The sequence below is a fragment of the Vipera berus genome (genome assembly GCF_964194415.1).
Source record: "Vipera berus genome assembly, chromosome: 4".
Classification (NCBI taxonomy): Eukaryota; Metazoa; Chordata; class Lepidosauria; order Squamata; family Viperidae; genus Vipera; species Vipera berus.
The window spans coordinates 115499339-115571427 of NC_138206.1; positions in this window are offsets into that span (position 1 = coordinate 115499339).

The following is a 72089-nucleotide window of genomic DNA, read 5'->3' on the forward strand; positions in this document are numbered from 1 at the left end:
AGACACCAATATCGGTGTGAATATAGTTCCCTTGATAAATGTTAAAACTCATACATTCCCAATACAAATTTTCTCCAACAAATTGCAAAGGTGGACTCGACGTCTTTGTGAAAAAGTTGCCTATCACACAGAGACAAAGATTTTCTCTCTTCAAATGCTGAAGAGTAACAATAAAAATGTTTTTCTCCTTTCTGAAAAAAAAAGAAAAAGAAAAAAGTAGCAGTTGCTAGACAACTGTGTTGCTCATCTTTCTCAAGCCATCTCAGACGGTGTAAATTCTTCCGAAATTTGGTACATTTTTTCTTACAGGGTTTAGAACTTCCTAATGAGTAATTTCCCCTTCATGGATTACTGCCTTGTCGTGGTGAAGGGGCTTGCGTAATTCAATGAAGCTATGAGCTATGCCGTGCAGGGCCACCCAAGACGGAAAGGTCATAGCAGAGAGTTCTGACAAAACGTGATCCACTGGAGAAGGAAATGGCAACCCACTCCAGTATCTTTGCCATGAAAACCCTATGGACAGTACCAAAAGGCAATATGATATGACGCTGGAAGACGAGCCCCTCAGGTTGGAAGGCGTCCAATATGCTACTGGGGAAGAGCAGAGGGCTAGTACTAGTAGCGCCAGAAAGAATTTTATTTTTTATTTTATTTTCCTGGGCTCCAAGATCACTGCAGATGGGGACTGTAGCCAAGAAATTAAAAGATGCTTGCTCCTGGGGTGGAAAGCAATGGCAAATCTAGACAGCACACTAAAAAGCAGAGACATCACCCTGTCAACAAAAGTTCGTATAGTGAAGGCTATGGTCTTCCCAGTTGCAATGTATGGCAGTGAAAGCTGGACCATAAAAAAGGCTGAGCGCCAAAGAATTGAGGCCTTTGAACTATGGTGCTGGAGAAGACTCCTGCGAGTCCCTTGGACTGCAAGGCGATCAAACCGGTCTGTCCTAGTGGAGATCAACCCTGACTTCTCTTTAGAAGGCCAGATCCTGAAGCTAAAACTCAAATACTTTGGCCACCTAATGAGAAGGAAGGACTGACTGGAGAAGAGCCTAATGCTGGGAAAGATTGAGGGCAATAGAAGAAGGGGACGACAGAGAATGAGGTGGCTGGATGGAGTCACTGAAGCAGTAGGCGTGAGCTTAAATGGACTCCAGAAGATTGTAGAGGACAGGAAGTCCTGGAGGAACATTGTCCATAGGGTCGTGATGAGTCGGACACGACTTCACAGCTAACAACAATGAGTAACTTTCAACCTTTTGAGATAGACCAAGTCACTCAACACTTCATGGATTACAATAATGTGACTTATTGCTGCAGGGTATAATAACAGAAACAACAGCTTCCCACTAACCCCTCTTATGCTGAACAGGATCTAGGTGGTGTTATTTTGAGTCTATTTCTCATGCTCCTCCTAATGATACTTGCATTCCTCTCTTTACCCACTCAGTACCAGTAAAGTGACCACCAAAGAGAGAAAATGCTTACAAATAACTTTCCTGAATGGAAAAAAAAAGAAACATCATTATGTTGACTAGTAGTAGGCATCAAATCAAATCAACAGATATATGCTGCAATTATTGCTTGCTCAGGGGGATCAACCACTCTAAACCAGAGGTCCCCAAACCATGGTCCATGGACCAGCACCAGGTCCATGGCATGCCAGAAACTGGGGCATGCAAATAAGTGAAGCCCCAACCGCTGGATGTATGCCGGACACAAACCCATGTCCCTCCAGTCGACAGAAAACCTCTCTCCACAGAACTGGTTCCTAGTGCGCAAAAGATTGGGGGCCGCTGCTTGTTGTTGTTGTTGTTAGTTGTGAAGTTGTGTCTGACCCATCACAACCCCATGGACAACATTCCTCCAGGCCGTCCTGTCCTCTAGGGCTAATGAAAGACTTTTAAAGTAAACAATGCCTCAAAATCCTTTGAAAAGCTCATTCTGTCAGAAACTTGACACCAGCACCTTAAAAATTGTACCAACAACTTATTTAGGAAAAAAAAAATGTTGTTAATTGCAAAGTCATGTCCGACCCATCACGACCCCATGGACAATGTTCCTCCAGGCCTTCCTGTCCTCTACCAACTTCTGGAGTCCATTTAAGCTCACGTCTACTGCTTCAATGACTCCATCCAGCCACCTCATTCTCTGTTGTCCCCTTCTTCTTTTGCCCTCAACCTTTCCCAGCATTAGGCTCTTCTCCAGTGAGTCCTTCCTTCTCATTAGGTGGCCAAAATATTTGAAACTAATACAATTACTTCAGCCTGCTCTTATTACTGTCCAAGCACCAAAAGAGGTTTATCTTTTGTTCAATGTTGGTGTCAAGGTTCCGACTGACAAACCCAATCAAGCAAACACCTTGGAGACATTCCAATCTCTTAGTGTAAAACTTTATTGTGTACATCGCTTCGGCACCAATGAAAGCAAAACCAGTTCTGGCAAACCCTAACCCTAACCCCCTAAACCCATATAGTAAAAGTATTGGATTCTCCCTCCTATCTCTGGGTCAATCAAGTAGAACAATGTTGTTATGAGAAAGCATGCCTAGGACTGGCCAGAGACCTGATGTAACGTCCTTGAGTCTCACGGTCTGGCTTCTTAATCTTTGAAGTCTGCATTCCAAACCTCTACAAGATAGAGCGCTTGGATCCCTATTATGGTAGAAAAGACGATACAAGCAATTACTTATATCAATGATAAAAGATGATAAATATCAGCTAGTTAAAAGATGACATAAGCAATTACTTCCTATTGCCCATGCACAGAGCCCCTCTCAGTTTTGGCATCTTATCAGTGCTCTATCAAAAGATCATTTATTTATTATTTATTTATTTATTTATTTATTTATTTATTTATTTATTTATTTATTTATTAATGGGATTTATATCCCGCCCTATCTCCCGAGGGACTCAGGGCGGCTAACAACAACAAAACTTAAAGGTCTCTGTACAGTAAATTAAAAATAAAATTTGAAATAAATTAAAATAAATTAAAGAATAGAGTTAGAATTGTTAATATAATTAAAATCCCTGTCAGTCTAGGTCAGCCAGGTGGAAAAGGAGTGTTTTGAGGCCGCGGCGAAAGGACTGGAGATCCTGGGCTATCCGAAGCTCATGGGGGAGCTGGTGCTCCCACAGAGAAGGCCCTTCCCCTGGGGGTCACAAGCCGACATTGTCTAGCCGACGGTACCCTGAGGAGGCCCTCTCTGTGTGAGTGTACTGGGCGATGGGAATTCGTTCCCGGCAGCAGATGGTCCTGCAAGTATCCCAGGCCTAAGCCATGTAGGGCTTTAAAGGTAAGTACCAGCACCTTAAATCTCACCCGGAGGGCAACCGGTAGCCAATGCAGCTCATGCAGGAGGGGTGTAATATGGGAGTATCGGGGTGCTCCCATCACTACCCGTGCAGCTTGTCCAACTTGTATAATTCCTGCTGATTAATGAGAGGTTAACATCCACTGTTTATATAACAAAAACAACAACAACAACAATAATAATAAAGTTGGAAGGGTCCTTGGAGGTCATCTAGTCCAACCCCCTGCTCAGGCATGAAACCCTATACCATTTCAAACAAATGGCTGTCCTTTCTCTTCTTAAAAACTTCCAGTGTTGGAGCATTCACAGCTTCTGGAGTCAGGTTGTTCCACTGGTTAATTGTTCTCACTGTCAGGAAGTTTCTCCTTAGTTCTAGGTTGCTTCTCTCCTTGACTAGTTTCCATCCATTGCTTCTTGTCCTGCTTTCAGGTCCTTTGGAGAATAGCTTGACTCCCTCTTCTTTGTGGCAGCCCCAGAGATATTGGAACACTGCTATTATGTCCTCCCTCGTCCTTCTGTTCATTAAACTATATATTCCCAATTCCAGCAATTGTTCCTTATATGTTTTAGCCTCCAGACCCCTAATCATCTTTGTTGCTCTTCTCTGTACTCTTTCTAGAGTGTCTAGAGTGTTAACACCGTGTGTGTGTATGTGTGTGTGTGTGTGTGTGTGTGTACAAGAGGAATCGAACACCAAGCCAATTGAACTGGATGTAGATTTCCACCCTCATTGGCTGCCAATAAAAGACTGGATCAATCAATTTAAACCAAGAAAAATACCAGGTAATGATTTTATGACAGCTGCAATCATCTGTAACAATTTGCATTATTGGACCCCTTAGCTTCCTTCTTCTCTGCCATAGATTGTACCTCAGTTTCCTCAAAGGAACAGCAATAATTGTCTCCATTAATTAAAAAAAAGGGGGGGAATCTACCAACCAATTATCACCGACAAGGGCTCGGTAATCTGGATACAGTGCTTTGCACATATCTTAGTTCCCTGCTGGCAACAATCCTGTTTTCTCCATCATTGTGTCTTGCTAAGCAAACAGGTTAACTCTTATATTCTTTTAATCGCCATAATCAAACTAAACATACTAAACAATCTCAAAGAAAGGAAAAACAAAACAAAACAAAGAAAGAAAAACTTTGCAGCAGCCCGGTAAGGTGGATATAGATTATTGTTATCTGGCTGGAAGAGATAAGATAGGAAGACCGTAAGACTCACCTCATTTATAATCTAGTTATCCCACTTTTGACCCAGAACAGAGCGTATAATCTAGCAGGCTTGGTTGTCAAGGTGGAAGACAGCAAAAGCAGGAACTTGGGAAGTAAAACTACTTTCCCACAAAGCTGTAGTGAGTTCTCCTCTCTGCCAATGAAGCCGCGTAATGCTGTCATTATAATTAAAAGCCATCAGACAAGGTATGAAAGGTGTGATAGGCAGAAGTGATCAACAAGAGCATTCTAACCCAAGCAGCATTGGGGCAGAGATGCCACAGAACGTGTTCAAGGCAGTTTCACATTGTATTCAACAGTGATTTGTCGAGGACAATCATTGTGAAATAGATGATTTGCCACCAGGCATGGAGGGAGTAATCAAACCTCTATTGTTCCTTCCTCGTCTTGAGGCGGCTGCCTTCTGCCCTTCCTTTACCTCATTTACGTGGCATTTGAATTGAGAGGCAGCTATTAACTTTACCTTGGGGCTACTTGCTGGAGGATACATTAAGTCAAAGCTGCTGGCTTTCCAGAACCCCTCTTAGGAAAGCAATATTTATTAGGTCTTCCATCCAAAGTAGCTGAAGTGAACCAACTTAATGGGTTTTGGATCAATGCCTTAAATAGGATTTATTCTTTTACCGGGATCATACCGCTTGGCTTATGAAAGGAAAGGTGGGGGTGGGGGTGGGGAAGGAAAGACCCTGGCAGTGATAAATGAATGCAGGAACAATGAATGACCAGCCAATTGAAATGTTAGCTTTATAGGCAATGCAATTGATTGCTTCAGAACAGCTCTGGGGATTTGGGAGGCGCCCCCCCACCCCCGCAATGCTCCCTGTCCTTGCATCATTCAGGTGCTCTGTTTGTAAGGGAGGAAGACCAACAGGTGCAATTAAGTTTTAGGAGGCAATAACCTGGAGCAGATGCAGGAATCCTCACGCGGGGATGCAACCTTCTGTGTCGGCAAGCTGCTCATAAAAGCCACTTCTTGGCAACTCTGCCCCAAGGCAATGGTGCAGCCAAGATTTCCACGGGCTGTGTGCCATCCTAGCAGATTGGCTTGAGCTGAAGCAGTCAGGTTGAGTAGTTTGGGCATGCATTAAGTCAAGCTGCAGAGGCGCAAGTTCAGCACCTGGGGATGTGAGGGGGAAAAAGAGAGAGAGAGAGAAGAGTTTGCTAGTTCAGAGCTTATATACGATTCTCTCAACACAACAGCAAAAAGCAAAAAAAAAAAAAAGTGTGCCCCATTAACCCAGACATTTTCAAGGCTGAGGGCTCATAATAAATTGAATCAACTCTGCAAATTAACTCTCCTAACTCCAAACCAGACTGGAAGCACAAAACAGAGTAGGCCAGGGGGGTCTTCGAACTTGGCCCTTTGATGACTTGTGGACTTCAACTCCCAGAATTCCTCAGCCAGGCACGCTGGCTGAGCAATTCTGGGAGTTGAAGTCCACAAGTCATCAAAGGGCCAAGTTTGAAGGCCCCTGGATTAGGCTTTGAAACGCCGCTGGAAAACATTTTTTTTTCTGATCCAGTTGAAATCTTTCTCCTTTGGACTACAACTTCCTGAGACCATCCTGCTGTGAAGAAAACTCTGGATAATCTTGGCTGATCTAGTCAGATCAAAGTAGGCCCAGCTCACTCAGCCCAACTGGATGGCTTTAGATGATCTGAAGTGGTGATTAGGGTTTGGAAAGACAGTTATTTTGGAACATGCACTGCTGTGAAAAACAAACAACAAATTTTTTTTAACCATTTTTCTCAAGTCCTTCTTCTTTATTTACCAAAACCCGCAGCTGGAACCCTAGTATTATCTGTGAAAGATAAAGGGTTAAAACTCTTGGTCAACTTCGAATGCTTATTTTGACTTCTATTCTTTTGTTAGCGTGACCTATTCTTACCGCTTCTTTGTCTGGAATTTATCACATTTATGAGGCACACGGAGTCTTAGTAGCAGAGAATATGTGCAGTTCAGGGTTGAACTGTGGAGTCCTTCATGGTCTCTGGGCCGGGAGATGTTTCTTTACCCACCATTCAAAAGAGACAAATATATATATATATATATATATATATATATATATATATATATATATATATATATATATATATATATATATATATATATATATATATATATATATATATATATATATATATATATATATATATATATATATATATATATATATATATATATATATATATATATATATATATATATATATATATATATATATATATATATATATATATATATATATATATATATATATATATATATATATATATATAAAAGGAAACAGAAAAACTAGAACATCTCATCACCAGCAATCAACGAGCAGACATTAATACCAGACAAACCATCAGGCACTAAACTATTCAATCAAGGAACTGTCAGTTAAAAAAGAACACTCCCACCAACAAGGATAGTGCAGACTACGTTAAATAAACAGACAGCAAGGCCCGCTCCTCTTTCAACACTGAAGATGTTACCTAGCCGGGTAATGAAATGTCTGAATAAAAGGAACCAAGCTCAGAGAGCACCAAGGACCCCACAGTCTAAAGTTTCTCCTTCCTCACTTCCAAACAACCTCTGTTTGAATGTTCTGAAAGGATAAGGCTGAAGGAAATTTAGATCAGAATAACTGAATGACGAGCATCATTTTTACCGTTTCTACAATTGTAACCAGGGCTTTTTTTTTTCTCATAGAACGCTCAGAACGGTGTTCCGGCACCTTTTTTTGGATGGAACCTTGTAGGGTATCCAAGGCGGGTTGTATGACATGTGTGAGTTCCGGCACCTTTTTCTTTTACAAAAAAAGCACTGATTGTAACTAACACACCATGAAGCCGAAAACAAGAGCTCTCCATTCATATGGTGGTTTATTAAAATCATTACACTTTTTACAGTGAATCATTGTCAGACTTACAAAAATTATTTTTTTTAAAAAAAAAAGCTCTTTCCTTGTTCATATTGCATGTTAGTCAGTGATTTTAAGTTCTCTTCCCACCTTTGTATTTCAAAGGAAGTTCATCGTGTTTGATTGCTAACATTTCCACCACCACCCTAATCATCCTAATTTATATTCTGTCTGTTGAATATCAAAGCCAACGCCTCTTCCCTTTTTAACAAGACTTTTAGGTCAATAAATGTTACATTCTTTGGTTGTTTGAGAACTTCAAATTCATGAGATGGGTGAAGGTTTCTTTTTGTTTCATCCTTGCAGTTAACTGGGGGTGAGATGCAGTAACTTGCTGACTCAATTCAGTGAACTCCATGGTTGAGTAGAGAAGCAACATCTCCATCACAGATTGAAGCCTGAAGCCTGAAGTTTGTTCAGAATTTTCCAAACTTGACTGACACTAAAAAAAATATTGTGGCCAACGTAAGGACCCTGAAAAATAATAGAAAAGTCTCAGAATAGAGGCTAGAGTAAATATATATATAGAGAGAGATCTTATAAAAATGAAATGGGAAATCAATTCCATATTGTTGCTCAGATATTCATGACTTTGTCCATGAAATCACCAGAAACCAAGGTAGGCTAGAGGAGATATTTACTTTGGAGAGATCAAACTAGTCAAATACCCAGTAACTTCAAGGTTTAACCTCAAGGTGGAAAAAGTAAAGTGGGAAAAAAATACAGCAATCTATAGTCAAAGCACCAGTTTATAAAATGGAAGGGAGGTCGTGTTTGCTTCTTTTAAGAGCAATACTGAAAGATAAAAATGCACGGATTTTGTTATTGCTTTTGTTGTTTACACTGTAGCTACAATATATAGATATGGTGCTGGAGATAGTGATAGAGATAGTGATATAGTGATGGAGATGGAGGTGGAGATAGTGATGCAGAGATGCAGACATAGGTATAGATATAGAATAGAATAGAATAGAATAGAATAGAATAGAATAGAATAGAATAGAATAGAATAGAATAGAATAGAATAGAATAGAATAGAATAGAATAGAATAGAATAGAATAGAATAGAATAGAATAGAATATAGAATGGGATGGGATGGGATGGAATGGGATGGGATGGGATGGGATGGGACACGACAGAACAGAACGGAATGGAATGGAATGGAACAGAACAGAACAGAACAAAACAGAACAGAATAGAATATAGAATGGGATGAGATGAAATGGGATGGGATGGGATGGGATGGGACAGGATACGACAGAACAGTACAGTACAGTACAGTACAGAACAGTACAGAACAGAACAGAACAGAACAGAACAGAACAGAACAGAACAGAACAGAATAGAATAGAATAGAATTCTTTATTGGCCAAGTGTGACTGGACACACAAGGAATTTGTCCCTGGTGCATAAGATTTCAGTGTACACACAAGGAACAAGTGATAAATCATGATCATGGTCATTGTAAAAATACATTCATCATAAATCATAAGATACAACACTTAGGGATCAACATAAATCATACTAGGATACTAAATAAAACAATTAATATGCATTGTAAGATAGAAGCAACAAAGTTATAGTCATAAGAAGATAAGGAGATAGGTAATAGGAAAGATGAGAAGAATAGTAATACAGCCTTACCAGATAGTTCGACAGTGTTGTGGGGATTAGTTGTTTAGTAGAGGGTTTTTTGTCAATTTTTTACCATTTTTTTAATACCAAATTTTATCAAAGGGAAAAAGTTGGACTGGAAAGACTTACAACATAAATGGGAAAGGAAGAGGCAGTGAAGGATAAATATAAACAAACCCAAAATATGCATTTTGGTTGTATTTTGTTGTTGTTGTTGTTCAATCTTGGGAGAAATCCAATGCATAATTGAGAAAAAAGTAGGTTAGGATTCTGAGTTGTGTTTGCTGTGAGTAAACCTGCATGACAAAGAACACTTTGGAAGCATTTCAATTATGAATAGCCCCATTCCCTGAAAGGTACCAGGAACTGTATATAAATTCACATAAAGAGCTTGATTGGTTTGCAATTGAAGCAACTCAATATTCACAGAAATGAGAATTGAAAATGCCTTCTCTGCCCAATATTTACAGTACAGCCACAGAATGTGAACCTAATGGGGGAGTCTCTGATAATGGGCAGATCAATGAAGATGTCAACTTAGAATGCAACAGCGGTGACAAAAAGCAAATTCTGGGCTAGGCATCAACAGGAAAAGAATTGAAAATGAAACTCTGCCTTGCCCTTAAACAAAGGCATGATAGCCCACATCTGGAATATTGTGTATAGTGCTGCTTGCTACATTTGGGGGGGGAGGAGGGGGAAGATTTATCAGGGCTTGAAAAAGTGCAGAAGAACAGAATTAAAATGATCAGAAGGCTGGAGGATAAAACATACAAAGAATTGAGGCGGGGAAAAAAGGATTAGGTTAGACATGACCGCAGTGTTCCAATATTTCAGGGTTGGCCACAAAGAAGAAGGAGCTCCATCTATTTTCCAAAGCACCAGAAAGCAAGACAAGAAACAATGGTTGGAAACTGACCAAAGAGAGAAGCAGCCTAGAAGAAAGGAGAAATTTCCTAATGTGAGAACAATTAACCAGTGGAACAGCTCACCACCAGAAGTTGTGGCTGCCCCATCACTGGAGACTTTCAAGAAGGGACTAAACAGACACTTAGCATAGGTTCTTCTGCTTGAAAAGGAGGTCGGACTAGAGGACCTCCAAGGTCCCTTCCAAATCTGTTATTTTGTTATCAAGGGACTTAAATATGCTGTCTAACAAAAAAGCTAAGATTTTTTTAACTTAGAAAGAAGTCTGCTGTCCCCTGACGAAGCATTCAAAGCCCAAAACAAACAAAGACGAGGCTATTATGAACTGCTTTGGAAAAGGGTGTGTGTGTTTGTGTGTGTGAGAGAGAGAGAGAGAGAGGAGCAAGAAAAGTATGGCTGGAACCAGATGGTCCCATTAAAAAGCTTATCAGCCCATCTGTGAGATGACAGAAAAACTGCTGCTTGGACTGTCCTCTGTTAAAAAAAACAAAACAAAAAAAACAGCAAATAGTACAGGTAAATCCTCGACATACGAGAACACTTGAGCCCAAAGTTTCTGTTACTAAGTGAACTCAGGACCTCTCCAATATTCTAGGTTAGTTGAAAGAAAAAAGAAAGAAAGAAAGAAAGAAAGAAAGAAAGAAAGAGAGAGAGAGAGAGAGAGAGAGAGAGAGAGAGAGAGAGAGAGAGAGAGAGAGAGAGAGAGAGAGAGAGAGAGAGAGAGAGAGAGAGAGAGAGAGAGAGTTCTGTACCAGCCTACTACCGGCCCTGGAGAAAAGGCAGGGACAACCCCTTTTACAAGAAGGCAAGAGGCTGGAACTAAGCCTGCCAAATTTATGGACACAAAAGCAAACAGAGCAAAACAAGACACGAACCATGAAACAGGATCTATTCAAGTGATTGCCTTCAGCAAACCAGCACTCCCACGCATTCCCCTTTTAAACAGTTCAGGGCGTAGCTTCTCTCTGCCTCCTTCCGAGGTGCCCCATTGCCTTCCTTTGTTTACTCCTGATTGACTGCCTCCTGCGTCGGGCGTCCTTGAACAGGGCCAGCTGTGGGTCATCTTCATCCACGCTGTCAGGCTCACACAGCTGGGTCTGCGTCGTAACCAGGTGGGAGGGGCCTGGCTGAGGGCTCTCATCAGCAAGCTCTCCAACCCCCCTCAGCAACCTCTCCAACACCCCCCTCCTCCTCCTCTGAATCGTCCGACCCAACTGCCGAACCCATAGGCTGACCCTGAATCACAACAGAGAGAGACAGAAATAGCCAAGTGGCAAATATGATCCTGAGTGAGAAGAATCTAAGGGCAACTACTCAGCTACCCCTACTAACTCCTACAACCGTTCTGCATTTGTTCTGGTCTCCAGTCCTTTAATCATCTTAGTTGCTCTTCTTTGCACTTTTTCCAAAGTCTCAACATCTTTTTTTTTTGTAATCTCTTCTTGTGCTGAGCTCGGAATCTGAACTTGTGTGATGTGTGTGCTTTCTGAGGACCTCTTTGGGCTGTGTGAATAAACACCTTTAGAACTCTTGCTGTAGATGCATGTGAAGGGAGGAGGGCAGCACAACTATTTGTAATTTCATTGCTAAGTTAAAGGATTCCCTTCATCCACCAAGGGTGATGTACTTTCAATATAGGCTAAAACCCCATGTTGATGAGAAGAAACCAGACTTTTCATTGAAAGATCACATAGATGCAGAGTGTCTTTTTTAAAAAAAAACCAACACCCTCTATTACTCTGGATACAGTGAGAACAGTGGTGGGATTCAAATAACTGAACAACCGGTTCTCTGTGTGGATGCAGGACTGGGTGTCTAGGCCTAGAATGGAGTTCCAGAAGTGGCATCCATGTATTTCCGGCAGGCCGTTCAAGGTCTGGGAGGCCTCCTCCAGGCCTCTGATGCCAAGAATGGACTTCCGGAACTGGTATCCATGCACTTCCGGTGGGCCATTCAATGCCTGGGAGGCCTCCTCCAGGCCTCCGAGGCCTAGAACGGACTTCCAGAAGCGGTGTGCATTCAGCCGGTTCTCCAAACTTAACAAAATTTAGCTACCGGTTCTGCCGAACTGGTGCAAACTGGCTGAATCCCACCACTGAGTGAGAGAATATTCTTCAAAGCAGAATCCAGCTAAGCTTTTGTTTGTTATCCTCTCTCACATGTCTGTTTCTTTCCCCCAAGATGACTTACAGCTCTTCCTGCAAAGTTGTGCAAGTGAAGATAGGCAGATAGAAATACTGCATTTGTGCCAATATGTGTAGCCATAACTCTAGGCCCAAGTCTGAAAAGATACCTCCATATTCCAAACTGAAGGGAAACACTTGTGTTACACCGGGGCTGCCCTAAAAAGGGCTTTTAAGAATTTAAATTGGATAACCTTCACAGGTCAATAATCCTAATAAACAGAGCCTTGCGAAGTCCACAACATTTGGGCTGTGACCTTCACATTAAAAACCTTGTGAGTGCCTGCTCTATAATTTCCCCGAGTCAAGAAAAGTCTTGAATGGTCCTAGCACTCCTTCAGGCCATCTGCTTCCAATTTTAGCTGCACCCTTTAGTGCTGGAGGAAGAGAAAGCATTTCCCGGAAAATGAAAAGATTTCACTGGTTCAATTTGACTACCATTTACTTTGCACCGATGGCTGTGGCTCACAGGCCTTTAAGTAAAAGGTCTGACTTTTGTGGGGGTTTCGGTAACTAATAAGAACATATTTTCTTTTACGAAAACATACGAGCAGTGGACTTTTTATTTTATTTTATTTTATTTATTTATTTTTACAAAAATCAGCTTTAGTCAGCTAGAACTGAAGGACTGGGGATAGGCAGGCATTATGGACAGCCTATCCTCTTGGACGTTAGGTTTTGGGGGGAAAAACTCAGAATGAAACTACATTTTTTAATGAACATGTCGGTGAGTCAAAAAAAGAGAGTCTTATTTCATGAACATTTCTTTCCTTTTAAAAACAAAACAAACACTGGTTTTAATTGGCCCTTGTTTGCATTTGCCCTTGCTTGCCTCTAATGGTGTCTCTGCTCTCAGTTTGGATTAGTGGGTTAGCAGTGGGATATCCCTTTTGCTGCCTACCTGCCTGCCTGCCTGCCTGCCTATCTATCTATCTATCTATCTATCTATCTATCTATCTATCTATCTATCTATCTATCTATCTATCTATCTATCTATCCATCTATCCATCTATCCATCCATCCCACCATCCCACCATCCCACCATCCAACCATCCAACCATCCAACCATCCATCCATCCACCCATCCACCCATCCATCCATCCACCCATCCAACCATCCAACCATCCATCCACCCACCCACCCATCCATCCATCCATCCACCCATCCATCCATCCATCCATCCATCCATCCATCCATCCATCCATCCAACCATCCATCCATCCATCCAACCATCCACCCATCCATCCAACCATCCATCCATCCATCCATCCATCCATCCACCCATCCATCCATCCATCCATCCATCCATCCATCCATCCATCCATCCATCCATATCTAACTAATCTATCAAATTTATACAGCTATCCAACTCAAATATAAGTGACTCAGGGTGCCTTACAAAATAATAAAAAAGAAAAGAATGTATGATAAAATAAAAACCCACAAACTGCTTGCTAATTGATTGCTAATTGATTCATGACATTCTAGTCCAATTCTTCTATTTCCATCTTCGTATGTATGTGTATCCTTTCCAGTTTGCTCAGAGTGAAGCATACATGTTCACAAACACACACCACCAGGATGTGTTTTTTTTTTTACAGATGGTACTAAAAAATCATATAGTAGTTCTATTGAACTCAACAGAATTTGTCAATTGGACTTTGGCTATCTTAAGTCCTATCGATTTCAGTTTTTATACTACAGTTAAGTTCAGTTGCATCTGACCTTGATAGTTCGGCACCAAAATTCCTTCAGGACCATCTCCTCCACTTAGTTTTGACCTGCACAATGTGAGAAACTCGATGACTAATTCCCATTACTCTTAAGACTAGAAATATTTGGCTTGCAAATAGTGTTTTTATGGGTGACGCCAAGACTATGGAATCCCTGCAGCCTGAAATTCAACTGATCCCTAACTTTTTAGGCTTCAGAAAATCAGTAGAAAAAATTAAGGAAGACTATGACTTACAGAAAAGGGACGCGGTGGCTCAGTGGGTTAGGTCGCTGAGCTTGTCGAGCAGAAGGTCGGCAGTTTGGCGGGTTGAATCCCAAGTGCCATGTAACAGAGTGAGCGCCTGTTACTTGTCCCAGCTTCTGCCCACCTAGCAGTTCGAAAGCACGTAAAAATGCAAGTAGAAAAATAGGGACCACTACGGTGGGAAGTAACAGCGTTCCGTGCTAATCATGCCGGCCACATGACCATGGAGACATCCTTGGACAAGGGCTGGCACTTCGGCTTTGCAATGGAGATGAACACTGGCCCCTAGAGTCGGAAACGACTAGCACGCACGTGCGGGGGAACCTTTACCTTTACCCATGACTTACAGAAGTCACCACGGCTTGCTTGTTTAATGACTTTTTACATGTACTTTTTAGAGGAAGAGACTGTTGCTATTGGTTGTCACATAATAGTGTACTGGGAGAGGAGAGGAGAGAGAGAAGGAATGCTGTAACCATAAGATTTTGTTTGTTTGTTTATTGCACATTAACATTACATGCACTTCTTTTCAGCTTCCCTGAGCAGCAAATCTATGAGCAACTAAAATGGACATTTATTTTCCTCCATGTAATTGTAACCAAGGCTGCCTACAGACAATTATTTATGGCTGAGTATTTATGGTGGGAGTTTGCAGGCAGACAAAAAAAATATAGATAAGACTCAGGGAAGTGCAACATCTTGTTTCCACCAAATGCCTAAAAAGGGAAGATGGAGGAGATTTTTATTTAAGCTTGGGCAGGGCAAAACTCTGGGCCTCAGTTTGTTCCTTTTGCCCTCTCATGGGGAAGCCAAACTGATTTGAGGGCCTGGCTGAGGAATTCTGGGAGTTGAAGTCCACAAGTCATAAAAGGGCCAAGTTTGAAGAGCCCTGATTTAAAGCCTCCCACTGTCATGGTTCTGACAGATGAAACTCTTCAAAGAACTTCGGAGGCATTGTTTACCTTAAAGAATCTTTATTCGAGGAACATAGCATTGGCACTTGCATAGTCGAGGCCAAAATCTGAATTCCCTTTCCCTGAGCACATAGTATCAAAGCACAATTCCCTCCTCTAATTAACAGTCATAAATCACATTCTCCAATTAGGTTGAAATGCAGGCTTTCCCTCCAGTTCTCCAACCCTCCGTTTCTTATCATCTCTTATTTCAATAACCTTGGTTCTCACACTAGGTTCAATATTGTTATGTCTAGCTAAACCTCCGTGCACATTCCCCCTCCTCCCCCAACCCAGTATCCTCTAATTCTAACTCTAATTCTAAGGGTAAAACATAAGAAGAAAAATGGTTGCATCTTCATATGTTGTCAAAGCAAAAACATCTGATGTTAGCAGCATTAACACCCATCCCCTCGAAAGAAAGTTTTGGTTTTCCACTTTGGAGTGAGGTGCTCTAGGACAGAGCTCCCCAATGTTTCCAGCTTTGTAAACTGGTGGGAGGGGGAGATGGGATGGCTCTGCAGCTCCATTTGCACAAGCAGTGTTCACATCCGCCTGCCGCTCACACAAATGGAGCATGTGCATATGGTGCTTGCCCACTGCTCACACAAAGGAGGATGTGGGGTGTGCACATGAACTCAGCAGCCATTTCCACGGCCCAGTTGCAATCCCTTCACAGCCCACTAGTGGGCCACGGCCCACAGGTTGGGGACCCCTGCTGTAGGAGTCCCAAAAGCCATGGTGGACTGCAATAGGAGTCATTGTATTGTTACCCATATTACAGTGTTGTTACCAAAGATAGTGCTTTGTAGCTATTGGGTCCCTAGGTACCTTGTGTGAGCAGTCATGAAGTGCATCAGATGCATTCAAAGCAGGATCACGATATAAAGAGACTTTGTTTGGGGGAAAACACGTTTTTGAAAAAACACCGCACTCTAAGAAGTTTAGCTTAGTTGAAAGAGAAAGAAAGAAAGAAAGAAAGAAAGAAAGAAAGAAAGAAAGAAAGAAAGAAAGAAAGAAAGAAAGAAAGAAAGAAAGAAAGAAAGGAGGGAGGGAGGGAGGGAGGGAGGGAGGGAGGAAGGAAGGAAGGAAGGAAGGAAGGAAGGAAGATAGATAGATAGAGAAAGAAAGAAAGAAAGAAAAGAAAGAAAGAAAGAAAGAAAGAAAGGAGGGAGGGAGGGAGGGAGGGAGGGAGGGAGGGAGGGAGGGAGGAAGGAAGGAAGGAAGGAAGGAAGATAGATAGATAGAGAAAGAAAGAAAGAAAGAAAGGAAAGAAAGAAAGAAAGAAAGAAAGAAAGAAAGAAAGAAAGAAAGAAAGAAAGAAAGAAAGAAAGAAAGAATGACAGGTAGGAAGGAAGGAAGGAAGGAAGGAAGGAAGGAAGATAGATAGATAGATAGATAGATAGATAGATAGATAGATAGATAGATAGATGGAGGAAGGAAGGAAGGAAGGAAGGAGAGAGAGAGAGAGAGAGAGAGAGAGAGAGAGAAAGAAAGAAAGAAAGAAAGAAAGAAAGAAAGAAAGAAAGAAAGAAAGAAAGAAAGAAAGAAAGAGGGAGGGAGGGAGGGAGGGAGGGAGGGAGGGAGGGAGAGATGAAAGAAGGAAGGAAGGGAGGGAGGGAGGGAGGGAGGGAGGAAGGAAGGAAGGAAGAAAGAAAGAATCAAAGAAAGAAAGAAAGAAAGAAAGAAAGAAAGAAAGAAAGAAAGAAAGAAAGAAAGAAAGAAAGAAAGAAAGAAAGAAAGAAAGAAAGAAAGAAAGAAAGAAAGAAGGGAGGGAGGGAGGGAGGGAGGGAGGGAGGGAGGGAGGGGGCGAAGGAAGGAAGGAAGGAAAATGGGCAGTTATACAAATGTGATTAATTTATACTGTACGTATAAACAAACAATCTATGTTTAAAAAAAACTATTGCAAAGAGAAAGCCAGTTTGGTATAATGGTTAAGATTCTGGGCCGGAATTTGAAAGTCCCGAGTTCCAATTCCCGCTTGAGGCACAAAAGGAGCTGAGTGACTTTTAACCAGTCACCCACGACCCACCATGCTAGGAAGAAGGAGGTAAGGAAACTACTTCTGAAAAATTTTGCCAAGAAAACTTTAGGGACTTCTCCAGGCATCAACTCTGACCCAAGGGCACACTCACACAACCGACAGAACATCTCCTAGAGTTAAAATATTTGCTTTAATCGTCTTTTAGGAACTGGAACACCAAATCCCAATAATTTGTCACTGATCATCCTGGCTTCAATGCAGAAGACAGAATCTATGCCTGAGGCTAGCCTGAGATCAAAACTAATCAGTAATACAAAAGGGCCAATAAATTATTGCCTTTTATCATCTTTTAATTAAGCTTACAGTGTCAGGATAGGAATTGTAAAGTTGAGCGCTGGTGCTGACCCCATCCTGTAATATAACTGGCATTTTCACCAAGCAGGCATGTGGGTTTTTTTTTTGTTTTTTTTTAAATCCTAGAATATAAAATGAGTCTCTGTCCAGTATTTCAAAAATCATGTCCTGGTAACACACACACACACACACACACACACATACACACACAAAAGATGGGTTATGTTTTCAGCAATGCATGAATGCCAGAGCCTCTGGCAGGCAGGACAGGTCAGATTCACACAGCTCACAATGTCATGGTCTCTCAACCACGAATAATTTCTGGTTGATAGCCCTGCAAACACTGATCCGTACCACAGGTTCACACTGTACATCATAAAGACTCAGTAGCAAACCCTGTTAGTAGCTGGCAACTCAGTTCAAATTTTGTCAGAGCTGAAGATCTAAAGTCTACCCATATCCTCAACTTAATTTCTAAAGAGGCATTTGGGAAAATGAGAAAAGTGGCTGGGTATGCTTTGCTTTGACTGGAAGAGCAACGATCTTCCGTAATGATGGCCTTAATGCAAATGAAGATGAAGAAAGAATTTTTTTTTTGTCAGGGTAGATAGTATCTGATAAATCAGTTGTTACTGCTATGCTTACCTTGACACAGCGGTGGGATTCAAATATGTGAACAACCGGTTGTCTGTGTGGATGCTTTTTCCAGAAGTCCATTCTGGGCCTGGGCAACAACAACAACAACAAAAATAGCTACCAGTTTTGCCGAACTGGTGTGAACTGGCTGAATCCCACCATTGCCTTGACAGCTTTTGAAGAACCTCAAGGGTTCAAATATATGCACCAGCAATTCAGGTTTAGGGCAGGGGCCTTCAAATTTGACAACTTTTAAGGCTGGTGGACTTCAAAGTCCTCCAGTCTTAAAGTTGCCAAGTTTGGAGAGCCCTGATTTAGGGAAAGAAAGAACTATAACTTTTTGATTCTTAAGGCTTCTCATTGGCCATGAAGCATGCAGATTTCCCTCTGGAATATGTACATCCCTCCCTCTGGAAAAGATCCTTTCCCACGGACATTTAATCTCTAGAAAATGGGCTCCGAATTTCCAGAGACTTTGAAATTGACAAGTTTTTCTCTTTCTGATCTATCTACTGTCCAATGGGATGTTTTAGTGAATCCCCAAATGAATAGAGCTCACACTGTCTCTACAAAGTACATAGTTATGCCACATACGGTATATTTTTGCACAACATCTTGGAAACATTCACTTCTTTGAAAGAAGGTATTGTAAAGAATTGATTGAAAGAGTACCCCAAATTTTGCACCTGTCATATTCATGTTTCATTGTTTTGAATCAGTAAACAAATGCACATTAACTATAGATATACATCCACATTTGCAGAAAGGCGAGGAGGAGGAGGAGGAGGAGGAGGAGGAGGAGGAGGAGGAGGAGGAGGAGGAGGAGGAGGAGGAGGAGGAGGAGGAGGAGGAGATCCCTTGGAGTAGTATTAGAGGTGCCAGACATTCAATTATATGAACAAATTCTTTGGAATGTTTTTATGTTTGAGTCTCTGTAAGTTATATCCCAACCCATTCAACATGTTGCCTGGAATTCTATTGGTATTAACATTTTCCCCCCATGAAACAGAACTTATATATATAATTAACAGACCAACTTAGAACCTCTATCTGGCTACATGACTGAATGTGTATTTTTTATGTCATAGTTAATTATAAAAGAAATGCTAACTTTTAGAGGTCACCAACCTTATCTGAAATATCCCAACTTTCATAATATTTCTTGGTTTATGCAGCATTTGGAAAGCAATGAAGATGTTAAACAGAAGGATGGATTCTGCCGAAAGAGAGAAAAGGAATAGAAGTCAGTATGTTCTGCATACATATTGTTATGTACTGGGCTTGTGGTGATACACCACGTGCGTTGCTGGAGCAGCTAACGGCTCTCCAGCAACCCAGACTAGCTGTCTCCTGTCCTGCAATTGGCTAGCCCCAGGCGGCAAGAGTGGGTTCAAACCTATTGGCTGCTGCCTAGGGGCTAGACTATATATTGTGGCTGGTTGCAGCCCAACTTTCAGTACAGTTCTAGTAAGAATAAAGTATGGGTTATCCTGTACTCAGCCTTGTGTCGTCATTCCTGCACCCAAGAGCCCACTACTTAATACATATAATGTCAAATAATTGTCAGAAAACCTTAAACATATGGTAATTTAGTACAAGGCATAAATTTAGGAAGAACAGTGTAGGTGAGTAAACCATTACAACAGGGGTCTTCAAACCTGGCCCTTTTATGACTCGTGGACTTCAACTCCCAGAATTCCTCAGCCAGCTTGAAGATCCCTGCATTACAATATACCATGGGAAATGTATCAGTCCTCCCCCAAACCACTTTTCAAAGGATGTGGAAGATTGGTTAAAACAGAAAAGCAAAAAGAAAAGCAGCTCTCGTTGTTTGAATTTGTAGCTTCAAACAAAATAACCTCTCAGTGCTTTGACCTTTGGAACATGCACAAACATTTCAGTGTGTTTTAACATTCATATTATCACAAGACACATTTAATTAGCAGAAAGTCCAATCCAATTCTGTTTTTTCAGACCTCCGGAACTATAACCACTTGCTAGTTATCTCAACTCAGTTACAAGAAGCATGAATTAGATTGGAATGCAGCAAATGTTCTTTACAGATTCAGTGTCCTTTGAAAACACTTATCATCTGCCATTATTTCAGCATTTCTTCTTATGATATGCTGATTGACGTTTTTAAGAAGCAAACACCAAATGGCTGCCAATTTTAGCCTCAAACATGTAAACTGAAAATGTTACTGTTGAAGAATATTAAAGCTGAGTCTCTCATTGTATTGCTCATGCTGAAATTCACAAGATGAAAGCATAGCACTCAAATCTGGCAAGGAGCATGAGAAACAAAAACAAAACCAAGCAAAACGCTCTCTTAGAAGTCTCACACAAATATGGTGACTTCTCAAGGTTTTGGTGACTTTGATTTTAATGCCCAGGTTTATCTCAGATCACATTACGTTATATGGGACCAGACTCCTGGCTGTATAATGGTATGTACTCGTTTGAAGAAACGTATGCCATATTTTGGATTTGTTTACGACATTATGCCTCGGAAAGGTCACCACTTTTATCTGCAACTTTTTAAAGCAGCCTAGTTTTTGCTTTTCGTTTTTCCTGGAGTTTTATGCAGCAACTTTGTATTGTAAGTGGCTGTTCAATATTTCTGGACTGGTAGGATGTTTGATCTTGAAACAGCCTCTTGCAATTGAATCCAAAGATCTAGCACGTAACCTATAACAATTTTTAATATGTCCTGTCAGATATCACCACCATCAACCTCCCTTAAATTCAACCCAGTGCTGTATAACATCTGCAAAACCTGAAAGTTTAGAACAGACATGTCAAACTCGCCATGTCACATGACATCGCGCAACATATCGGCACAGTTTGGCCATTGCCAGCAATGGGGTGGGCGCAGCTTCTGCATGACACATCCGGCCTGCGGGCCAGCAGTTTGACACCCCTGGTTTAGATACTTTTAGGGGATGCACCGAGAATACTGCAACCAGTTTTGGACACCACACTACAAAAAAAAAAAGATGTGGAGACTTTGGAAAAAGTGCAAAGAAGAGCAACTAAGATGATTAAAGGCCTGAAGACTAAAACATATGAAGAACAGTTGCAGGATTTGGGTTTGGCTAGTCTAGAGAAAAGAAGGACTAGGGGTGACATGATAGCAGTATTCCAGTATTTGAGAGGTTGCCAGAAAGAGGAGGGGGTCAACTTATTTTCCAAAGCACCAGAAGGCAAGACAAGAAACAATGGATGCAAACGAATCAAGGAGAGAAGCAAGCTGGAATTAAGGAGAAATTTCCTAACAGTGAGAACAATGAACCAGTGGAACAGCTTGCCTTCAAAAGTTGTAGGTGCTTCATCACTGGAGGTTCTTAAGAAGAGACTAGACAATTTCTTGTCTGAAATGATATGGGGTCTCCTCCTTGAGCAGGAGGTTGGACTAGAAGACCTCCAAGGTCCCTTCCAGTTCTATTCTGATTAATAGGTCTTACAGAGAGGCCTCAGCTTGATAAATCCCAAGGACTATTTAACACTTAAGATCTCAAATATTCTTGTAGGTAAAGTGCTTTGGAGAAATGAAACTGCAGTTGTCCTGAACACGTGACGGTGCATTTACAATGTGATATATGGCTAGGGTTTGGCTCTTCCTGTTAGGAAGCATGTACCATCAATACGAGACTGACTCTATCTGTTAACTTTGAGAATATCTTCAGGGCAATGCAGACAGTCCATTTAAAATAATGTAATGTTGTGGAACTTCCAGCAATTGATCGCGTACTGTTGGAAGCAGCAAATTAATGTACCAAAGAGCATACGTGGGAATACTGCTTGATCCTCTTGCACACACACACACACACACAAACACACACACACACACACACACAAAGGAGGATGTAAAGAAAAGCCCTTTCCAATTTCCTTAATAGAATTTTTTTTTATTGTTCAAGAATAGTTAGGCAGGAGCCAGGCTTGCCTTTTCATTAGTACAGTTTTAATTTCCTAAATGGCCATATTGCTCATCTATATGTGGCTAGTAAGAAAACATGCCACCCAGAATGCGCATTTGAGAAGCCATTATAGGATAGTGGTGATTACTATAAATGCACAGCTAGCACAAAACAGCACACAGCAGCACCCGCCAAAGGAAGAGGAAAAAAATCAAGGAAAGCTTGACAATAAAGCCTTGTATCGAAATGGAGACATTTATTGTACTCTGCCATTGTTTCATATTGACGTGGCTCTTATTTATAACTAGCAAAATCCCAGTCCTTATGTAGACAACCCTTTCTACTCAGGATGGAGACACATGGTATTTTATTTGGGAAAATGCTAATGAGCCGCTGAGCTATTTTTTTTTTACCTCCACAAACTCCATGGAGGTGTTGTGATTCAGTGTCAGCCTGTGCTCCCAGCAGCTGAGTCCGATGAATCTGAGGAGGAGGAGGAGGAGGGGTTTCGAGAGCCTTTGGTGTCAGAAGGAGGCTCTGATGCACTACAGGACTTTCAGCCTGGCCCCTCCAGTCATGTTCCTCATGAGACTCAGCTGTGTGAGTGCGAGGTGTCGGACTCAGAAGAGTCACAGCTGAATCTGTTCAGACATACTAGAAGCAGAAGGCAATCCAGCAGAGCAGAGCAGAGAAAATCAATGAGGCAACTCAGTGAGAGGAGGAGAAGGCAGTGAGAAGCCAGACCTTGGGACTGATAATAAAAGGGGAAGGTGCGGGCGGGGCTGGTTGCTGAAGGCAACCGTTTGGAGACATTCTAAGGGAATTCCTGGTCTGTTCTTGATACTTCTGTTTAACTCTTGTTTGTTGACTCTTGTTTGATATTTTGATTCATTTATTGAAGGAAATATTCTGTTGCTTTTTTGTTTAAACTGTAAATAAATTTGGGTTGGGTTTTTCCAGCCTATTGACTGTAAAAAGGAAAAAGGGGTTGTCCCTGACACACAAACAGGGCTGGTCGTAGGCTGGAACAGAACAGGAGGGGAAGCCAAAACAGCCTCAGCCTTCCTGAAGGAAACAACACCAGAGGTGCTCAAAGAAATACAATCTTGCCAGCTAATTGAGGGATGCAGTTTTAAGAACTTACGTCACTGCACGTTCCATGGAGGGGGAGAAAAAGCTAATAAGAGATAAGGATAAAATGATCTCAGCTTTTGGACAGATGTAACGATGGATAGGAGGGTGAATTTTCTATCTGGGTGACTCTCGATGTGGTTTTGGTTAGCTGTCAGTTTCAATAAGGAACAAATCCTTTCGGTCCAGGCTTTGAGAGAATCCGACCCACTTCATGTGTCTCAAACGCTAATGCTTGGAGTTAGTTCATTGGTTCAAAAAAATATGCAAGAGAATAAAGGAACAAATCTGAAAACTGGCTAGAGTGAAGTTACAGTAGGCACAGTGAGAAATTGACTGAAACAGAAGTACTTCTTCTTGTATGAAATGCCTCTCGGTGTTCATGGAAGGAGGGCACAAATGATCTTTCAAATTCTCCTTCAGGTTTGGGACCACAGATGCTGAAGGATAACTCATTCAATTTTATTTCACATTTTTTTCCAGGAAAACAATACATTCTCCCCCAAAATTGTGAAGGAGAGCTGCCATTTAAGGGTGGAGAAGCACCCCAGTGAAATTTCCTTCGGACTGGAGATCCTTGATTGCCCTCTTCTCAACTATTGAGGAATACACATTGAGAGAGTTCCTCAAAAGGTCTCCTCTTCTTTGAAGGAAATTTCTAAAGCAAAATATTGATTTATTAAATGAGGATCAATAATGGGGAAAATGTAGGAGCATTTCTTACCCAGAACTAGCTGATAATTTGAAGGACACTGTGTAGGTACTCGATGAAAATATCCAAGTTTATACCATCATTTATCCTTGAAGCTCAATGTATGAATAGAATTAGTTGCTAGGTTAGGTTTTAGGCTAATCTGCAGCATACAGTGGTTGTGAGAACAGAATTGTCCCCCCGTTATTAAAAAAAAATGTGTTGCATAGTCAGACCTTCCTTCCTTCCTTCCTTCCTTCCTTCCTTCCTTCCTTCCTTCCTTCCTTCCTTCCTTCCTTCCTCCCTCCCTCCCTCCCTCCTTCTTTCTTTCTTTCTTTTTTCCTTCCTTCCTTCCTTCCTTCCTTCCTTCCTTCCTTCCTTCCTTCCTTTCTTTCTTTCTTTCTTTCTTTCTTTCTTTCTTTCTTTCTTTCTTTCTTTCTTTCTTTCTTTCTTTCTTCTCTTTCCTTCCTTCCTTCCTTCCTCCCTCCCTCCCTCCCTCCTTTCTCTCCTTCTCTCCTTCTTTGCTGATTTCATCTGATTTATTTTGGTTGAAGAAAAAGAGGGGGAAGGCAACAGCTTTGTTTTTTTTTGGGTTGTTTTGGATCTTTAAACAGGCCTGACTCTAAAACAAATGGAATCCCATAAAGAGAAAAGTAAAACAATTTATCACACTAGGGGAAGATAACACACTTGTGCCAATGTATATTTATATGTTTGGGCAAGAAAAACAAAAACAGAACAATGGATCAAGGGCTGTTAGAAATAAAAGTATATCTGGCTATATATTTTCCACGTACTGGTTTATATAATAATACAAACCCAGTAAAGTAAAGAGACACCAGGGGCACTTAGAGATATTATGGATATTGTTAACCTCCCTACTAACTTCCTAGTCTTTTGAATGTTGTACAGGTAATCCTTGACTTACAAGAGTTCTTTTAGTGACTGTCCAAAGTTAGAACAACATGGAGAAAAATGACTTAGGATCGTTTTTCAGACTTATGACTGCTGCAGCACATACACACCCCCGGTCACATGATCAAAATTCAAATGCTTGGCAACGGACTCATATTTATGATGGTTGCAGTGTCCTGGGGTCATGTGATCCCCTTTTGTAACCTTCTCTCAAGCAAAATACTTGGGGAAGCCATGTTAACAACAGTGTTACTAACTGAATAGCTGCAGTGATTCACTTAACAACGGTGCTGAGAAAGGTCACATAAGGGGGCAAAACTCATTTAGCAACAGAAATTTGGGACTCAATTGTGGTCATAGGTTGAGGACTACCTGTACCTTGATTTTTGTCTTTCCTTGGAAGTTTTAACCTGTTTTAGTCCAGTTTTTAATGTATGCTTTTCTTCATGCATTTATAAGGTTTTACTATGCTAGTGTACTATGCTAGGTGAGATGGATGATGTAGACATTTAGTAATAAATAAATGAATTTTGTCTTCTAGTATTCCCAATATTCTGCATTTATCAGTGTGGAGTACAGAGAAGAGCAACAAAAGTGATCAAAGGGCTGTAGGCTAAAACATATAAGGAACGGTTGCTGGAATTGGGTATGTCTAGTTTAATGAAGAGAAGGACGAGGGGGGACACGATAGCAGCGTTCCAATATCTCAGGGGCTGCCCCAAAGAAGAGGGAGTCAAGCCATTCTCCAAAGCACCTGAAGGCAGGACAAGAAGCAATGGATGGAAACTAACCAAAGAGAGAAGCAACCTAGAACTAAGGAGAAACTTCCTGACAGTTAGAACAATTAACCAGTGGAATAGCTTGCCCTCAGAAATCGTGGGTGATCCATCACTGGAGATTTTCAAGAAAAGACTGGATAATCACTTGTCTGAGATGGTATAGGTTCTACTGCTTGAGCAGAGGGCTGGACTAGAAGACCTCCAAGTTAGAACAATTAACCAGTGGAACTACCTGCCTCCAGAAGCTGTCAATGCTCCAACACTGGAAGTTTTTAAGAAGAGACTGAACAGCCATTTGCTTGAAATGGTATAGGATTTCCTGCCTGAGCAGGGGATTGGACTAGAAGACCTCCAAGGTCCCTTCCAGGTTTATATTATTATTATTATTATTATTATTATTATTATTATTATTATTATTATTATTATTATTATTATTATTATTATTATTATTATCATTATCATCATCATCATCATCTCAGTAGGTGGTCAGTTTCTGTGTGGACATTTGCACTCAATAGACTAGAATAGAATAAAATAGAGTAGAGTAGTATAGAGTAGAATAGAATAGAATGCACAATAGAATGCACAATAGAATTCAGAATGAATAGAATAGAATAGAATAGAATAGAATAGAATAGAATAGAGTAGAGTAGAGTAGAGTAGAGTAGAGTAGAGTAGAGTAGAGTAGAGTAGAGTAGAGTAGAGTAGAGTAGAGTAGAATAGAATAGAATAGAATAGAATAGAATAGAATAGAACAGAACAGAATAGAATAGAATAGAATAGAATAGAATAGAATAATAACTTTGTCACTTTGAATATACACTAATCGGCATATATTAAAATGAAATTGCATTTCATACAGCTCTGAAAGGGTCACCACCTCTGATATGCACTACACAAATATGACATAAACAAGCAAACAAAAAAAATACAGAATTATGCATATACCCACATATATTATATGACACAGAGAAACAACTGTCTAGTTCGGGTTATGTGTACATGTGGACGGCGAGAAAAACGAATCTTGAGAGTTCACCAGATGGATGGCATTAGGGAGAAAAGCTATTACAGAATCAGGTAGTCCTGCTATAAATACTTAGAAACCTCCTCTCAAAGGGGAGCAACAGAAACAGACCATAAAGTGGGTGTGTGGGGTCTCTAACAATGCTTTGAGCTCTAAGCACATATAAGCCCTGATAAGCAGCATCCTGAATACCAGGCAGTGAGCTTCCTATGATCTTCTCAGCTGTCCTTACCATTCTCTGTATGGACTGTATGATTTATACAAACTGAACATTTAAGCAAAAGGTCCTACACGATGCAAACAACAGGTCTCCAAAGTCATGAAATATGGCAAAACCAAAGTGAAGCAACCGGCTTCATGATAAATGAATACGACTTGATCATATATAGTTATTACGCAGACAAAAGAATGATATTATAGCTCAGTGTCCTTGGCTATGAGCTACTGTAATATGGAAATGAAGTCCATGGGAAAATACAGAGCTTACATATAATTTTTCATGGTGAAGAATGGGGAACGCTGAATAAAGAAAAAAGATAAATTTGCACGGAAACAGTTCTTGGGTTTGATGAGCAAGAGAACTAACAATACATGCTTAATAATCACTCCAATCCCATAAACTAAGCTGCAACATGGTTTATCTGAAACCGATGGAGCATCTGGTCTTAATCTGGGTAATATGGTTGGACACACCCAGTCAACTGATTTTTATTTGGTTGAATGCATTATTTTAGTACAAAGGGTCATTTCATACCTCTGAGCATGGTTGTTCAACATCTCTGAAGAAGAACTGAAGAAGCTCCTTGGATGAAAAGCAAAATGTCTTCAAGGAAAAATAAAGTCCGGTTGCCTCTTGATAAAGGATCTTTGGGACAGCCGTGACCTGGATGACTGAGAATCTCCATAGATCTCTGAATAAGGTTCATACTCAAGTGCTATGAGTCGATTCCCATAACAACAGAGAAAAAAATAATAAAGATCCTATAACATAAATTTCATAGATAAAATATGAAAATACAATATCTACAATAGTTAAAAGCATGTGTTAAAAAACAAAACAAAAAGCATATTCCCTGAAGTGTATGGAAATTATTACTACAAACATGAATACTTTTTCCAGTATATCATAAAAATGCCCCTCTCTCTCTGTCTCACTCATATACACAATCTATCTATCTATCTATCTATCTATCTATCTATCTATCTATCTATCTATCTATCTATCTATCTATCTATCATTTGAAAGTTCATTTTGCACATCACCCCAAAGATGCTTTTTTCAGGACGCAACTGGACCAACTTGTTTTTCTTTGAAGATGTTTCGCTTCTCATCCAAGAAACTTCTTCAGCTCTGACTGGATGGTAGGGAAAGGAAGGATTTGTATTCCTTGCAAACAGCTAATCAGTTGCATTCTTTTAGACAGTGGTTGAGGCCACATGGAGGTTTACCTGTGTTGTCAGGGTCACCTGAGAAGTGTAAATGTGTCTGGAGCCTTCTTGGCTGCAGGATGTTTTTCTGCCCTGTGTCCCTTCACTGTTGAAGTCAGGCACAGGCTGCTGTTGGGTTTGACTCTTTGTTGTCTGCATCTCAAACTGAAGCCCAAATGGTTCCTGTAGTCTGCTATGTTTTCTGGAAATCTTTGCACACCACCTACATGCTGTAACTCAGAGCCGGATAATAATAGGACAAAGCTCCACTTACTCTCCCTTGACTAACGTAAATCACAATCAAATTAGGATTTAGTAAACAAAATCTGCTATTGCCTTATTAGTCTTTAGCATTCATTTAAGACGTTCTAAAGAAAAATCAGCCAGACAAATCCTTGTTCTTCATGGTTGACAGACATCACGCTTCGTCTGCAAAGTTATAAATCCACATTAACAAGAAACACTTCCTTATTGACTGATTGTGAACCATAGGCAAGGGGGAAGGAGGGGGGGGAGAGAGAAAGAGCATTAATTTTGAGATTGATTTATGTGCATAATGTCATCATGCACTTGTCAACCAAAGCAGTTTAAATTTAAAATCTCCTTAAGAGTAATTGGATGGAAACATCTGTGTCCTCCAGAAGTTACGACAGTATGAAAGTAACTTTCCAAATATGCATAAGCAAAGATTGTTTCAGAAACAGCTTGCTAATCAGCAACAATATGGTGACCCAGTTCTCTGACAAGCTACCATCATTAAACATGCTTGTATACAGCATCTGTGTTTTAAAAACAAAAGCAAAAATAAAAGAGACCCAACATTATTTGAAAGGGAATATGCAAAAAGGATGGAATCAAATATCCTGCACAAAGAGCAACAATCTGTTATTCCCAGCAGTGAAACAAAGCTTTCCATATCAGCAGAATTAAACATCAGAAAATTCAACATCTTTGACTACTTATTGGACAAATGAGCCCAAACTGAACAGAGTGGATGAAAACCTCTAGATTTCTTTGGCGCGGCCAACTTTGAATCAGCCTAAGAAATCAAGGCTGGAATGATAAGGAAGCAAGGTAGATTTCAAAAATGGATTGTATGTGATAGTCTTTCTTCAGACATTGAAGTATAATGGAAAACAATGTTTCCCTGTTATAAAAACAAGCATTAGTGTTTGTATATTCATTGCTTTACTGTTTTTTGTCTCCGGTTTTGTGCACCAGAATTCAAAAACTTGCAAAATTGGGATATTCTGTGGGAACAAACCAGGATAAAACAGATTCCAAAACCTACAGTAACTGATTGGTTTCCTTGAGAAAGAATAGCTTAAAGAGAAACCTGTAGTAAGATATGGTTTCACTTCAAGTAAATGAAGTGATGGAGCACCTACAACCTCCTGAAGAGCTTGTCATGGGTGTTCTATCACTAAAGTTTTTTTAAAAAAAATAATAATGGGGGGGGGCTGGACAACCATTTGTCTGAAATGGCACAGGGTCTTCTGTTTGACCAGGGGATTGGACTAGAAAACCTCCAGGGTACCTTCCAACTTTATAATTCTATGTTCTAATCAGAGTCCTCAAAATTTGGGAAAGAACAGATTCAGGAATTTGCTCATTTGTGACTATACATAATTCTGAGGAGACCTTTTCTACGAGAAGAAATATTGTGCTAGAAACTCACTTTCCACTCTCTCAATGGGCAAAGCAGATAGTATAGGTCCAGGATGTGCTGGGGCTAAATCATTTTCTCCCACACACTGAAAATCCTCTTCTTGCTGTAAAAAAAATACAATTGTGTACATTGTGTTCCATGAACATCTTTACTTTTTCAGGTCTCCTGTCCTTCCTATAGGAGATTCTTCTGATGCCTCAATCTCTCACCCAATTTACCTTACAGAATAAAGAGAGAGAGAGAGAGAGAGAGAGAGAGAGAGAGAGAGAGAGAGAGAGAGAGAGAGAGAGAGAGAGAGAGAGAGAGAGAGAGAGAGAGAGAGAGAGAGAGAGAGAGAGAGAGAGAGAGAGAGAGAGAAGAGAGTGAGTGCTGAGTTAACCCACAGCATCAGCGAACCCATTGCAAAATTATTGTGCAGAGTTACTTAGTTTGGCTTGCAAAAACTTATGGAAACTCTCTTGGATCACTGCAACTGTGAAATGGCCTTAGGCCTCTCACTTCTCCCCATTCTGAAAATTTCCAACTTTCTTAAAGTCAAGTATGCCTTATGGCATGTGACATTTAAAGGGGATTTTTATTTTTTTTATTTTTTTTTTATTTTTAAAAAGGCACTCATAACCCATGCCCCTGTGGAATGTCAGGAGCCTTACTCAGACAATAAGGGTGAAATACTATCACTTAAGGTACACAAACTGAGTGACGAGGCTCCCTTCCATCCTGTAAATCAGGCATGTCAAACTCGCGACGTCACGTGATGTCACGCAATGTATCGCGACTTTTTCCTCATTGCCGGCAATGGGGTGGGCACGGTTTCTGCACATTGAGAACCTGGAAAGACTGCCGAGCTGATTAATAATGTGTTAGAAGTCAGTACCCACCCACCCTCCTAGGGAAGGAAATATTTTGGGGGGTATTAGAATAGAATAGAATAGAATAGAATAGAATAGAATAGAATAGAATAGAATAGAATAGAATAGAATAGAATAGAATAGAATAGAATAGAATAGAATAGAATAGAATAGAATAGAATAGAATAGAATAGAATAGAATAGAACAGAACAGAACAGAACAGAACAGAATAGAATAGAATAGAATAGAATAGAATAGAATAGAATAGAATAGAATTGAAAGGGACCATGGAGGTCTTCTAATCCTGCCCCCTGCTCAAGCAGGAGAACATATAGCATCTCAGACAAGTGACTATCTAGCCTCTTCTAAAAAATCTCCAGTGATGGAGCACCCACGATTTCTGGGGGTAAATTGTTCCACTGGTTGATTGTCCTCACTGTCAGGAAGTTTCTCCTTAATTGCTTGCTTCTCTCTTTGATCAGTTTCCATCCATTGTTTCTCATCCTTCCCTCTGGTGCTCTGGTGAACAACCTGATTCCCTCTGCCTTGTGGCAGCCCCTCAGATACTGGCAGTACTTTTTTTCTTAAAAAAAAAAAGGTGCCGGAACTCTCATCTTGGCAGGTGCAGGAGGCGGGGGGGTGGGGCTGCTGCAGTCACAGGTGTGAGGGGTGTTGGTGGTGGGCTGCCCCCCGGGGCTGGAGCCGGCATGGCTGGTGCTGTGGGACATGATCGTAGTTTCCTGATTTTGGAAGGGCTGTAACAGGGAAGAGGGTGAAGATGTAGGTGGAAATACTTGAAGATAGGACCAGAACTCATGATGAAAGTTTTATAGCCAGAGATCCAAACTCAAGTGCATTTAAACAGTGGAGCAGTCTATCTTCTGGAATCACCAGAGGATTTCAAGGAAAGATTGTAGAGCCATTTGTCTGGGATGGTCTGGTCAGGAATTGACCTCTAAGAGAATTTTCAGTCCAAAGATTCTATGAAGCCACCAGGAACTGAGTTTGACCCAAAGGAGATAAACTCAAGCTTGAATGTCATGATTGCTTAACAAAAGTTCTTCTAGTCAATATCTGCCTTCATGACTTTTGCTTCTGGGATTTTAGCAAGCATCCTGGAAACATTTTGCAAGCATAGCTCAGAGCTATGCAGTACTTGGACAACAGTTTCAAAAAGCATTTCGAGAAAATGAATATGCTTTATTTTATGTTTGGACTTATCCTCTGAAAAATCCTTGCTTCTGATTCAGCCATTGGTTTCCACGATGCTTTTTTTTTCCAGAAAGAAAGGGACCTTCATTGTTATTGTAACTGAGAAGCCTCCTGTCTTTTACAACCACAAGGTGTTTTGCTTTTGTTCTGCTGAGACATTACAAAATCAACCGCATTCAAGCGCCTGCAGCTGATTTAGACCAAGTTATTTTGGCAGCCCTGGAAGTATTCCAGATCTATCTGAATTCCAGAGTGACAAGATTTTAAGCTGGCAAGGGGTTCGTTTAAAACCTTCAACCCCCACAACCAACTGCCTACAACATTCCTGTATGGTTTGTCCTTAGGCTGAATCAATTTTCATCCTGGGAAATTTATGGAAGGTGGAAATCAAATCCATCAATACACAACACAAACAAAATTGGCATGGCAAAACTGAAATGTACGTGATCAAAATCATAATCCAGAAATGGGGAAGGGGGAAAGAAATGGAGCAGACTTTTACTGGCTTTAAAAAGAAATCTTATGCAAATTGTGCATGAGTTGGAAACCACAGTGGCTGATCTGTTCTGTCTCTTATTCCACAGCTTTAGGCATATTTAGCTCTCTGGCTTATGGAGGGGGATGGAGTTTATCAGGAAACTGCCAGTCTGTACTCAGTCTTGGGAGACCAGATTATGCCCCTGGACAAGATATTTCTGAACAATTGCAAAGCCAAGAGACTTGGTTGCATGAAACAGAGCATAAATGACATTTGCTCCCCTGCTTCTTCCGTGGCAGACCTTGTCTGAGGCTGACCTGATAGAAGTCTCTCTGTGCCACCCTTGTCATCACCTATCACAACACTCTGCCACGCAAAGCAACTTTCAACTTGGTACAGGGCAATTTATTTTGCTGGGTAGGGATGCTGTGTTCAGACACCTGTTAAGGAGAGAAACTTCCAATGACAGAATTAGCAGGCACACTTTTCTTTTTTCTTTTTTTTACCCTGTGGAAATGCGGATCTCAAAGACCCAGAGTTTCCCGCCTCAGACACGTCTTTTTTGAGCTTGTTGCTAAGGTGTGCAAGCCAAAAATATAAGATCAAGAAGTTTAATCTTCCAGTAACAGCCACTCGGCCAGTTAAAAACAGAAGGAAAACAAGAAGGATGTGATCTGTGGTGTTGAGGTCACTTTCTTGATCGTACTCCTTGACTGTTTCAAGCGAGAGGTTAGACTGGAAGCTGTGAAACAAATATGACTCTCCGATTCTAATTTTCTTTTTTTACAGAAAACAAAATCGATGGTTCAGGTTTCAGCATATCCTATCTAGGATTCTTTGCTGAAAATAGTTTGTTTTTGGTTTTAAACCAAAAGAGCATGAACCATAAAAGGCAAAATTCGTCTTGCTCCTAAGTTAAAAATAGTACACTAATAAACATCAGAATTAGTCATGCCTATAGTTTTTTTATCCTGCCTGGCTGAGGAATTCTGGGATTTGAAGTCCACAAGTTATAAAAGGGCCAAGTTTGAATACCCCTGGCTCAAGGTAATGAGGTTAAATTAAGTTTCTTCTTCACTATAAGGATAATGGTAGAATGTAACATGGGGTTAAAAAAAACAATCTGAAAGCTCAGTGGGTTAGGACGCTGAGCTTGTCGATCAGAAGGTTGGCAGTTTGGCGGGTCGAATCCCAAGTGCCGTATAGCAGAGTGAGCGCCTGTTACTCGTCCCAGCTTCTGCCAACCTAGCAGTTCGAAAGCACGTAAAAATGCAAGTAGAAAAATAGGGACCACTACGGTGGGAAGGTAACAGCGTTCCGTGCGCCTTTGGCGTCTAGTCATGCCAGCCACATGACCACGGAGACGTCCTCGGACAAGCGCTGGCTCTTCGGCTTTGAAACGGAGATGAGCACCGGCCCCTAGAGTCAGAAACGAGTAGCACACATGTGCGGGGGAACCTTTACCTTTACCTTTTTATTAGGGTAAAAACAACAACAAGAAGAAAAACAAACAAACTTGACACAAACAACAACAACAAAAACCTAAGGTTCCCTAATTCAGGCTCAGCTCCTTTTAATTTCATGGAGATACAGTATATTAGTTATGGAATATGGAATTGTTTGTCATTCAGTCTTTTGTTTTAGTTCTAGATCAGTCAAGATCACGAGGGTTCTACGTTCACTTGCTTGCTTCCAACTCATGGCTCATTATTTAAAGTGGCTAAAAAATATTTGGCTCTTCTGAATTACTAGTAGAATGTGGGGCTTAATATATAATATTACTGCAAAATATGTGACTCACCAAACAAATAGCACAATTTTCTATCAATGCTTTATTCCTCTTAGAATAAATAACCTCATTTAGAGATGTCCCAGGTGAGCCAGAATTAGTGAGCTCTTGTTTTTCATCTTCATGGATAGTTTTTCAGACTTTCAGTACAGCCCACGAACCTGAATTAACTAACTAACCAGCCAGAGTCAGAGGTCGCTGGCAATGTCATGGATCTGTGGGGTGAAAAACCAGAAACCTCTGTCCCTCCTTTTTGCTCAATATTTGTAATAAACAGAGATAATAATATAGTGAAGCTTTGATGTGTCATTCAGTGCTGCGGTTGTGATGCAGTGGTGGTGGTGATGATGATGATGATAATGATGATGATCCAAGCAAAGTTCTGGTCAATTGTAGATGAGATGATGCTTCCATTGGTTCAATGCTGACTTCTGTTGGCAGAGTTTAGATAGCTCTGCATTTGTGGCCCCTAAATCCCTTCCCAATCTTTCCTAATTGCACCAGAAAACGAGGTGATCCTCCTTAATGAATAACCATAATGAGGTAGCCAAAAAAAACCGTCTTCTCTCTCTTTCCTTGTGCCATTATCAATGCCACAATCGTCTCTCAGCACATTCGGCCTATGATTTCAGCTGTCACAGAATTAAGTGAAATCCATCGAGCAACATCTGGCTCCTTGTGGGGAAAAAAAAGGAGGGGGGAAAAAAAAGAAGACAAATACTTCCATCAGCTGGCCGTGGCTCCGTCAGTCTCAGTCTAATTATGATGTAACTGAGGACATTAGCATGCGGCGGACTTGGCGATTAACCCCGGACAGCTGGAAAAAAAAGTGGTGTGTAGAGATGAGCGAAGCATTTAGATCTGCTCAATCAATTAGAAATTCTGCCTCTCTACTTTCTCTCCCCTCCTACGAGGAGACACTTACATCTCAGCAATGACCTTGTGATTGGTAAGAGTAAGTTCTGCTTGAACCCAGTTAAAAGGTCAGGCACTTCGTAGCACGTTCCGAAGACTGAAATGCTTCTTTCTAAATCCCTTTCACACGAGCTCCTTGTGTTTTTTTTTTTCCAGCAGAGCAACATCAAGGACTGAGCCGAAACTCTGTGGGATTCCATGTTTTTGTTTTGGGAAAATAAGTAGATCTGAAGATAAGTAAGGATGGTGATGACGGATGAAATTCTGGACTTGAGAGACATGAAGTCACCATCTTTACGGGACTTCTTGGACCCATTTAAAAGGCCCCATGCTTGGCGGGGAAAAAAAGAGAGGTTTGTAGTCCCTGACCTAATCTAAAGGTAATACAAGGAAGATCCTTTATTACTTTCTAATTCTGTCTACCAGCTCTGGACAAATATTTTTCTGGATCACGATCATACATGTTCCTTCATATTATATGTATATACATATATGTGTGTGTGTATATATACAAATAAGTTTGAAATGCATATCAGTCTCCCTTTAATTCTTTGTTAGCAATCTAAAAAAAAAATTTACACACACACACACACACACACACATATATATATATCTCAAAAAATAAAGGGAACACTTAAACAACACAATGTACTGTATTTAATAGTAGGATGTCTTATCTTGTGATATATATATATATATATATATATATATATATATATATATATATATATATATATATATGCTTCTCCCAGAAGAAGGAAGCTGAAGCCACCAGCCTGAGGATGACGGATGGGGATTATACACACACACACACACACACACATATGTTTTAAGTATCTGTCAAGTCTTTTTGAATACCTTGCTAGTTAAATCTTCTTTCCTGTTTCAGCCTAACCTCAAGGCTATCCGCAGGCTATAGTCACAACTTGTATATGTATATATGTGTATGTGTATGTATGTGTGTGTGTGTATACATACATACATACATACATATACATACATACATATACATACATACATATACATACATACATATATATATATACATATATATATATATATAGGGATGCGGTGGCTCAGTGGGTTAGGACACTGAGCTTGTCGATCAGAAGATTGGCAGTTTGGCAGGTCGAATCCCGAGTGCCGCATAGCAGAGTGAGTGCCTGTTACTCGTCCCAGCTTCTGCCAACCTAGCAGTTCAAAAGTACATGCCGGCCACATGACCACTGAGATGTCCTCGGATAAGCGCTGGCTCTTCGGCTTTGAAACGGAGATGAGCACCGGCCCCTAGAGTTGGAAACGACTAGCACACATGTGCGGGGGAACCTTTACCTTTACTATATATATATATGTATGTGTGTGTGTGTGTATACATACACACACACATTATACACACTATATATACACTAGGTATCTATATATATTATATATTTATATCTATCTATCTATCTATCTATCTATCTATCTATCTAACTACACTATATATACACACTATATATGTGTGTGTGTATCTATATATTCTATGTGTATTCTATATGTATTCTATATATCTATCTATATCTATATATGTATCCATCCATCCATCTATCATCTCTATCTATCTATCTATCTATCTATCTATCTATCTATCTATCTGTCTGTCTGTCTGTCTGTCTGTCTGTCTGTCTGTCTATCTATCTATCTTTCTATCTATTACTATATCCTATTATAGTAATATACTGTATAAGGTAAAGGTAAAGGTTTTTTTACCTTTACTATAAATACAAATATATTTTAAAAATACTTTTTTTTTCTTTTCTTTTTTTAATCTACCCATTCATGTATCCACACATATTAATTAATTGTATCAGTTAACATTAATTAATTAAGGAACTAAGGAGAAACTTCCTATCAGTGAAGACAATTAACCAGTGGAACAGCTTGCCTCCAGAAATTGTGGGCGCCCCATCACTGGAGGTTTTAAAGAAGAGTCTGGACAGCCACATGTCTGAAGTGGTATAGGGTCTCCTGATTGAACAGGGGGCTGGACTAGAAGACCTCCAAGGTCCCTTCCAGCTCTATTCTGATTCTGACTCTGAATCTTTCTAAAGCTACGTAATATGTGATTTTTATATATATTTGAATAAGTTTTTTTTTCAAATGACAACCTTAATGCATCTTAAATGATGCTCTTTACCAATCTCACTGTCTATGGATGTGTCTGCTGTGGAAATAACCCAACAACTGATCATAGCAGCTTTCTTTCTTTCTTTCTTTCTTTCTTTCTTTCTTTCTTTCTTTCTTTCTTTCTTTCTTTCTTTCTTTATTTATTTATTTATATTTTTAAATCCTGGATTAAAGCCTGTTGGAAATAGGTTAAGAATATCAGTATCTTTTCAATGTTTTTGGACAAAGCCTTTGTTGTCTAATACCTTTCCGCTGTAAACATATAAACATATAAATACACTTAATCCTGCATATTAAAACAAGCATATGCATACTGTATACACAGAAAGATTTCTAAACAGCAAGTCCCTAAGTGTGCACACTAATTATTTCAACAGGAGAATTTCACCTAGAGGGGATGCAAACAATAAATCTCAAATAGATCCTTCTTATTGGACTACTTCAATAAATTGACTTCTCTTGACAAAAGCCTCTCTCTAGATTTCACTAATCCAGATTGAAAGCAGAGATTCCCACAATAATCACCAAAACAGGTGGAATATGAGCCTGATGTATGCTGGTTTTTTCCCCCCTAATCAATCTTTTAGGTTTCATGGCAAAAACCTTCACAATAATCCAGGAAGGAAAATCAGATTCAGACGAGTCCCCTGTGCACAGTCCCAATCTGCAATTAATACTTTTAAGATGATTGTGTTCTACCTGTCTTTATTTAGTTATTTTGCTGCCCTCAAGTCAGTCTCCTAGTGACTGCCTGAACAATATAATGATGATGATGATGATGATGATGATGATGATGATGATGAAGAAGAAGAAGAAGAAGAAAAAGAAGAAGTTGGAAGGGACCTTGGAAGTCATCTAGTCGAACCCCTGCTCAGGCAGGAAACCCTATGCCATTTCAGACAAATGATTGTCCAGTCTCTTCTTAAAAACTTCCAGTGTTGGAGCATTCATAGCTTCTGGAGGCAGGTTGTTCCACTGGTTAATTGTTCTAACTGTCAGGAAGTTTCTCCTTAGTTCTAGGTTGCTTCTCTCCTTGACTAGTTTCCATCCGTTGCTTCTTGTCCATCCTTCAGGTGCTTTGGGAGAATAGCTTGACTCCCTCTTCTTTGGGGCAGCCCCTGAGATATTGGAATGCTACTATCATGTCTCCCCTTGTCCTTCTCTTCGTTAGAATAGAACTACCCAATTCCAGCAACCGTTCCTTATATGTTTTAGCCTCCAGTCCCCTGATCATCATTGTTGCTCTTCTCTGCCCTCTTTCCAGAGTCTCAACATCTTTTTTTACATTGTGGTGACAAAAACTGGATGCTGTATTCCAAGTGTGGCCTTGCTAAGGCATTGTAAAGTGGTATTAACACTTCACGTGATCTTGATTCTGTCCCTCTGTTAATGTAGCCTAGCACTGTGTTGGCTTTTTTGGCAACTGCAGCACAAGGCTGGCTCATATTTAAGTGATTGTTCACTAGGATTCCAAGATCCCTCTCACAGTTGCTACTATTGCGCGAGGTACCACCCATACTATATCTGTGCATTTGGTTTTTCTTGCCTAAATGTAGAACCTTACTTTTTTCACCATTGAATTTCATTTTGTGAGATAGTGCCCAGAGTTCAAGTGTCCAACAAGTAAGTAGGAAAATTGTGATGATGATGGTGGTGGTGGTGGTGGGTAGCTGAGCTGGCTGACTTTGGACCAATTATTCCCTCTCTGCCTTAGGAAGCTGGCAAACCACTTCCAAAAAACCACTTCCAAAAAACCTTGCCAAGAATACCATGTGAAGATGGCCACAAAGCCATTTCAAATTAAAACTGACTTGAAGGCACTCATCCTCACCACTGTGGTCATCATTGTCATGATCACGGTCATTATCCTACATGGAACATGAGCATGACACACATTTTCCCTGTTTAGACATCGAAGAAATATTTATAATGGCAAAATCTGCATGAGAATGCATTCCTACTTGTAGCTGATTTTTACCACCGTGAATCAAACCCAGAAATTTGATTCAGAAATCTTAAGTATAGGATTGACTAGAATCAAACATCTAAATCAAACAAACACTTGCATAACCTGAGCATTTATTGAAATAATTAAGGAGAGACTTCCTGACAGTGAGGATGATTAACCAGTGGAACAGCTTTGCCTCCAGAAATCGAGGGTACTCCATCACTGGAGATTTTTAAGAAGAGACTGGACAGCCACTTGTCTGAAATGGGATAGGGTCTCCTGCTTAAGTGGGGGGCTGGACTAGAAGACCTCCAAGGTCCCTTCCAGCCTCTATTCTATTCCTAATTACTTCTAAATGACTGACTCACAAAGTAGAATTGAACTAGAGATAAATATTGTCTTTCAGCATGAATAAGAGCGATGGAGAACAATACTGAAGCTGGCACCCCCAAGCACATTAAAAATTGTGAATGGGTGGGCAGTGTTCCTAGATCAAGGTGGTGAGATAAAAAAGATTACGGTCTCTAAAGGGAGAGCTTTACTTGCTACAGAATCTAGAACTAAGTCTGCATTCTTGAAACCAGCACATGTATCAGAGCAGCTGAATTTTCTCTCTTTGATCATATCTAGCTTATTGACACTTGTCTTGAGGCTTACAAAATGGTGCTGCATTTATGTGCCATAATTATTATGTGAACCATATCGCAAAAGAAAGTAACTCAAACCCTACATGGAACTTCACCAGCTGTTGCTTATGGTTAACATAGTGAGTATTATAAATTCACATCCAAATATGTACCCTATACATTCACAAGTCCCAGAACAAAACAGAACATACTAACAAAGTTGGAAGGGACCTTGGAGGTCTTCTAGTCTAACCCTCTGCTCAAGCAAGAGACCTATAACATTCCAGACAAATGGCTGTCCAGTCTGTGCTTAAAAGCCTCCAGTGAAGGAACACCCACAACTTCGGAAGGCAAGCTGCTCTGCTGGTTACTGTAACTGTTCTCATTGTTAGGAAATTTCTTCTTAGAACCAAGTTCCTTCTCTCCTTGATTAGTTTCCATTTGTTGTTTCTTGTCCTCCTTCAGGTGCCTTGGAAAATAGATTGATTACTTTTTATGGCAGTCCCTCAAATAGTGGAACACTGCTATCACGATACCCCTAGTCCTCCTTTTCACTAGACTAGAGAAACCCAATTCCTGCAACCGTTCTTCATATGTTTTAGCCAGTTTACACCACTTCAGCAGAACTGGTAGCTAGGTTTTTTGTTGTTGCCCAGGCTCAGAATGGACTTCTGGAAGCAGCATCCACACACAGAACCAGTTGCTCATATATTTGAATCCCACTACTGCCCCTAATCAACTTTGCTGCTTATCATATGGTGACCAAAACTGGATGCGGTGTTTGTGAAGACACTTCTAAGTCTGTTCAACTGAAAATGCCAACAAGAAAGAAAGTGTTATATTTTTAAGTGGTAATATGCAGTGATCATATCTAATAGTACCGTCCTATGGATTGTCATAAAGCTTGAATTCCAGGCTAATCAGAGCAATTAGGGACAAATTCTCATTTACCAGAGTTCAGCCATATGGCTCTATGAAAAATTAAAAGCACCCATAATACTCTGTAACAACCTTTTCTCCCCAAATGTCAAACTATGGGACTATAGATACTTCATGGAGGAAGGGGGAGAATCTGGGGAGGGAGCCATTTTTATTCTTGTAAAATCTGATGGTGGGAAATGATGGAAGTAAAGAAAAAGAAATACCAGATTCAATGATCTACAAATCTGTCCTAAAATCAGTGCAATGATACTATTATTGGCACCCTGATCAGAACTGCTTTAGTGAATAAATTTATTGGCTGCAGTCCCCATCTGTGGTGATCTTGGAGCCCAGGAAAATAAAATCTGTCACTACCTCAGAAAGCTATGGAAAATCTAGCAGAGATTTTAAGCGGAGATGTCACCCTGCCAACAGAAGTGCATATAGTCAAGGCCATGATTTTCCCAGTTGCAATGTATGGTTGTGAAAGTTGGACCATAAGAAAGGCTGAGCGCCAAAGCATTGAGGCCTTTGAACTATGGTGCTGGAGAAGACTCCTGTGAGTCCCTTGGACTGCAAGGTGATCAAACCAGTCAGTCCTAGAGGAGATCAACCCTGACTGCTCTTTAGAAGACCAGATCCTGAAGTTGAAACTCAAATACTTTGGCCACCTAATGAGAAGGAAGGACTCACTGGAGAAGAGCCTAATGCTGGGAAAGATTGAGGGCAAGAGAAGAAAGGGACAACAGAGAATGAGGTAGCTGGATGGAGTCACTGAAGCAGGAGGCATGAGCTTAAAGGGACTCCAGAAGATGGTAGAGGACAGGAAGGCCTGGAGGAATGTTGTCTATGGGGTTGCGAGGGGTAGCACATGACTTTGCAAAGCTAGAACACCCAGTCTCTACCCATAACCACAACACCAAGCTGTTTTTCAATTTATTCACTTCATTGTTGTTGTTGTTGTTAGTTGCAAAGAAGAAGAAGACAGGGGCAAACCACTTCTAAAAGCTTGTCAAGAAAGCTCCAGGGATTTTTTTCACACACACAAACACACATATACCCCTAATTACATCATCATAGTGCTCTCAATCACCGTATCTTAGATAGATAGTTCATGGGGTGTTCTCATTTCACTCATTAATTAGCACAATTGTGCACACCAATTTCCATGATTAAACTGCTTTTTTCCCCACTGATGTGACAATAATCATTTGCTCTTCATGAAAGTTAATTTTTCAACCACAAACTTTCAGATATCTGCAGAATTAGTGAATGTGGCTGTTAACTGATGCAATTTGAAATGATGCTCACTCACCATGAAGCCAGAATGCTGAAACCATTAACTCTTCATTCATTTGGGACAGTCATGAGTTTCTAAACAGTCTGTATATGACAAATAGCCACAGAATTCCACCCAGACTATTAGCTGGTTGACTTTCAAGCAAATATTTATTCAAACAATCTGAACAAGGCAATCTTGCTGTGAGATTTGTTTTTCTGCCAATTCAGAAATCTCATACTCACATTCCAATATTCAGGTGCCAAATGCAACATTAGCAATCGTATTATGATTTGTCCAGAGAGAATAAAGCCATTCCTAGAGACTTGGATGCAATTACAGTTTGCGTCAACTCCCAGTGAAGTCAATTAGCCCTTAATTAGCAACTAAACCTGTTAGCTGGAAATCATTATTATTTATTTAATATCATAAAAAATGCCTGGTTGTTTATAGACAACTTCAGTTCTAAAACACCCACCCCATAAAGTTTACATAAAAAAAATATGTATCCTGGGTTGTATAAACACAGGCATCGAATCAAGATCACTCAAAGTATTAGTACCGCTTTATAAAACCCTAGTAGGACCACACCTGGAATACTGCAAACAATTTTGGTCAACACAATATAAAAAACATGTCAAGACCTTGGAAAAAAATCAGAAAAGATCAACTGGTTCCGCCCCAGGCGCCTAATGGACCCGGATCGGTTCCAGAGGGCGCTTGGGCCTATACCTATCACCCTTACCCACAGCCCAGTCGATGCTCTGGTGGAGGCCTGGGAAACGGCTGCCGCCAGGGCACTTGACTGCGTTGTACCCATGTGACCTCTGACCCGGCGCAGATCCCGTTGGGCCCCATGGTTCTCTGTGGAGCTCCGGGAGATGAAGCGTCGGAGACGAGGTCTAGAGAGCAGTTGGAGATCCAGCCGATCCGAATCCGACCGATTGCAGTTAAGAACCTTTATAAGGTCTTATCTTGCGGCGATAAGGACGGCGAAGTCTAACTACTTTGCCGCCCTTATCGCGTCCGCAGATAATCGCCCGGCCGCCCTGTTTAGGGTGACTCGCTCCCTCCTTAACCAGGAGGTGAGAGAGGATCCCTTGCGGGGACGAGCCGAGGAGTTTAGTCATCATCTGGCGGACAAAATCGCTCAGATCCGGACCGGCCTGGACTCTGACTGGGCAGAGTGTGATGTGGAGGAATCGGGCGGTCTTGAGCATGTTATCTGGAGTGAGTTCGACCCTGTTTCCCCTGATGATGTGGACAGGATCATGGGGAGACTGAGCACCACCACCTGTTTGTTGGATCCGTGCCCCTCCTGGCTAGCTTATGCGGCTCGGGAGGGAACACGAGACTGGTTCCATGCAGTAATAACTGCTTCTTTGAAGGAGGGTGTCTTCCCTGCCACCTTGAAGGAGGCGGTGGTGAGACCCCTTCTCAAGAAGCCTGCTTTGGACCCGGCTGCTTTAAACAACTATCGTCCAGTCTCCAACCTTCGCTTTTTGGCGAAGGTTGTTGAGAGTGTGGTGGCGCATCAGCTCCCTCTGTTCCTGGAGGAAACTGATTATCTGGACCCGTACCAATCGGGTTTCAGGCCCGGACACAGCACGGAGACGGCATTGGTCGCGCTGGTGAATGATCTCTGGAGGGCAAGGGACAGGGGTTGTTCCTCTGTCCTGGTCCTATTAGATCTCTCAGCGGCTTTCGATACCATCGACCATGGTATCCTGCTGCGGCGTCTCAGGGGGTTGGGAGTGGGAGGCACCGTTTTACGGTGGTTCTCCTCCTACCTCCAGGGCCGCTCGCAGTCGGTGTTGACGGGAGGGCAGAGATCCGCCCCGAGGCCTCTCATTTGTGGAGTCCCTCAGGGGTCGGTTCTCTCGCCTCTCCTGTTCAACATCTATATGAAGCCGCTGGGCGAGATCATTCGTGGCTTCGGGGTGGGGTATCATCAGTACGCTGATGATACCCAACTTTTTCTTTCCACCCTGAACCAACCCAGTGATGCCCTCGCCGTGATGTCCTGGTACCTGGAGGCGGTTCAGGTCTGGATGGGGAGAAACAGGCTTCGTCTCAATCCTGCCAAGACTGAGTGGCTGTGCATATCGGCGTCTCGGGCTAACCAGGTTATTCCACCTCTAACGATGGGGGGTGAGGTGTTACCCCCCGTTGATAGGGCTCGCAACTTGGGCGTCCTCCTGGATTCACGACTCAATTTTGAAGATCACATAGGAGCCGTGACCAGGGGGGCTTTTGCACAGGTTCGCCTGGTGCGCCAGTTGCGTCCCTATCTGGACTGAGACGCCCTACGCACAGTTACTCATGCGCTTGTGACCTCCCGTTTGGACTACTGTAACGCTCTCTACATGGGGCTGCCCTTGAAGACCACTCGGAGGCTTCAACTGGTGCAGAATGCGGCCGCGCGAGTTGTAATGGGGGTCTCCCGATACTCCCATGTAACACCTCTACTCCGCGAGCTGCATTGGCTTCCGGTTGCCCTCCGGGTGAAATTCAAGGTGCTGGTTATCACCTATAAAGCCCTACATGGCCTGGGTCCGGGGTATTTGAGGGAACACCTGCTGCTGGCATCAAATGCCCTTCGCCCAGTGCGCTCCCACAGGGAGGGTCTGCTCAGGGTCCCACCAGTAAGAGATTGCCGGCGGGTGATACCCAGGGATAGGGCCTTCTCAGTGGGGGCGCCTGCCCTCTGGAACCAGCTGCCAGTGGAGCTGAGGACTGCCCCCGACCTCCGATCATTCCGCCGGGGCCTGAAGACCTGGCTCTTTGAACTCTCGGGCCCAGGCTGAGGAGAAATTTATTTTAATTGGGGTTTTTAATTGTACAGGGTTGGTTTAATCTTTTTTAAATTGGTTTTTTTAACTTTTGTATGGTTGATTTTTAACTCCCTGTAAACCGCCCTGAGTCCTTCGGGAAAGGGCAGTATATAAATGCAATAAATAATAATAATACGTAATAACTAGGATGATCCAAGGCCTGGAGACTAAAACATATGAAGAATGGCTGCAGGACTTGGGTTTGACTAGTCTAAAGAAAAGAAGAAATAGGAGAGGCATGATAGCAGTATTCCAGTATTTGAGAGGCTGCCACAAAGAAGAGGGGGTCAAATTATTATCCAAAATACCAGAAGGCAGGACAAGAAACAATGGTTGGAAACTGATCAAAGAGAGAAGCAAACTGGAATTAAGGAGAAAGTTCCTAACAGTGAGGACAATTAACCAGGGGAACAGCTTGCCTTCAGAAATCATGGGCACTCCATCACTGGAGGTTTTTAAGAGGCTAGACAATCGCTTGTCTGAGATGGTATAGGTTCTCCTGCTTGAGTGGGGGGCTGGACTAGAAGACCTCCAAGGTCCCTTCCTATTCTATTCTATTCTATTCTATTCTATTCTATTCTATTCTATTCTATTCTATTCTATTCTATTCTATTCTATTCTATTCTATTCTATTCTATTCTATTCTATTCTATTCTATTCTATTCTATTCTACTCTACTCTACTCTACTCTACTCTACTCTACTCTACTCTACTCTACTCTACTCTTATATATATATTATGTGACTCTTATTGTATCACTCAGCAGAATTCACCAGAAAAAAGCTATTCCAGCTTAGTTTCTTTTTGGCTAGCAAGCTCTGTCTTCAGTGACTGAAGAAGCAACAATCATGGAACCTAGCCAAGAGATCACTTCTCTGCCACCTTCTCAGTATTGTCATTCCACCCATTTTTCCTTGCTGCTAAGTTTTACTTCTTACTGAGAGTCCAAAGAGTCGAGTAGTCACTGTACTCTCTCATTTCAAATGCATACTTTTTAAATATCCAGATACCAAATGCTCATCAATCCCCTCTTCACCCATGTATTTTTGGATATGCATTTCTACCCAGCCCAAAGATGTCACCATCTTATCTCTCTTCAATTCTAATGTTACATTTTGGAGGGCTTTCACTTGGGCTAGAGTGAACGCTCCACCCTCTGAACCAAGGGCAGTTTTTTCCCCAAAAGGCAATTGGACTTTCTTGTTTTGTTTTGTTTTTTCTTTGACATTTTCTCAGTCATCCAGGTGGTCCCAAGGGAGCCTTTTCAAGAGGTAACTGGACTTCCTTGTTTTTCTTTGAAGATGTTTCACTTCTCATCCAAGAAGCTTCTTCAGGTCTGACCGGATGGTGGTGAATGGAAAGATTTATATTCCTTGCAGACAGCTGGTGATTTGCATTCTTTTTAGTGAGTTGTTAAAGATAAAAGAATGCAAATGAACAGCTGTCTGCAAGGAGTATAAATCCTTCCATTCCCCCCACTATCCAGTCGGAGCCGAAGAAGCTTCTTGGATGAGAAGCAAAACATCTTCAAAGAAACACAAAGACAGTCCAGTTGCCTCATGAAAAAAAAGCATCTTGGGTCAACTATGTTCTGGATGACTGAGAATCTCCATAGATATTTCTACCCAGCTATGCAAACTATGTTTTTTTTTTTAAACCGGGGAATAAACTTTTCATGAATATAAATGACCGGAGGGATTTACTTCAAATATGCTTAGGGAACTAGAATTGATCCATTCTATACAGTAACTAGTTGGCCTAATACTGGAACACTTTCCAGGTGTAAATGACAAAGTATATTTACCTTGTTTGGTCTAGAGTCTATAGGTAGATCTACATATGGTACTAAAGGAAGCCATCAAGATTAGATATTATAAGTGTTCCTCCAGAAACTGAGGTCTGTTGAGGAAGTAAAGAAAATTGCAGTTTGAAAGTTGCATATAAATAATATGAGGCACAGTGGTTAGATTGCAGTACTGCAGGCTACTTCTGTTGACTGCCATCTGCTTGCATTTTGGCAGTTCGATTCTCACCAACGCAAGGCTCACTCAGCCTTCCATCCTTCCGAGGTCGGTTAAATGAGGACCCAGGTTTTTGGGGGCAATAGGCTGACTCTGTAAACTGCTTAGAGAGGGCTGTAAAGCACTGTGAAGCAGTATATAAGTCTAAGTGCTATTACTATTGCTATTGCAGGCTAACTCTGCCCACAGCCAGGAGTTTGATTCTCACCAGCTCAAGGTTGACTCGGCCTTCCATCCTTCCGAAGTCGGTAAAATGAGGACCCAGATTGTTGGGGGCTACAGGCCGGCTCCGTAAACTGCTTAGAGAGGGCTGTAAAGCACTGTGAAGTGGTATATAAGTTTAAGTGCTATTACTATTAAGCCAGGGACAATTATGCATTTATGTTGGGTTGTGTGAATATGTGTTTCTGATGCTTTTCACCTAAGAAGCTTCTGAAATATATGTTTCTGTTTCTGGAGAAAGGAGAACAGCGAAAGGCCCTCAGGAATGAAATGCATCAAGTGAAAGAAAGCTCAAAAAGAAAAAAAAAGTTATAGTTGTGTTTTTATCAAAACATATAGACAAAATTAGTACAGCCATCATGGTTGAGTCCACTCAGATAAAACAACAACAACAACAACAACAACTAAATGCTTCATTATGTTATTTCCTCCCACCTACGTGAAACACAAATAGGTCTGAGAAGCTTTCAGTGGCCGTCTGATTCCTTAGATATTTATAACTTCACAAGTTGTCCTCTCTATCAGTCCTCTTTAAGGCCGAATATTAAAGTTCCCAAGCCTTGGTATAAACCTTTCAGAAAGAGAGTTTTGTGACTTGTACTTCTTTACGATTATAACTAAAATTTCAGACAAAACAAGAGCCACCTGATTCACGAACAATTGAGAAGAATTGTAAAATTTGATTGTTCTGTAAATAATTCATGATCATCCATCATACCACTGATTTTCCCCCCCCAATTCATCTCTTTGGCTATAAATGTGACAAGAATGGGTACAGAACGGGGAACTATTTTACCTCAGAAATGAAGACCTATTTGATATGTTCACTTGTTAAAATCCGCATGTTCTGTACATATCTTTTCTTGCAAACTTGGAAAAAGAATATGAATATCTGCTTTTGTAAACACACACACACACACACACACACACCACAACTATAAGTGATAATAAATATTCAGGTTATTAGTACCAAAAGCCTTGTTCTTATTTTTCAGGAAATTACTGTGTGCTAAGCATTTGGGGATGTCTCCCTCCATATGGCAAAACATTTTGCAAACTCCATCTACTTCTATTAAAAAGACAGAAAGTTATTACCTTTCCCAGACATCCACATTAGCCTGCAATGTACACATGGCTTTCACTTTCCAGATCTAGTTTGGATTTAAGCCCTGACTCAACATTCATCGAATGAATGGACCATTGAACTAAGTGAATCAAAACGAAGGCCTTGAATTATGTCTTTTGAACACTAGTTCTAAGGGTGACGCTCTTTAAATGCATTGTTTTAAATTTCAAAGGGATTGTTCCTTTACTGACACTTGGATATTGAACTTCTTGGATCCTTTAGTTAAAAAAAGGGGGGGGGAGAATTCTATTTAATTATATTATCTTAACAACACTTACTCATTGTGTGATTTGAATGAAACAAAGGTATAAACTGCTACTCTTCCTGCATGTGGGGAAAAAAAGAATTCCCATTCTATATACAGTGATGGGCTAACTTCCAACGCAGTGCATGATCCACTGAAGCAAGACTGACAGTTGACATACAACTTCTGTTTGAAGAATTCAAGGATAACTCACCTCTTCATGAGGCAGCCTATCCCACTGGTTGACAGGTTTCATTATCAGCGTGTCCTTCTTGACATTTACTGTATCTCAGGGGGTTTTTTTTGGGTGTGTGTGTGTTTTGGTATAGATTTCATCCATTGGTTCTGCATTCCGGGACCATAAGTGCACAAGTCTACATCTTCTGTCTATCAACGTTTTAGATATTTGAAGACTGTACTCATAGCTTCTTTCAGGCACCTCTTCTCTACAGTAAAAAATACCCAGACCCGTTAGCAATTTTCCGTAAGGTTTGGATTCCAGATAACTACACACTGTGGTAGCCTTCCTTTGCACTTACTCTGATTTATCCATGTCCTTGCTGAATAGCTGATTCTTTTCCAAAATGGAAATGATCGCATGAAGGTCTACATTCCCTTTTCTTAAAAAAAATATAGTTCTGTTCTTCCCATATTGAAGTGATATGAATGTCTTTGGAAAGAGAGATACTGTATAAAAGCAGGTATATTCTAGCAATACATTCCAGAGAAAGGAACTGTAAGAATGGCTGGAAACATTAAATAGACGTTATCCAAGATGTAGAGATTGAGACCCCGTTTGGTGTCATGGTTAAGGCATCAGTTTGAGCATTCTAGTCCCACTTAGGCAAGCAGCCAATGAGGTGATCTTGAGCCTGTCACCCTCTCTAAGCCCTAGGAAGAAAACAATGGCAAACAACTTCAGAAATGTTGCCAAGAAAACTGTCTAGGCAGTCACAAGGAGTCAACACTAACTCAGAGACACACATACAACACACATTTAGAGATCAATATGTTCACTTTTCTTTTACATGTTGAATGATTATTTTAATACTTAGAAGATCATAACAACCTCCAGCCAAGAAATTAAAAGATGCTTGCTTCATGGGAGGAAAGCCATGGCAAATCTAGACAGCACACTAAAAAGCAGAGACATCACCCTGCCAATAAAAGTGTGTATAGTCAAGGCTATGGTTTTCCCAGTTGCAATGTATGGCAGTGAAAGTTGGACCATAAGAAAGTCTGGGCACCAAACAATTGAAGCCTTTGAACTATGGTGCTGGAGAAGCCTCCTGCGAGTCCCTTGGACTGCAAGGTGATCAAACCTGTCAATCCTAGAGGAGATCAACCCTGACTGCTCTTTCGAAGGCCAGATCCTGAAGCTAAAACTCAAATACTTTGGCCACCTAATGAGAAGCAAGGACTCACTGGAGAAGAGCCTAATGCTGGAAAAGATTGAGGGCAAGAGAAGAAGGGGACGACACAGAATGAGGTGGCTGGATGGAGTCAGTGAAGCAGTAGGCGTGAGTTTAAATGGACTCCAGAAGATGGTAGAGGACAGCAAGGCCTGGAGGAACGTTGTCCATGGGGTTGCAATGAGTCGGACACGACTTCGCAACTAACAACAACAACAACAATAATCTGTCCTCTCTATACTAAAAAGCTACTGCAATTACCCAACTATACTTTCTCAATTAGCTTAATTTAAAATACTTTAATAGGGGGGGTTAATATATGTTTGGCAGATTTGCCTGTTTTTAATGAAATGGGTACATGATCAAAGTCTTGTCTGTTCTTCATTTGCCATTCCTCTCCTTCCATCAAGGCCAATGTGCCACAAAATAGGGAGGAGAAAAAAAAAACATATCAAGAATTCTGGAAGACTTTCCATTGATCTATTTACCTTGCCTTGTGTTTCTCCAAGCATCCCAGGCTAGAAAAGACCTGGAAGATAATCATCCATCACCCTATCAAACCAGCCTTCAGGGCTTTGAAGAAAGTGATGGATCCATTGAATGGACAATACAAAGCTTTCAGATGAGCAGATAGAAATTAACTCCTTCCGCCATGCCTGGGCTGGCTATATTTCAAACCACTTCACCAGCTGAAATTTCTCTCTAATTTTATGAATATTTCAAATAGGTCATCCGTTACTCAGTGTATCTCATTTAATCAGATTAACATAATAATATTCATAATAACATAACATAATCAGAATAGAGCTGGAAGGGGCCTGGGAGGTCTTCTAGTCCAGCCCCCAGCTCAAGCAGGAGTCCCTATATCTTTTCAGACAAGTGGCTGTCCAGTCTCTTCTTAAAAAACCTCCAATGATGAAGCACCCACAAAGTCTGAAGGCAAGCTATTTCATTAGTTAATTGTCATCACTGTTAGGAAAGTTCTCCTTAATTCCAGGTTATTTCTCTCCTTGATTAGTTTCCATCTGTTGTTTCTTGTCTTGTCTTCTGGTGCTTTGGAAAATAAATTGACCCCCTCCTCTTTGTGACAGCCTTTCAAATACTGGAATACTGCTTTTATGTCCCCCATAGTCCTTCTTTTCTCTAGACTGGCTATTCCCAGTTCCTGCAAACATTCTTCATATGTTTTAGTCTCCAGTCATCATAGTTGCTCTTTCTTTGTGCTTTTTCTAAAGTGTCAACACCTTTTTGACCAAAACTGGATGCAGGATTCCAGCTGGGGCCTTACTAAGGCTTTATAAAGTGGTAGTAATACTTCACAGGATTTTGATTCTATGCCTCTGTTTATACAACCAAGGATTGTGTTAGCCGTTTTGGCTGCTGCCCTGCACTGCTGACTCAATTTTCAGTGATTTTAGCTCATGTGTTTTATTCTATTAATTATTCCATGTCAAAAAAAGATGGTATCATGCAACTGAATAAACAGATACTTACGATCAATCTCCCTGACAAAATCCTCTCCATTCTGTATTGTGGATGCAGGCTGGGCAGAAATGGAAGCCTCAGCCAAGCAACCAACATATTGTGTGCCTCCTCATAATAATGGTACAACACACAACACTATAAACCAGGAGTTCCCAACTGGGGATGTGAAATGATATTCCAGTTTTTGAAAACTTGGCTAACCAGCACCAAATTCCTGGGTGTGCAGTTAACATGTAGGCTGGCTTGGTCGCTCAACAGTGAGACCCTGGTGAAGTGGGCACAGCAGCACCTCCATTTTGTCCATCGCATGAGAAAAGCACATCTTCCTTCCCCTGTCCTGACCACTTTCTACAGAGGGACAATCAAGAGCATCCTGTCATACAGCATCACAGTCTGGTTTGGAAGCATCCCTGCTTCAGACAGGAAGGCAGTGCAGAGAGTGGTGGGGATGTCAGAAAAAGGTTATTGGCAGTTCCCTCCCTTCCATCCAAGATATGGCATAGAAGTGTTGCTTGAGCAGGGTCTGCAGGATTGTCTGGGACGCTACACATCCTCTCCAAGACCTGTTTTCCTTGTTCCCTTCTGGGAGGAGGGGGCTCTGTGGTATCTGAAGCAGAACACCCAGATTCAGTCACAGTTTCATTCCATACAGCATGAACCTTGTGAACTCTCAAGCTTCCTCCTTCCATTATATATTCAAGATGGACAGTGATTAATATTTATATGTTACTTATATGTATGGAGGGATGCAGTGGCTCAGTGGGTTAGGATTTCTGAGCTTGTTGATCAAATGGTCGGCAGTTTTGCGGGTCGAATCCCGAGTGCCGCATAACAGAGTGAGCGCCTGTTACTCGTCCCGGCTTCTGCCAACCTAGCAGTTCGAAAGCACATAAAAAATGCAAGTAGAAAAATAGGGACCACTACGGTGGGAAGGTAACAGCGTTCTGTGTGCCTTTGGCATCTAGTCATGCCAGCCACATGACCATGGAGACGTCCTTGGACAAGCACTGGCTCTTTGGGTTTGAAACGGAGATGAGCACTGGCCCTTAGAGTTGGAAACGACTAGCACGCATGTGCGGGGGAACCTTTACCTTTACCTTTATATGTATGGGTGTAGGTCTATACATATGTGTGTTGTTTATGTGTACACTTTGAGAGGAAGCAACTAAATTTCATTTTTAATGTGTGTCATTGTGACACACATTGACAATGAAGATTATCTAAATCTTTTCAAAATTATAGTGTATATGCATAATTCATTTCTGTTATTTCGAACTTTTGTAAGGTAAGGGGTGCGAGAATATGTTAGAAGTGTTCTACGGGTGCAGGGTATAGAAAAGGTTGGGAGCCGCTGCTTAAAACAGTGATTATTCAGAGGCAGTAGGAGCAGACTTTAGCCTTGCCAAATTTCTTCTTCCCACATTCAGCTGTTTTGAAAATAATTCTTCCACTTTTAGAGATAGAAAATACATTAATTTAAAAGGGTATTTTCCTTACTTCTGTAATAGCTAAAGTCGATAAGTACAAAGAAAGGGCTGTGTTGTCTTTACTTTTCTGGTAGCTCTTAAAAAGCTTGTCAGGAAAGAGTAAAAATAAAAATTGGCATCCTTAATTCAGGCTTACAAACTTGGTTGAATATTCAGAGCTTCTATCTCGGGTCTTTTAAGTGCTCAGCACTCAAGGCTCTCTGCCTGGAGGGATGAATTTGGCACTTTTCATTTCCTACCACTCTCAATTAAAAAAAAACAAAACAACCCAACAACCACCCTTCAAGTTCTTTCCCGTGCAAACCAACTTTTTCCTCACCTCTACAAGAAAAGAAAGCACAAGTACAGCTTTGGGTTGTCTGAGACTAAACCAGAGTTTCTCAACCTTGACAACTTTGAGATGTGTGAAGTCTTTTCCCAGCCAGCAAGACTGTTTGGGGAATTCTGGGAGTTGAAGGCCACATATCTTAAAGTTTCCAAGAGTGAGAAACATAGGGTTGCACCAAATACTATCTACTTGTTCATGGATTGTCAGTTGGGTTTCTGCTTTAGTTTGTTTCTCCTAGTCCAGGGGTAGGCAACCTCGGCTCTTTTATGACTCATGGACTTCAACTCCCAGAATTCCTGAGCCAGGATGGCTGGCTCAGGAATTCTGGGAGTTGAAGTCCATGAGTCATAAAAGAGCCGAGGTTGCCTACCCCTGTCCTAGTCTCTTGAAAATGGGGGACACCTTTCTTTTAGCAAGCCAGACATAGATCATTCATGCCTTGGTGGTGCAGTGGTTAGAATGCAATATTGCAGGCAAACTCGATCCAGACGGGGTCAAGGTTGACTCAGCTTTCTCTTCTTCCAAGGTCAGTAAAATGAGGGCCCAGACTGTTGGGGGCAATGTGCAAATAATGCTTCTACATTGTATACCACCCAAATAATCTGTAAAGCACTATGGGGCAGTATGTAAGTATAAATACTATTGCTATTGCTACTTCCTATTAGTCTCCCCTCATGGTATTCCCTTTGAAACCAAAACAGCATCCATCCATCCACTGTCCAAGGATCCAGTCAGCTCCTTCAATCATTGAACAAAAAGCTGTTCAGCTTAGCTGACCCCAAAACTCATATTTGAGGTTGAACAATGAGGCTGTTCAACCAAAAAGACTTCAACTTGGAAACAGATGGGTGAAAATTAACAACACAGAAAAATCAAAGGTTATTTGCAACTTGTTTCAGCCCCAGGACATCCAATTTTGGAACTAGCAAATTTACAGTGGTAGAGCTATTTCCCCAGTTCTTCCAACTTTTTCTAAGCCCTTCAAAATGAAAGTCCCAATAGGTTAGGAATCAACTGTTAATCTCAGCTTCAAACAAAGACTCCTTCAAGTTGAGTTTCACCCATTCTACCTCCATGTAAATTTCTGGCCAATGATGCTAAAAATAGCATCAAGGAGCTCAAAGTCCTGGAATTCCATGAAAACATCCCTTTTTAAGCATTAAGCCAAATCCTACATGGCTTTGAAGCTCTGCAACAATCAGTACGGTGCTGCCACCTGCTTGGGGCAAATAATATTAGGGCTAATCATCCATTGGGTTAAGCTGGAAGAATATGGTGAATATTTTTATATTCACCAAGAAGGTCTATGGAGATTCTTAGTCATCCAAGTTATGGTTGTCTAAAAGGTGTTGTTTTTTTTTTCTTCAAAAGGCAACTGGAGTTTGTTTTCCCTTGAAAACATTTCCCTTCTCATCCAAGAAGCTTCTTCAGTTCTGACTGGAGAATGGTGGAGAATGGAAGCATTTCAATTCCTTGCAGTCACCTGGTCATTAGCATTTTTTCTAAGAGTGATTATCTGTGCCCTTGGAGTCACCTGAATAGTGCAAATGGATGTTGAGCCTGAAAGGTTGGAACTGCTGAAAGGAGTGTGTTGTACACTGCCATTCTCACTATGCAGTCAGAATCGAAGAAGCTCCTTGGATGAGAAGCAAAACATCTTCAAGGAAAAACAAAAAAAGGTCTAGTTGCTTGAGATGTGTTTGTATATTGTATATCCTTCTCTGTGGGAGCGCCAGCCCTGTGGAACCAACTTCCCCTTGAGCTCCGGATGGCCCCGGACCTCCGGTCCTTTCGCCGTGGCCTTAAAACATTCCTTTTCCATCAGGCTGACCTGGACTGACAGGGATTTAAAAAATGTTTTTAACTTATTATTGGGGCTGCTAGTTTAATTCTTTTTTTTTACTTTTGTATTATTGTATTTTTATTGTTGTTAGCTGCCCTGAATCCTTCGGGAGATAGGGTGGCATATAAGTCCCAAAAATAAATAAATATGAGTAGCGTGGGTTGGTAGTTGGGCTGTTGATTTGATCTCTGAGCTTGGCAATTTGGCTGCAAACATTTCGTCTCCAATCAGGGGGATATCTTCAATGCTCTTTGAATTGTGCTCGTCTGTCAGAGCATTGATCTTTAAATACATGTTTGTGAGATGTAAATCAGTGTGGGTGTTGTTTGTCTGGATGTTTCTGAGTCATGGTCTGATTTCAGGCTGTTTGATTGGCTGCTTGTTGTTGCTGGGCCATCGTCTTTGGTGTTTAAGAGCACTGGCCTTTAAATACCTGTCAGAGCACTGGCCTTTAAATACATTTTTGTGTGATGTAAATCAGTGTGGGTTTTATTTGTCTGGATGTTTCTGAGTCATGGTCTGGTTTCAGGCTGTTTGATTGGCTGGCTGTTGTTATTGAGACGTGGTCTGGTTTCTTGTGGGGGGTTGTGATTTTTCTTGCTGTGTGATGGGGGTGCCTGTTTATTTTTTTAAATGCTGCCTTCGGGATTGAAGTAGCTATTTCATTTCAGAGGTTAGTAGATTGGCACGATGTCAATCTGTCTGATAATTGACTTATAGGTGGAGAACCAGGCTGCCAGTTGCCATTTGAAAAAGCATCTTTGGGTTCACCAAGAATCCTTCTGGGGTTTCCATGTAGCTCCTTTAAAGATCTCCTAAGGCTATCTAGAACAAGAGTCCCCAACCTGTGGGCCATGGTCTGGTAGTGGGCAGTAGCCTGCTGTCTACTGGACCATGGGACAGGCTGGCCAGTGTGCTCACATGTCTGTGCACACACTCCACTCACACACTGAGTGAGTGGAGTGTGTGCACTCCAGGGTGCAGGGTGCAAAAACGGGATGCCACGCCATGGGGCACAAAAATGGGCCACAAAAATGGGATGTCACTGAACCTTGGGACACGAAAACAGGATGCCGCCATGCTGCAGGGTGCAAAAATGGGACACCCGTGCACCGTGGGGCACAAAAACGAGAGAGGGTACAGAAATGAGTGCTGCCATGTGTGGAAATAGGGCGCTGTGACATGCTAACTCCACCCCATTTGCTTCACACACATGCTTACACGCCCATGGGCGCACGTGTGTAAAATGCTTTCCCCTCCCTTTCCCTCCATTTTACCAACCGAGAAAGATTGGTGACCTCTGATCTAGAAGACACATCTCCCACAAAGGACAATAGAAATATCCCTCTCTACATGGTTTCATAGCTGTCATAAACAATCCATAACAAATATTTTCTGTCACTACTTATTCCTTCATCAGCATTTAAAGAAGGCTTTTTTTCCCTTCTCCTTGGAAGCGCTTTTTAAATTTAAAATACCATAAATCAATACCAGATTGAAATATCTACTGTTCTATGAAATGATAGTGGAATTACGTTTAATTACCGAGTAGGCCTAACTACTCTCAGTAAACACTTCAGTTCAGGGGGAAAAAACAACTACAACAAAACATTTTCATCTCCACAAATCTTTCAACGGGAAGCAATATAGTTTACCCACCCTGTTCTGTCTTAATTGTGATAACATTTGTTTTGAGTACTAAACAAATCAATCATCTTTTCTTTTCTTTTCTGTTTTCTTGTTGCCATCTTTTGAAGAGATCTCTGTGGTAAAATGACTTTCCTCTGCCTCATAGCATTTTTTTTCTTTTAAAATATTATACAACCCATGATTTCTCTCTCAAACGCTTTAAAACACACATTCTTAAAATCATGGGCCGGAAAAAAAAAGTTGTGTTAAATTGGACGAACTGAGTATAGGGTGGGGGGTGGGGGGGTGTCTTGAAGAAAAAAAGCAATACAAAAGGCAATTTCTAAGTTTTTTAGTTCCATCTAGTGGAAAAAGGGTGCATATGGTTTATAATAAAATTGGAACGGTTCTAAAGAAGGCTGCCAAAATTAAGTTAAAGCACTAAAAAATGGAAATATCTAAGAATCACAATTCTGAGGAAGAGAGGTCTTGAACATCTTTGTTCAATTACAGATGAGAGAGGGAAAAGATAATAATTAAAGAGAATAGGTCATAGGAATAGATTCTTGTTGCCAAAGAAAAGACGAACACAATTAGTCTTTTGCGTGTTCATTAATCCCTCAAACCACCCAAGACAATTAGAGACCTGAAGATGCTAATCCAGAGGAAAGCATGTACAATAATAAAAATCAAACACTCAAAATGTGCCTCAGGAAAGGGGCCGCCAATGCCTGAACCCCAAGAATGAATACTAAACTTAGCAGTCTGTGACAATGAAAACAGAGCTAAGCTGAAAGTGCTCAGGGTTATTCTGCTTTCTTACATTTTCTTCCATAGTTTTTCAAGACTCTGCTGAAATCCTAGGCCCTACTGTGAACACGTCCAGTATATAAAGCTTATTTATTAAAATATGCCCACCGAGCAATGGAAGTAAGGGGTCTTAGAAAATGAAAGGTCCAATATTCTGGCAGAATAGAATAGAATAGAATAGAATAGAATAGAATAGAATAGAATAGAATAGAATAGAATAGAATAGAATAGAATAGAATAGAATAGAATAGAATAGAATAGAATAGAATAGAATAGAATAGACAATATGGAATAGAACAGAATAGAACAGAATAGAACAGAATAGAATAGAATAGAATAGAATAGAATAGAATAGAATAGAATAGAATAGAATAGAATAGAATAGAACAGAACAGAACAGAACAGAACAGAACAGAACAGAATAGAATAGAATAGAATAGAATAGAATAGAATAGAATAGAATAGAATAGAATAGAATAGAATAGAATAGACAATATGGAACAGAACAGAACAGAACAGAACAGAACAGAACAGAATAGAATAGAATAGAATAGAATAGAATAGAATAGAATAGAATAGAATAGAATAGAATAGAATAGAATTAGAGTTGAATACAATAGAATAAACAATATGGAATAGAATAGAATAGAATAGAATAGAATAGAATAGAATAGAATAGAATAGAATAGAATAGAATAGAATAGAATAGAATAGAATAGAATAGAATAGATTCTGATCGCTATCAAGTTGGTTGGGCTTTTTGTGTTGAACCACTCCATGGTTCAAGACTGAGGAGATTGTATTTCTATCATCCTTATTTATTTAACTTGTGAAGAACATAGTACAGTAGTGGAAACCTTTTGGGAAAAAATGTACGGTAGATATGCCACCTTTGGTTAAGTTTCATTTAGTGAGCTTGTAAAACGTGATAAAATTAAAGTAATGGTGCCAGGAGTTGACTGGTTGCCCAGAAAGCGAGGTAAAATAGTATGATTAAGTGAACAAGGCTACAGTTATAAAGAAATTAGAAGAAAAATTGGTGGCAACTTAACCAAAGGTGGCATATCTACTGTACATTTTTTCCCAAAAGGTTTCCACAATTTTGACCACTACTGTACTATGTTCTTCACAAGTTAAATAAATAAGGATGATAGCATACAATCTCCTCAGTCTTGAACCATGGAGTGGCTTTATATTTCTCCCAGTTATTTTCGACTTATTTCTATTTTTTCAGTATGCAGCTGGAGTGGTCCAATGTACCCATCTTTTTAAGGGTTATCTACATTGTTTTGGGTACTGTCAAAAGATTTACCATCAAGCGAAACTGATGTCTTTTTGAATCTACCTCATCTTTTCCACTAGACACCAAACATTAATAAGATGATCTTGGATGCCCTTGTCTCTTCGGAATTCAGCTTGTGCATTTGGCAGTTTTTATTCCAAGTGTTACTGAAGTCTTGGTTATGAAGTCTTAGAATGTGAGATAAATAAAATAATTAAGGAGTCCTTGTTCTAGTTGATTCGGCATTGGTAAGTTCCCATGGTGTCCAGATCCTGAAGCACACTTTAAGACAAAATGAAACCAAAGCAGAACAGCAAAGCAGAATGAAAAGAAGGATGGATGAAAGAAAGTACAAATGGGAAGGTTAAGTAGGGTAGAGTTGCATGCTTCAACAATCAGAAAACATATCACACAATAGGAAGCCAGGTGTGTTCACCATCATTCTTGTAAAAGGGTAAAGGTACAGGTTCCCCTGCACATGCGTGCTAGTCATTTCCGACTCTAGGGGCCGGTGCTCATCTCCGTTTCAAAGCCGAAGAGCCAGCGTTCTGTTTTAAGCAGCAGCTCCCAACCTTTTCTATACCCTGCACCCCTAGAACGCTTCTGACATATTCTTGCACCCCTTACCTTACAAAAGTTCGAAATAACAGAAATGAATTATGCATATACACTATAATTTTGAAAAGTTTTACAGTAGGTAATCTTCATTGTCAATGTGTGTCACAATGACACACATTAAAAATGAAATTTAGTTGCTTCCTCTCAAAGTGTACACATACACAACACACATATGTATAGATCTACACCCATACATATAAAGGTAAAGGTAAAGGTTCCCCCGCACATATGTGCTAGTCATTTCCAACTCTAGGGGCTGATGCAAATCTCCATTTCAAAGCCGAAGAGCCAGCGCTTGTCCGAGGACGTCTCCATGGTCATGTGGCTGGCATGACTAGACGCCAAAGGCGCACGGAAATCTGTTACCTTCCCACCGTAGTGGTCTCTATTTTTCTACTTGCATTTTTACGTGCTTTCGAACTGCTAGGTTGGCTGAAGCTGGGACGAGTAACAGGCACTCACTCTGTTACGCGGCACTCGGGATTCGACCCGCCAAACTGCCAACCATCTGATTGACAAGCTCAACATCCTAACCCACTGAGCCACCGCGTCCCTTTCATCATTCCTGTAGTAACATGGTAAAGGATGCAAGTTATACTAATTCTGATTCTAAACAAAGAGTTTAGGAAGAAAAAGGTCTCGATAAGAACCATAGCTCAACACACACAAAAAAAAAACATTTTTGCATAGTATTTCTCTGAGTTACACCTGTGCATTGGTAATATGAGAGGATGGCAAGAGAGTTCATGAAACTGAAATCATATACTGTATTGTGGGTTCAGAATTAAATTTATACTTTTTTTCCTCAATTTAAATCAGAATGTATGAATCATCTGTGATGAACACAAGTAAATTGCCCCTAATGTTTCTTTATTAAATCTGTAAAATTTATATGCCATTCATTTCACTAACAAGCAATTCTGGATGGCTTCCAAACATCAAAATATTAAACATTGAATAAACCAAAATTGTTGTTGTTGTTAGCTGCGAAGTCGTGTCCGACCCATCGCGACCCTATGGACAACATTCCTCCAGGCCTTCCTGTCCTCTACCATCTTCTGGAGTCCATTTAAGCTCACGCCTACTGCTTCAGTGACTCCATCCAGCCACCTCATTCTCTGTCGTCCCCTTCTTCTATTGCCTTCAATCTTTCCCAGCATTAGGCTCTTCTCCAATGAGTCCTTCCTTCTCATTAGGTGGCCAAAGTATTTGAGTTTTAGCTTCAGGATCTGGCCTTCTAAAGAGCAGTCAGGATTGATCTCCTCTAGGACTGACCGGTTTGATCGCCTTGCAGTCCAAGGGACTCGCAGGAGTCTTCTCCAGCACCATAGTTCAAAGGCCTCAATTCTTTGGCTCTCAGCCTTTCTTATGATCCAACTTTCACTGCCATACATTGCAACTGGGAAGACCATAGCCTTGACTATACGCACTTTTGTTGACAGGGTGATGTCTCTGCTTTTTAGTGTGCTGTCTAGATTTGCCATGGCTTTCCTCCCCAGGAGCAAGCGTCTTTTAATTTCTTGGCTACAGTCCCCATCTGCAGTGATCTTGGAGCCCAGGAAAATAAAATCTGTCACTACCTCCATTTCTTCCCCATCTATTTGCCAGGAATTGAGAGGGCCAGATGCCATGATCTTGGTTTTCTTAATGTTAAGTTTCAAGCCAACTTTTGCACTCTCCTTCTTCACCCGCAACAAGAGGCTCTTTAGTTCTTCTTCACTTTCTGCCATTAGAGTGGTATCATCTGCGTATCTTAGGTTGTTGATATTTCTTCCGGCAATCTTAATTCCAACTTTTGATTCATCTAGCCCTGCCTTTCTCATGATGTGCTCTGCATATAAGTTAAATAGGCAGGGCAACAGTATACAGCCTTGCCGGACTCCTTTCCCAATTTTGAACCAATCAGTGGTTCCATGTCCAGTTCTCACTGTTGCTTCTTGACCCGCATATAGATTTCTCAAGAGACAAATAAGATGGTCTGGTACTCCCATCTCTTTAAGAACTTGCCACAGTTTGTTATGATTCACACAATCAAAGGCTTTAGCGTAGTCAATGAAGCAGAAGTAGATGTTTTTCTGGAACTCTCTAGCTTTCTCCATGATCCAGCGTATGTTGGCAATTTGATCTCTAGTTCCTCTGCCTCTTCGAAATCCTGCCTGTACTTCTGGTAGTTCTCGATCCACATACTGCTGAAGTCTAGCTTGTAGGATTTTAAGCATGACTTTGCTAGCATGAGAAATGAGTGCAATGGTGCGATAGTTTGAACATTCTTTGGCACTGCCTTTCTTTGGAATTGGAATGTAAACTGATCTTTTCCAATCCTGTGGCCACTGTTGAGTTTTCCAAATTTGCTGGCAAATTGAGTGTAGCACTTTTACTGCATTGTCTTTTAAGATTTTGAATAGCTCAGCTGGAATACTGTCACCTCCACTAGCTTTGTTGTTGCTCAGCTTTTCTAAGGCCCACTTCACTTCACATTCTAGGATGTCTGGCTCGAGGTCAGTGACCACCTCATTGTGTTTATCTGGGACGTTAAGTTCATTCTTGTATAGTTCTTCTGTGTAATTTTGCCACCTCTTCTTAATCTCTTCTGCCTCTGTTAGGTCCCTGCCATTTTGGTCCTTTATCATGCCCATTTTTGCATTAAACGTTCCCTTCATCTCTCCAATTTTCTTGAAAAGATCTCTGGTCCTCCCTATTCTATTGTTTTCTTCTATTTCTTTGCACTGTTCATTTAAGAAGGCATTCTTATCTCTTCTAGCTATTCTCTGGAATTCTGCATTCAGTTGGGCGTATCTTTCTTTTTCTCCCTTGCCTTTCGCTTCCCTCCTTTCCTCAGCTATTTGCAAAGCTTCCTCAGACAGCCATTTTGCTTTCTTGCATTTCTTTTTCTTTGGGATGGTTTTAGTTGCTACCCCTTGTACAATGTCGCGAACCTCTGTCCATAGTTCTTCAGGCACTCTGTCTATCAGATCTAATTCCTTAAATCTATTTGTCACCTCTACTGTATATTCGACAGGGATATGATTTAATTTATACCTGAGTGGCCTAGTGCTTTTCCCTACTTTCTTCAGTTTAAGCCTAAACTTTGTAAGGAGAAGCTCATGGTCTGAGCCACAGTCAGCTCCTGGTCTTGTTTTTACTGACTGTATAGAGCTTCTCCATCTTTGGCTGCAGAGCATATAGTCAATCTGATTTCTGTGTTGACCGTCTGGAGATGTCCATGTGTAGAGCCGTCTCTTGGGTTGTTGGAAAAGAGTGTTTGCTATGACCATCGTATTCTCTTGACAAAATTCTATCAGCCTGTGCCCTGCTTCATTTTGTACTCCAAGGCCAAACTTGCCTGTTATTCCAGTTATCTTTTGGCTTCCTACTTTAGCATTCCAATCCCCCATGATGATAAGGACATCATTTTTTGGTGTTAGTTCTATAAGGTGCTGTAGGGCTTCATAGAACCGGTCAATTTCATCCTCTTCAGCACCGGTGGTTGGGGCATAGACTTTGACTACTGTGATATTGAATGGTTTGCCTTGGATTCGAACTGAGATCATTCTGTCATTTTGAGGATTGTATCCCAGTATTGCTTTTCCTACTCTTTTATTGACTATGAAGGCTACTCCATTTCTTCTGAGGGATTCTTGCCCGCAGTAGTATACCTGATGGTCATCTGAATTAAATTCACCCATTCCTGTCCATTTTAGTTCGCTGATGCCTAAGATGTCGATGTTCAGTCTTGTCATCTCTTGTTTGACCACGTCCAGCTTTCCTTGATTCATGGATCTTACATTCCAGGTTCCTATGGAGAAAAAATCTTTACAGCATCGGACTTTCCTTTCACCACCAGACACATCCACAGCTGAGCGTCCTTTCGGCTTTGGCCCAGTCGCTTCATTCTTTCTGGCGCTACTAGTACTAGCCCTCTGCTCTTCCCCAGTAGCATATTGGACGCCTTCCGACCTGAGGGGCTCATCTTCCAGCGTCATATCGTTTTGCCTTTTGGTACTGTCCATAGGGTTTTCATGGCAAAGATACTGGAGTGGGTTGCCATTTCCTTCTCCAGTGGATCACGTTTTGTCAGAACTCTCTGCTATGACCTGTCCGTCTTGGGTGGCCCTGCACGGCATAGCTCATAGCTTCATTGAATTACGCAAGCCCCTTCGCCACGACAAGGCAGTAATCCATGAAGGGGAAACCAAAATTAAATAACTTCAAAAACAGAATACTATGGTATGACTATACCATCAACAACATGAGCCTCTTACTCACTTGATTTCATCATTGGCTTCCTGTTTCTTCTATCTGGCCTCAAAGGAAACTGGGAAATATAATAATCTGAAGTCCAAGGAGCATGAAACTATACAGTAGTGCCCAAAATTTGGAAACCTGGGCAACCAGCCAACTCTTTGCACCATTACTTTAATTTTATTATGTCTTACAAGCTCACTAAATGAAAGAACACAAAAAAACCCAACCAACCTGATAGCGATCACACATAACACACTCACAAATGTCCTCCTCTCAGCTTCAATACATGACATCAGCAACTGAATCCTACTGTGATCTGATTGGCTCATTGCCAAAACAAGACGACAGCTGATTTGCTCTCTCATGCTCATTGGCTACAGTCAGATGGAGGAAAGCTACCTGATATCAACCTAAGCAAGTTGTGCTTCCTTTTTCTGGTTATTTGGCTATCGCTTTTCATGGAATGCAGTACAGATAATTGAACAAACTATGTTGCACTACATTCTTGATTAAATTATCTTTCCATTGAAATATAATTTTATGGTAAAGGTAAAGGTAAAGGTCCCCCCGCACATGCGTGCTAGTCGTTTCCGACTCTAGGGGCCGGTGCTCATCTCCGTTTCAAAGCCGAAGAGCCAGCGCTTGTCTGAGGACATCTCCGTGGTCATGTGGCCGGCATGACTAGACGCCAAAGGCGCACGGAACGCTGTTACCTTCCCACCGTAGCGGTCCCTATTTTTCTACTTGCATTTTTACGTGCTTTCGAACTGCTAGGTTGGCAGAAGCTGGGACGAGTAACAGGCGCTCACTCTGTTACGCGGCACTCGGGATTGGACCCGCCAAACTGCCGACCGTCTGATCGACAAGCTCAGTGTCCTAACCCACTGAGCCACCGCGTCCCTTTTAATTTTATGGTACTACTACTCAAAAAAAAAAAAGTGGTGTTATCAGCCATCAAACCTCAAAAATACAATTTTCCGAAAAGGTTTCCACAACACCTTTAAAAAAATAACATTAAGCAAGTCATAGATGGCTATGAGAAACAACTCACTGATAGCAAAAACAACAAAAACCCTTTAAGAAAAGTTCAGAAGAAAGAGTTGCCTTTACCATACAACTCATTTGAACAAAAGAAAAATAATTTCCCAATCAGACAGGTTAAAAATTATATACACTTTGGAAGGATGTGAAGAATTTAAATTTAATTCTCTTTTCCCTTCTTTGGGCGTATTGTAATTTATGCAGTCTTGTAAAACTACTTTCGGGACACCCTAGTGTTGATGGCATGAGCAAATAATGTAGGAGTCTTTGGTTTTCTGGAGGTTGTTTCTCACCGCAGGATGCTCCCCATTCCATTTCAGAACCTCTCCAGGCTTAACATTTTATGACTGTGACATTGCTAGCTGTTTAATACAATTAGGTGGAAATTTCAATTCCCCAGGTCCTTTGCAGGCTCTCACTTAATAACGTTTGTCCTCTATTCATTTGGAATTGCCAATTGCTCAGATTGGTTCTGATGAACTCTAAAGCCACACACAGGCACACAAACACACACACACACCAAAAAAAAGAATGCACAGAGACTTGTCCATCGATCTGCATTGGAGTTATGTTATATTCCATTTCCTGAACTAACAAAGGCTTCAATATTTGAATGGGAAGGGATGCACACTGTCATTAGTCAAATACAAATCATCCGAGAGAAGAAGGCTGGCTAGAAAGAAGTTCAAGACTTCTTTCCAAACTGATTCTAGAATGATCAAACTTTAATACAGGGGGCTACTGATAGCAGAAAGGGACGCGGTGGCTCAGTGGGTTAGGACGCTGAGCTTGTCGATCAGAAGGTCGGCAGTTTGGCGGGTCGAATCCTGAGTGCCGCGTAACAGAGTGAGTGCCTGTTACTCGTCCCAGCTTCTGCCAACCTAGCAGTTCGAAAGCACATAAAAAATGCAAGTAGAAAAATAGGGACCCCTACGGTGGGAAGGTAACAGCGTTCCGTGCACCTTTGGCGTCTAGTCATGCCGGCCACGTGACCACAGAGACGTCCTCGGACAAGCGCTGGCTCTTCGGCTTTGAAACGGAGATGAGCACCGGCCCCTAGAGTTGGAAATGACTAGCACGCATGTGCGGGGGAACCTAACACCCAGGGGGGAGGGCCTTCTCTGTGGGTGCGCCTGACCTTTGGAACCAGCTGCCCGTGGAGCTTAGGACTGCCCCCGACCTTCGTTCATTTCGCCGGGACCTGAAGACCTGGCTCTTCGAGCTTTCCGGCCCAGGCTGAGTTTTAATTGGGTTTTTTATATTTTTTCAGGGATTTAATTTAATCTTTTAAAATTGTTTTTAATTTTTGTATCGATGTTTTAAGTACCCTGTAAACCACCCTGAGTCCTGCGGGAAAGCGTGGTATATAAATTCAATAAAATTCAAATTTAAAATTTACCTTTACATTTTACTGATAGCAGATGCTTTTCTTCAGGCATAATCACACGACTAAAGGCCGATGTGAATGTGGCGTGTGATTTCCGCTTTTTTAGTTCATCCATATATGCATTCAGAAAGAAAGGGGAAAAAATGCTTTGAAATCTCTAATACAAATATGTTCTATGTATGTGAGACATTACGTGTGAAATGTGTCTGTATGTGAATGTATGCAAAATGGTCTGATGCTTATCAGGTTGTTTCCAAAATGCTCTTATTTTCTACTTATTATGTTATAAGGAAACACAAGAAGTAATGTTTACAGGAGGGGCCAAAATTGTGGAAACCTTTTGGGGAAAGTATACAGTAGAAATGCCACCTTTGGTTAGGTTGCCACCAATTTTTCCTCTAATTTCTTTATAACTGTAGCCTTGTTCACTTAATAATACTATTCTACATCGCTTTCTGGGCAACCATTCAACTCTTTGCACCATTACTTTAATTTTATTTTACAAGCTCACTAAATAAAAGAACACACTCACACACAAAACCAACCAACTTGATAGCAATCACACATAACACACTGACAAATGTCCTCCTCTCAGCTTCAATACATGACATCAATAACCGAATCCTACTGTGATCTGACTGGCTCATTGCCCAAACAAGGTGGCACCTGATTGGCTCTCTAAACACTCATGCTCATTGGCTACATTCAGATGGAGGAAAGCCACCTGATATCAACCTAAGCAAGTTTTGCTTCCTTTTTCTGGTTATTTGGCTATCACTCTTCATAGAGTACAGTACAGATAATTGAACAAACTATGTTGCATTATATTCTTGATTAAATTATCTTTCCATTGATATATAATTTTATGGTACTACTCCCCCCCCCCCGAAAAAAGTGGCGTTATTAGCCATCAAACCTCAAAAATACACTTTTCCCAAAACGTTTCCACAATTTTGGCTACTACTGTGTAAAAAAAGCAATTCAGGATTTTTTTTTTTTTAAATGCAATTAAATTGCTGGGAGAAACAGAAACTTCCTCAGATATAAGTTGGATGGCTGAAAGTGAGAAAGACTTAAGGGATCTCTTGTTGAAAGTAAAAGAAGAGAATCCTACTGCTCAATGATAGGATAGGGGAAAAAAAAGAAAAAAATAATATAGGCTGAAAGATACATCACAGCCAGTCAAAGAAAATAAGCAGAGGAGAAATTAAAGCAGTTTAGTGTAGCTACTGTTGGAGGTTTGACTTCATCAACTGGGTGCTTGCATAGACTCTCAATTAAGCTTTATTTGAAGAGAATATAGCAGATCCCATTACTCATCACTCAAGCAAAAGATTATTGCTTAGTAGTTAGAAAGAAGGTCCGCACTTCTAGCATGTGTCAGCGTGGTTGCTTACATTGGAAGTCAGCACCCCACTCCCTTCCTAGAAGGAAATATTTTGGGAAATATTAAAAAAAGTCAGAATATTATATTTCCCAAAAGGAATAATGGAAAAATCTCAAAAAGGCAGAAACTTCTCTGTTTCCTCCAAGCAGCAGCTGAGAAGGCCAGCTCTGTAGAAAGTCAGATTTGATGATCCTACTCAGAAAGACTAGGGCACCTATTCATAAGCAAAATGCCTTCAGCCCCAGCCCCAGAGAAGGTTTGAGGTGAAGGGATTAGAAAAAAACAAAGGCTCCAAGGACAGGAACATGACTTTTAGGACATAATAGGATTAAAAGACGCTTGCTCCTGGGGAGGAAAGCAATGGCAAATCTAGAAAGTACACTAAAAGGCAGAGACATCACCCTGCCAACAAAAATGCGTATAGTCAAGGCTATGGTCTTCCCAGTTGCAATGTATGGCTGTGAAAGTTGGACCATAAGAAAGGCTGAGCGCCAAAGAATTGAGGCCTTTGAACTATGGTGCTGGAGAAGACTCCTGCGAGTCCCTTGGACTGCAAGGCGATCAAACCGGTCAGTCCTAGAGGAGATCAACCCTGACTGCTCTTTAGAAGGCCAGATCCTGAAACTGAAACTGAAATACTTTGGACACCTAATGAGAAGGAAGGGCTCACTAGAGAAGAGCCTAATGCTGGGAAAGGTTGAGGGCAAGAGAAGAAGGGGACGACAGAGAAGGCGGTGGCTGGATGGAGTCAGTGAAGCAGTAGGCGTGAGCTTAAATGGACTCTAGAAGATGGTAGAGGACAGGAAGGCCTGGAGGAACATTGTCCATGGGGTTGGACAAGACTTCGCAGCTAACAACAACAACAAACAACAGGATTAATTCACTACCATTAGAATACCAAAAGGGCACACTCAAGTTCAGGTCAAAGTACATTTGCACAGGAACAGGAATGACTCCAAACCCAAAAGTCCAAGAAGGTATAAAAACCCACCCATTCCCAGCTCCATTTTGTCAGCCACCCCAGAAACATGCTGTGCTGCTGAAGTTTCTGGCAGCTGAATAAACAGAACCTTCTTTCCAAACAGCCTCCATTTTATTTATTCCCAGCTTGGAATGGGAGCTGAAAATTTTTCTTTCAACACTTAGAAAGAGGGGAGAAGTACCTCTGCACAATCCAGACATCTATTTATTCTGGTGAATATATGTTTTTATATATACATAAAACATGCCATAAGATTTTCAAAGATGCCTACAGGAGACTGCTATAGCTAAAGTTTGCAGGAGTCAAACAATAATCAGCTGCACTGGTATGGACAAATGATCAGGACTGGGATGTTACAGGTACATAAAGTTTATCTTCTGAGCAAAGTATCGGAAAGCAATCAACTATACAAGTAATGCTGAAGACTGTAAAGCTCTTGAAATGTTGAATCCAAGCTGGAAATTAGTTTCAAACAAAGTAGTGGATAGAAGCAAAGGAAATTTGTAAGAGAGAAAGAAGTAAATGAAAGTAGGTCAATTAATAAATTAAGATGCAAATGAAATTAAAGCAGCCTTTTATTTATGTATTTTTACATCTTAAGAGCCTTTATTTCCGTTTGCCTTCCAGTAGGAAACCTAAAAAAAAAAAAGGTTGTAGCTTGCTAATCACGAAGTTCTTTCAAACGATGGGAAAGAACCGGGAAAAAAAAAACCTTAGGAAGTAATATGAAATTTTGAATCTATTCTGGACAGCTGGTGTGGAAGATACAGCCCTACCAGATAGAAAATAAATTAACTAGCTTACGGTTTAGAGGCCACCGGCAATTAGTTTTGAAGAGCCAACGTGAATGTGACAAAACTCAGCTACGTTTTGAGAAGAAAGCTTCTTATTTTCAACATTTCCCTCTCCCAACTTCCAGTAAAATTATCTACTTTTCTTTCAGGACTGGAGAAATGATGTTGAATGCACAACTAGCACTTCAGCAGCACTTGAATGCTCCATTCAACTCTCTTATCAGGCTCAAATGTAGTAAAAAAAAAAGTCTCATTCTGGGATTGCAGCATTCCATATTTCACAATGGATAATGTCAATGGAAGCCAGAGAGTGCTGGATCCAGTGAATACACTTTGCTTGACACCTAAGGGAAGATTGGTGGGAAAAGCAAAGAATGAAACACAATCGGTGTTTCCCCAGAGAACTATTCGTTTCACTTTCCTAAACGTTGTCTTTAGGAAAGAAGCAATAATTAATTCATAACTGGAGACTCGAATTGAATCGAATAACAGAGTTGGAGGGGACCTTGGAGGTCTTTTTAGTCCAACCCCCTGCTCAGTCCCCTAATCATCTTTGTTGCTATTCTCTTTCTAGACTCTCAACATCTTTTATACGTGGTTGTGACCAAAATCGGATGCAATATTCCAAGTGTGGCCTTACCAAGGCGTTGTAAAGTGGTATTAACACTTCACGTGATCTTGATTCTATCCCTCTGTTAACGCAGCCTAGCACTGTGCTGGCTTTTTTGGCAGCTGCAGCACCTGGCTGGCTCCTATATAAGTGATTGTCCACTAGGACTCTGAGATCCCTCTCACAGTTACTACTGTGAGTAGTAGATTGGGGGAAGCTGCAGCCTGTAGATTTGTCCTGACTATCTGTTGAATCAGAAAGTACAACAACAATCATTCCTCCACACCTCTGGTCAGTTTTTCAACTCCTTTCTTACCTAATGGGTGGTGGTGGTGGTGGGGTTTGAAAGAGAGTTGGGGGGGCTATTGAAGCCCTAGTCTTGCAACAGGACCCCCAGTGATTCATACAAAATGAAGTTTCAGTGACCGATACCAAACCAGAGACAGAACATCATTCTTTCTCTAAAGTAGAGGAATAGCGGCCTTCTAAACAAATCAGATATATTTATTTGGCCACTGATTTCACTGCAAGTGAACAGCTGGCGTAATAGATAGCCTTTCCTGTCCTCTGTACAGATGCCACTGTATTGTTGACAAACACTGAAGACTTCTAGGCTATCATACTTTGAGACGAAGGCTGAGAAATTGGAAACAGTAGGCTACCACTTTGGGGCTACAGAAATCCAGACAACAATTAGATGTCTGAAAGGATAAAAAAAAATACTCCATCTGTTCCTTATCAACCTTTTCACAGCCCAGATTGAAAAGGAGATGAGAAAAAAAGCAATGCTTATCCTTATACTTACAGGCATTGTTGCTTCTTTTTGAATTACTCTCAGTGATGGTCATATCTTCATGGCTGACCTTCATTCAGCAACGGCCCTGCTGTTTAAAGAAACAAATTGAAGGTCTCAAGCAGGAATCTGATCTCCCTCGTCACGCTTTGAAGTTCAGAGCTGTCAGTACTACTGTATGACACGCATTGGCGTGGCTATTTCCCCATTTAGTATCATCTGGCCTGTTTTAAAGTTATCCAGCTGCATTGTAGCAAAATGACAATAATGAGGACAGGCTTTGGGTCACTTCGGCAATGATGGTATGTAAAGACGTTCTAATGACTGGTTGAGAACTCTACAGGGGAAAAAAATGCCTCTACCTTTTGCAAGCACTAAATACTTTGTTTGCTAGCATGGAAATAAAATCCAGCTTTGAAATGTTATTTTTTCTGAACAAATAAGCCTCCCTTTTCACCCTGATTGGAATGAATGAATGAATGAATGAATTAATTAATGAATGAATGCATGCATAAATGGTGTATTTGTGTATATATTTATTTATTTATTTATTTATTTATTCATTCATTCATTCATTCATTCATTCATTCATTCATTCATTTATTTATTTGGATTTATATACCGCCCCTCTCCGAAGGGACTCGGGCGGTGTACAGGGCAATTAAAATGCTATAAACAACACACAATGTATAAAAATTAAAATGAGATTAAATCAAAATCATATAGAAACACATTTACACATAAACACAAATATAAGTGTGTATGTGTGTGTGTGTGTGTGTGTGCCTGTGTATATAGTTAGTCCTCGATTTACAAAAGTTTATTTAGTGACCATTTAAAGTTACAACGGACCTGGAAAATGGGGACTTATGACCATTTTTCACACTTACGGCTGTTGTAGTATCCCCATGGTCTCGTGATTTACATTCAGATACTTGGCAACTGGCTCGTACGTATGACGGTTGCAGTGTCCTAGGGTCATGTGATCCCCTTTTGCGATCTTCTGACAAGCAGAAGTCAATGGGGGAAGCCTGAGTCACTTAACAAGAGTGTTGCTAACTTAATAGCTGCATCGATTCATTTAACAAATGCTTCAAGAAAAGTAGTAAAATGGGCCCAAACCAGTGGTGAGATATAGCCAGTTCGCACCACTTTGGCAGAACCGGTAGCTAATTTTTGGTTGCCCAGGCCCAGAATGGACTTCCGGAAGAAAACGGCTGTTCCCCTATTTGAATCCCACCTCTGGGCAAAACTCACTTAACAAATTTCTCCCTGGCCAACACACACACACACACACACACACACACAGAGAGATACGTACAGGAAGTCGTTAACATATGACCCCAATTGAGCCCAACTCAGTGAGAAATTTGTTAATTAATTATTAATTTAATTAAGCAGCAATAACACTAAGCTATTATTATTAGCGTGTGGCTGTGTTACAGTAGCTAGGAGATCAACAATGCTATCTGGATTGCCAAGGTACCAGCCCATATTCTAAGACACATGCCCTTCCCACCAGCGGGCAAGCTGGCTTCACACCAGAGAGAACATTGAGCCACTCTTCCTGTAGCATCACCCAAGGCCACCTGCCTTCCTGGAGCTGCCTTGCAAGCAGGCGCCGGGAAGGTTCAGAGCCATCAGGAATCTG